Here is a 72,089-nt window from a genome sequence, read left to right as displayed (position 1 = left end):
ATATGATATTTTTATTTCTCTGACTTACTTCACTTAGTATGATAATCTCTAGGTCTATCCATGTGTTGCAAGGAGCATTATTTCATTCTTTTTTTATGGCTGATTAATACTCCACTGCTTCCTTCATAGATCAGTTGATAAAGAATCCACCTGCAAAGCAGGAGACACTGGTTCAATTCCTGGGTCAGGAAGATCCGCTGAAGAAGGGATAGGCTACCCACTCCAGTATTCTTGGGCTTCCCTTGTGGCTCACCTGGTAAAGAATCCACCTACAATGCAGGAGACCTGGCTTGGGAAGATCCTCTGGAGAAGGGAAAGGCTACCCACTCCAATATTCTGGCCTGGAGAATTCCATGGACTGTAAAGTCCGTGGGGTCGCAAACAGTTGGACACAACTGAGTGACTTTCACTTACTTAATACTCCACTGTGTAATACTCCACCACATATTCTTTATCCATTCACCTGTCAACAGACATTTAGGTTGCTTCCACATTTGGCTATTGTAAATAGGGCTGCTGTGAACATTTAGGCACATACATCTTTTCAAATTAGAGGTTTCATCTTTTCCAGATATATGCCAAGGAGTGGGACTGCTGGATCATATGGTAAAGCTATTTTTCATTTTTAAGGAATCTCTATACTATTCTCCATAGTGGCTGTACCAATTTACATTCCCACCAACAGTGTAAGAGGGCTCTATTTTCCCACAACCTCTCTAGCATCAATTATATTTGTAGGCTTTCTGATGACGGTCATTCTGACTGGTGTAATGTGATACTTCATTGTAGTTTTGATTTGCAATTCTTTAATAATTAGCAATGTTGAACAACTTTTCATGTGCGTGTTGGCTATCTGGATGTCTTCTTTGGGAAATATCTCTTTAGTTCCTCTTCTCATTTTTTTGTTGGGCTGTTTGATATTAAGCTGTATAAGCTGTCTGTATAATTTCAATATGGTCAATTAAGCTATGACAAAGGAGGTGAGAATATACAAAGGAGAATAGTCTCTTCAATAAGTGGTGCTGAGAAAACTGGACAGCTACATGTAAAAGAATGAAATTAAAACATTTTCTAACCCCATATACAAAAATAAACTCAAAATGGATTAAAGAGCTAAATGGAAGACTGGATACTATAAAATGCCTAGAGGAAAGCGTAAGGAAAAAACACTGACATAAATCACAGCGCTAGTTTTCTTGGATCTGTCTCTTAGAGTAATAGAAACAAAAGCAAAAATAAGCAAATGGAACCTAATTAATCTTAAAAGCTTTGCACAACAAAGGAAACCACACACACACTCACACACAAACAAAAACAAAGACAACACACGGAATGGGAGAAAATATTTGCAAATGATGCAACTGACAATGGCTTAATTTCTAAACATAACTTTCATATATATGCATGCCCTGGGAAGCAAAAATATTCATGTAACTTACTATATTTTGATATTTGCTTTACTGCAATGGTCTGGGATCAAACCTGCAACATCTATTGTATCCCTATACAGGTAAAATAATTCAATGGTTTGAAATCAGAACAAGGATTTTGTTTGGTGCCTAGGGGCCAGGATTGGTTAGGAAAAGACAAGGAACTTTCCTAGATAAATACGTACTCATGCATACATATTTAAATGAGTATATATAAATATTCCTTGAATTGTATACTGAAATTAATACATTAACTCAATTTACTGCATACATTTTTTATTTCATAGAATGTTTTTAAAAGTATACATCACAAGAATATCATGTTCATTACATTAGATTGTGTGTGTTAAGAACTTTAGTATATTTGTTTTTGACTCCTTTGTATCTTACAAACAAGGACACTAAATCTCAGGCTAACATAGTCAAGAAGCCATGAAATGAAAGATCTTAGAAATAAGATAATGACATGAGAACAGAAATAAAAGAACTGACAAAAAACACTGGAGACTGGTTATGTGGTTAGAATTTTTTTTTAAATTACCCACATAATGTTTTATGTAGATAATGGAGACAAAAGTCATGTTAACCAAAGCAGTATAATCATGTACAGAAGTGGGAAGATGTAAAATTTATGTATTTGTATTAAGGCCTGTAGCATTTGTACTGGTAATAGACTATTTAATGAGATGTCAAGTATACAACAGAAACTAAAGGCTGTGAGATAATCATCAGTTCATAACTAAAGTGGCTATTTTTGGAGTTAACTGTATATTTGATTATGAACATTATATGTTTTGCCCAGGGCTTCCCAGTTGTCACTGGTGGTGATGAACCTGCCTGCCAATGCAGGAAACAAAAGAGGTGAAGTTTTGATCCCTGGGTCAGGAAGGTCCCCTGGAGGAAGGCAGGGCAACCCACTCCAGCGTTCTTGCCTGGAGAATCCCATGGACAGAGAAGCCTGATGGGCTACGGTCCATAGGGTTGCAGAGTCGACACGACTAAAGTGACAGAGCAGGCATGCATGCATATTTTGCCTCAAATATTTAAATTTTGAAATTTTTAAAAAATTCAGGAAAAACTAGAAGGTGTGAAATATTAGATTTACCTTGAATTTTGGGGGGAAAGTCTGGTAAAGGAAATGGAAGTCTTAAAACAGATATAAAAATACATTTGAAAACAGCATGATAACTAGATTTAATTTTTATACTTTATTGTATATTAATTTCTACAAAAATGAAGTCAAAATATAAATTTGGCCTACACAGTTTCTCTTTAGTATATATTTTGGTGCATATATTATTTTTATACTGCTATTTATAACAAGCTATCATGAACTTAGTTGTACAAATTTATTATCTTTATTATCCTACAGTTCTGGAGGTCAGAAATCTTACATGGTTTTGTCTCATTGAACTGAATTTCCTTCTGGAAGATCTTGGGAAGAATCCAGTTCCTCTTCTTTTCCAGGTTTTAAAGGGTACCCACATTCCTTTGGTTCTTGATCCTTTCTTAGTTTCAAAGTCAGCAAAATCTGGTGGAGCCTTTCAGACAAAACATCACTCAAAAATGGAAACTTCTGCCTCCCTTTTCCACATTGCAGACCCTTGTAATTATACTGGCCCCACCAGGATAATCTCCCTATGTTGAGGTCAGTTGGTTAGCACCCATAATTCCAGCTGGTACCTTAATCCTCCTTTGTCATGTGAGGTAACATATTCAGGGGTTCTAGGGACTTAGATGTGGATATCTTTGAGAGCCCAATAACTTATCTACTATTCTGGTTATATGAGGTTCCTTTTTGAAATTTTATTCTAGAATATCAAAGAGGCAGTCTGTCATAATTCATTTATAAAATCTAATTTCACATTGTCAACCCTAGTTGATATCTATGGTTTAGGTGAATTGTTGGTCATGGTTGCAGAAGACAAATTGCACTATAAAATTTTAATATGCGCCACTCTGACTTTTTAACATGAAAATATTTAAACAAACTGAGTAAAAGATCTTGGTGTATATAGCTTGAAATGCTAATTTTGACCTTTACATTTTTTTTCCTGTATATCACTTGTTCATTTAGATTTATCTCTATTTTTTCCATTCTCCCTTATTTCCACAAAACAGTCCACAAATATTGTTAATCATAAAAATATGCTATTGGTGTCATGAAAATATAATAATTATGCCAAAGGCCTTAGATTTCTTTTAAAGACAAAAGTGTATTTGTTTATATAAAACTGTATTAATAGAGTTTTTAAAACTAGAAAATTTCATTCAGGTATCTTAAAGAAAAACATTTTTATTGAAATTCTCTTAAAATATTAGTTTCTTGAAAGCCAGACACTTATCACTTTGACCTTCATTTCTGATTTTAGTTGATTTTTACTCAGTTCCAACTTGAAATTGATGTGAACTTCTCAGTAAAGAGCAGTACTGAAGATGACAGAAGACAGTTAAATGAGAGAATTCTAAAGTATTGTTGTTGTTCAGTCACTAAGTCATGTCTGACTCTGTAACCCCATGGATGGCATCATGCCAGGCTTCCCTGTCTGCTCAAACTCGGTGTCCATTGAGTCGAGGGTGCCAACCAACTATCTCATCCTCTTTTGCCCCCTTCATCTCATGCTCTCAATCTTTCTTAGCATCAGGGTCTTTCCCAGTGAGTCACCTCTTTGCATCCAGTGGCCAAGTATTGGAACTCCAGCATCAGTCCTTCCAATGAACATTCAGGATGATTTCCTTTAGGACTGATTTGATCCCCTTGCTGTCCAGGAGACTCCCAAGAGTCTTCTCCAGCACCACATTTTGAAAGCACCAGTTCTTTGGTGCTCAGCCTTCTTTACAGTTATATCTAAATATAGAAAATCCCATCATAAAGAAATAATATATCTTCATAATTTTTTTGAAAGTCACTCAGTTGTGTCCAACTCTTTGTGACCCCATGGACTATAGAGTCCATGGAATTCTCCAGGCCAGAATACTGGAGTGGGTAGCTTTTCCTTTCTCTAGGGGATCTTCCCAACCCAGGGACTGAACCCAGGTTTCTCCATTGCAGTCGGATTCTTTACCAGCTGAGTCACAAGGGAAGCCCTGGAACTACTACTACTCAGAGAAGTGCTGAGTAATGTTAGCATTGGAAACAGTTAATAGTAGCATGTGGACTTAACTTCCAGAACAGGCTACAGTTATATTTGAAAATGATAAGCAAATTCTCCAACTTGCTGAGTAACAGTTCAATTTTTGGAAAAAAATAATTAACCTCCTGTTAAATAATTTTAGCTGGTACACATTGGTGAATACTACTACTACTAAGTCACTTCAGTCATATCCGACTCTGTGCGACCCCATAGATGGCAACCCACCAGGCTCCTCCAACCCTGGGATTCTCCAGGCAAGAACACTGGAGTGGGTTGCCATTTCCTTCTCCAATGCATGAAAGTGAAAAGTCAAAGTGAAGTCGCTCAGTCATGTCCGACTCTTCTCGACCCCATGGACAGCAGCCTACCAGGCTCCTCTGTCCATGGGATTTTCCAGGCAAGAGTACTGGAGTGGGGTGCCATTGCCTTCTCCGAATTGGTGAATATATGTGTATATTTAAGTGGGGTACCAACTATGGCAAAACCACTATAATTATAGTGGGAAAAGTTTTCAATGTTTGATTGTTTAAAATAAGGTTCATTCTTTTTGAGGTGTAAAGACTTCAATGAAATGAAATAAATCTAAGTTTTCTATTTTCAAGTTTTAATATGCCTTACTATTTACCTATCACTTTAATATCAGCACATCACTTGCCATGTCTTTCTTCTTGTTAGTTTACATGTTTTACTTGGGAATGGATTTTCTTGGATCCTACAGATCAGAAGACAAAGAATCTGTTTAGGGATACTTGAATATCTCTTCTGCTATTTTCCATCCACTTTCCCATACCCAGGACTGTTAACAAATGGTTAAGGTAATATATAGATTGTTGGTGTCTATTATTAGAAAATAGTGATTAAAAGGCAGGGGCACAGCCAAAAAGTCAAGTTTTTGGAGCTTGGAAGGAATTCACCACACACTATGCAGCAAATGTATGATTTTGTAAGAACCTGAGGGAACCTATGAAGTGCATCTGACTAGAAATATATTGTGCTGTTACCTGCTGAGTGGATCTGTTTCCATACAGAAATATTATCTCCTTTAAATCTATTTGTGTTTTTCTGTGTCCTATGCCATATTTTGCTTACATATTTTCTGTATATGTTTAATCAACATATTGCCTTTTCAAAACTGTTTCTATAAATACTCACATTATTTAGCCCATTGCACTGACCATAATTTGCACTTGTTATGTATTGAATAAACACACATAAAAATTTTTGACATCTCACTGGAATGACAGATACATTAATCAATCATTCATGCCTCCATAAAATATTTATTGAGCACTTATAATTTGTCAGATGCTATTGTGATTGATGAGGATATCACAGAGAGTAAAACATATTGTTCCCATACTTATGATGCTTAAATTCTAATGTAGAGAGAAAATAAATATAATAATACCTAAATGCTAATGTGACATTGAGTAAAATAAGGCATGACAGAATCCCTATTTCAGTGAACCTGTGGATAAAAAGGCAGTCAGAAATAATAAGTTATTAATTCTAGTAGACTATAATATATCAAATTTTTATCAATATTTTAAACTAAAATAAATGAAAGTTTTGATCCTCAAAGTGTGATGGTTAACTTTATTGTCATCTTAACTGGGTGAGGAGATGCCCAGATAGTTGGTAAAACATTATTAAAGTATTTTTGAAAGTGTCTGTGAGGGTGTTTCTGGAAGATTAGTATTTGACTTACTAGACTGAACAGGTCTGCCCTTACCAATATGAATTTGCATGATCCAACCATTGGGGAACTGAATACAACAGAAAGAAAAAGGAAGGGTGAATTCTCTCTCTCTCTTCTTCAACTGAGATGTCCATCTTTTCTGCCTTCAGTCATTAAAGCTCTTGGTTCTCAGGCCTTTGGCCTCAGACTATGAATTACACCACAGGCTCCCTTGGTTTTCAGGCCTTTGGACTTGAATTATACCACCAGCTTTTATCTCCAGTTTGCAGGCAGACTGTGAAATTCATGAACTCTATAACTACATGAACCAATTCCTATAATAAATCTCCTCATATATATGTATGTGTGTGTGTATGTATGTGTGTATATCTGTGTGTATACATATTCTAATACATCCAAATATACATATCTGAATATAATCTATTGATTCTTTTTCTCTGGAGAACATTAATATACAAAGTTTTGTTTGGGGATAAATATCTGCAGTAATAGAATATTATTTAATATTTAAATATTAAATAAAGCATACATTTTCAAATGTATTTCTTTCCATGGGCAGAAGCCTCTAAGAATCATAGAATATATCAATAGGAAAAGACTGAAGCAATTCAAGTGAAAGGAGGTAAGGTCATGTGCTATAGCAAAATAGGACTGAATGAAGAGACAAGCAGATCGAAAGATTATTTGAGGCAAAATCAGATGCATAAAAGCAGGTCTCTAATGCTTGCAATTAAAAAGAACATGTGGAGTTCATGGCAAAATTTAGAAAGGCATATAAAATCTTGAATTGAAATGAAATTATCATTCAATTAAAAAAACACATTAGTGAGATGCAGAATTTCTTTCATCTAGAAAACAGGAGGAAAATACTCCACTAAAATCTTTTTATGTCCTGTGATAAAAGAATCAAGTTGACATTTTAAGTCAAGATCTTCTGTATAAAACTAAATTGATAGCATTACTTAAGCTAGTCATGTTCATTAGTCTTTTAAATTTGGTGTGGTATTGCAACTTGTGAACATCTCTAAACATTTAAATACCTAGAGAAATATTTATTTGAGAACATTCTAATGTTATGTGCTGTGCTGTCACTTCAGTCGTGTCTGACTCTTTGTGACTCCATGAACTGCAGCCCACCAGGCTCCTCTGTTCATGAGATTCTTCAGGCAAGAATACTGGAGTGGGTTGTCATTTCCTTCTCCAGGGGATCTTCCCAACCCAGGGATAGAACCTGCATCTCTTGCATTTCCTGCACTGGCAGGTGGGTTATTTTCCACCAGCGCCACCTGGGAAGCCCTCCAATGTTATATTTTAATACAAATAATTGTGTTTCCCTGAGGAGTAGAGTTTTTTGATTACTTTATCATAAACTTTTTAAAGCTTGCTGCTGCTGCTGCTAAGTCGCTTCAGTCGTGTCCGACTCTGTGCAACCCCAGAGACGGCAGCCCAGCAGGCTCCCCCGTCCCTGGGATTCTCCAGGCAAGAACACTGGAGTGGGTTGCCATTTCCTTCTCCAATGCATGAAAGTGAAAAGTGAAAGTGAAGTCGCTCAGTTGTGTCTGACTCCTAGCGACCCCATGGACTGCAGCCCACCAGGCTCCTCCATCCCTGGGATTTTCCAGGCAAGAGTACTGGAGTGGGGTGCCATAAGTACAGTGTGCTCATGTGCTCAGTGATGTCCGATTCTTTGCGACCCCATGCACTGTTGCCTGCCAGGTTCCTCCATGGAATTTTCCAGGCAAGAATACAGAAGTGGGTTGTATCTTTCTCCTTTGGGGAATCTTCCTGATCCAGGAATTGAACCCACCACTCCCATGTCTCCTTCACTAAAGGTGGATTCTTTACTGCCTAGCCACTCTTCCTGCCTTCCTGCTTAGGGAAACCCAAATAAGTACAAATTTATTTTAATTCAAAATCTCACTAATATTTATAAAGATTGTTGCTTTAGCCCGTGACCTTTACATTGTATTATATATATTGTGAAATCAGGTAATTTTTCTTAGACGTAGATGTCAAGGGTGATTTTTCATTTTAGGAATTAAGCATGTGAAACACTAAATGGCTGATTACTTTTATCTAAACTAGGATATTACCTCAGAATTAAAAATTTTGAACTTTCATGGACATTCTCTGGCTACCCATTATTTCCTTCCATTTTTTCTTGTTCTAGCTTCACACGAGCTTAAAAGTAAATTCCAACAAGTTAATTACTTTTAGTTTGATTTAATATACCATAGGCAATATAGGGATTATATACCTATATTTCTAACTACATATTGACACTCTTGATTTTCATTTTCACTTGTGTTCACTAGTTCTGATTCTCAAGAGATAAAGACCCACATTTTTTCCTGCAATCTCAAAATCTAACGTTTCCAAAAACACAGCATGAATTATTCTTAAGTTTGATATAATTGTAGTTAGAAAACCTGACCTGAATTTATATGTGACTATTTAAGTCTTTATCTCAACTAGTGTGAATACTATATATAATGAATACTTACATGTTTCAATGAAGTCACATAAACATTTATAACTAAAGACTGTTGCCTCAGATATTTCCAGGATTGTTTAGTAATAACATTCATTTTGTTACTTTTGTAAAATCTGGAAAGAAAAAACAAAAACAAAACCTGAGTTCCAAAAGGCATCTCTGTGCAAATGGTTTGGACAATGAGTTGTGGATTTGTGAAAACAAATCTATAGCCACTGTATATATAGACCTTGAGCAGTTTGTCTGTCTTGATGACCTGTGTTCTATCTGATTCTTTTATATCTCTTGAAATTTCTCACTCTTCAGTTCAGTTCAGTTGCTCAGTCGTGTCCGACTTTTTGCGACCCTTCAGTTCCTTATTTTAATATTTTCAATTCCTTATTTTAATTTTAATTTCCCCACCTTTATTCAAACAGTAATAAAGCTCCCAAGGAATCACATATCTGATATTTATTTTTCAGAGAAGACATTTCTGTGATCTAACATTGTTTCCTCATTAACACAGTTTCCTCAATTTTTAGTTTGCATTTTAATGTGAAACCTTCCTGCTCTACTTGCCTCTGCTGAGTTCTTCATGTACTCATCCACGAGCTCTTCAGAGGAAATGAGTTATGATTTAAAGGAAGAGTAGGGAACAAGGTGAGGTAGCACATGCAGCTGAATATTTCAGGATGACTGAAAAATATTTACAGAGTTTCTAAGAAAATACTTATCCTGGTAGCTTGGTTAAAAGTGAAAGAATGAAAGGAATGAGTGTTAGTCGCTCAGTTGTGCCTGACTCTTTGCAATACCATGGACCTTCAGGCTTCTCTGTCCATAGGATTTTCCAGGCAAGGATACTGGAGTGGATTGACATTTCCTTCTCCAGGGTATCTTCCCGACCCGGGGATTAAACCTGGGTTTTCCACATTGCAGGCAGTTTCTTTACTGTCTGAGCCACCAGGGAAGCCATAGGAGCTGCTGCTGCTAAGTCACTTCAGTCATGTCGGACTCTGCGCGACCCCATAGATGGCAGCCCACCAGGCTCCTCTGTCCCTGGGATTCTCCAGGCAAGAATACTGGAGTGGGTTTCCATGTCCTTCCCCAATGCATGCATGCATGCATGCTAAGTTGCCACAGTTGTGTCCAACTCTGTGCGACCCATTGACAGCAGCCCACCAGGCTCCAAGGTCCACGGGATTCCCCAGGCAAGAATACTGGAGTGGGTCACCATTTCCTTCTCCCCACAGGGGCTAAAAGTGGATATCAGCAACATAACAGATTACTTCACCAGGGAAATGATATAGAAGGCAAACTGAATGTTATACACAGGAACAAGTAGAGAGTGCAGTAAGAGAAAAAGATTATTTAAAAATTGAGAAGTGGTTACAAAAATGGCATGAAAATCAGGGTTTTGTAATTGGAGTAATCAAAGTGAAAACATCAAGGTAACTAAAACTATTAAAAGCTAGAATGTAGTCTGATGACAAAATATAAAAATAACAACACCTATTGCATTTACCATAATTAGACAATTTTTTCAATGAGAAGGTGGTTGAATAAGGAAAGGAAGGAAAAGGGAAAGTATTTGAGAAATTCTTTACAGTGTGGAAATAGAAAAGTCAAGAAAGATAATTTCTGAAAGGGAGCAGAGAGATAAACTGGTACTTAGCATATGGTATAGAAGAGTGGAAGAATCTATTTTCCCCAAAATTTGCAAGAAACTTTGTGTTCAAATATTGATGTGAAGAACTAATAAAAGTGGGAGGATGAAGAATGGGAGATGTGACATAATTTGTCAGAATTTTGGAGTTGACTGGAGGCTGGCATAGATAGTAGGCTTGATCTCAAAGACAAGTGGAGGGAGACCCATTTCATCTATTAGATGTGAAAGAAGGATGGGTGGACAGATGAATGGAAGGATGGCAATAAGTTTCTTAGTGCATAAGAATGAATGATGACGTGCTTGAGGCTATATTCTCTGTCAGTTAGGGACTATCTACCCAGAATGAGTAGAAAACTAATGGATAAAGGGATTTGGTTAAGTAACCAAGTTCTGAAAGAGCCTTGAAGGATAATAGGAGATGGACTTACTAGAACAGAACAATTTGGGGTGCCAATAATACACTATATATATAATGATATTTTTCTTTGGTCAAGTTCAGCTTGGTAAAGAGTTGAAAATGCATATATATCTTTGTTTCTTTGGACTTGCAGATTTATATATTGCAGTTGTGGGTATAGACAGGGACTTGGTTGTGGAGAATAGGCTATATAAGAAAAGAAGAATATATGACAGGGTTTACAGATTAAGAAAAAGGAGAGAAGTTAGAGTCTGTCTATTTGGAAAGATTAAAGAACAACTATGAAGTGAATAATTAGCAAGAATTAAATGAACAGTTTTATTTTTAGATATTAATTTTTATTTTAAGATTTCCAAATAAAAGATTCACTCAAAATATTTATTGAGCAACTCCTGGATGAAAGAAATTGTCCTTATAATTGTGGAAATGAAGGTGGGACACATTTTACCCTTTTATGCAGCAAGCAGATCAAACCAGTCAATTCTAAAGGAAATCAACCCTGAATATTCATTGGCAGTACTGATGCTGAAGCTGCAGATCCAGAACTTTGGCCACCGGATTCAAATTGCTGACTTATTAGAAAAGACCCTGATGCTGGGAAAGATTGGGCAGGAGGAGAAGGGGATGACATAAGATGAGATGGCTGGATGGCATCACCAACTCAATGGATGTAACTTCAAGCAAACTCTGGGAGATGGTAAAGGACAGGGAAGCCCGACATGCTGCAGTCCATGAGGTCACAATGAGTTGGACAGGACTTAGTGACTGAACTGAACTGAAAGTGATGAAGCTGAGATTCTAGCCAGGTAGATAATATTAAAACAAAAGAAAAATGTGGCTGAATAGTCTGCACTGCAGAGGTAACTGAGGGTGTAAGAGAATACTTTCAAATTCCCTCAGCCAAGGCAGTTATTTAACAATGCAACACAGACAGTGTCAGGCATTTCTGTGTGTGCTCTCCAATTGGGAGAGTCAATCATCAGCTTACAAGACAGGAAGGTACTTATATGCTGAACAGTATGAGAATTAATCCCTACCATCACCACAGCATAGGCCGGACCCGGGATCCTGATCCTGGCTCAGAACTAAGATCAGAAAGCCGCAGGGTCACAAAGATACATAGAAAAGCCACTCTAAAGCTAACTAATAATAAGTGGACAGTTATTTCAAACAAAGTTTTAGGTGTAGTCAATCTGCTTTCAATTTGATTGATTGAAATTGTATTTTTAGTGAATTTTGAGAATGTCTACTGACCAAGACAGAGAATATGGGGGTTTAACACATGGGAGGAAGATCTTGATATAAATTTGTATGTGGTAAAAAAATCAAAAAATGGACATGAGGAACAAAACTTAGAAAAGATGTAAATATGATTAGAATAAAGACATTTTCCTTTGGTGTACCATACTTAGGATTTTTTATGATTTATTTTGAGGAGATAATTATAAATTATTTTAGAATACAAAGCTTTTGGTTTTGTTGATATTGGATATAGTTATCCTTATATTATGAATGTTTTAATGTGTTTATTGTCTAAATTCACTGTATGTGTTTAAAATGATTCTCAAACACACTATGTACTGACTCCATAGTATTTCTAAATCTTTTCAATATTGTTATTTACTAAGTATATAAATTTGTCAACCTACCATTTCACCTTTTTTACTTAGACTAGGAAGCAATACAGCAAGATTTTTATGCATTCCTTGAGGCACAGAATTCTGCAGTTCAAAGGGAAAACAAATTTTTCTCATTTTTGTAATATCAGATACGACTGTGATATTCTTGTGCCCATTTCTTAAAAAGAAAATCTGCCCCAGGGGGTAATATTAAGCAGTACTCCTGAAAGACAGTTGTTTTAGAAGAGATTAATTGTGGGGAATTGCCTGGTAGTCCAGTAGTTAGGACTCCATGCTTTCACTGTCGAGGGCCTTGGATCAATCCTTGTTTGGAGAACTGAAATCCCTGGCAAAAATAAATAAATAAACAAAATTTTAAACAAGGATGCTATTTTTTTTTAGGTTTTGCCACTGTTTACTTGTGTTTTGTACTGTATAAGTACAGTGTAGAAATGCTTTCATTCTGTTCGTAATGGCACTGAATAACGCTTTTTAGAGTAAGAGTTGAGTGGTCTATTTAAGGGCAATCTTGAGAAAACTCCAGGGAAGATCCCCTGAAGAAGGACTAGGCAACCCACTCCAGTAATCTTGCCTGGAGAATTCCATGGACAGAGGAGCCTGGTGGACAATAGTCCATAAGGTCACAAAGAGTTAGACACAACTGAAGCAACTTAGATAGAGTTTATCAGGTAGGGAAAATGAATTTATTCTATCATTTGTGGAGTACAATGGCCTGATCAGAGAAGGGTCACTGTCTAGAATATAGATATATCAGTCCATTCAAGCAATATTTAAAAGAATAATAACTTCAACTGTAGACCAGATAAGTTATGATTCACACATATATGCATTTTACATATTTGTCCTTATCTGATAATCTGAAATGAAAAAATGATTCTTAGTGTCAACTAAGTTTCTTTTAAAAATTAAATATATTATAATTAGTAAAAAGGATATTAATGGTTGTTTCCAAATCACAATACATATCTTGAAATATACTTCATTTTTAATAATAGAGATGTCTATCAATACACAGTTTTCCCTTTTATGGCATACAACTGGAGCTAAACTGTAGCTGTTCAAACAAGGACTACATTGTCAGCCTAGGTTTTCCTTGACTAGAACTATCCCTTGTGACTAATTTCATCACTGGAATATGGTAGATGTCCTACATGCTATTATACGTTAAGACTTTTAAGAAAGGGCAGCTACATACTGATAAGACCCTGGGGAATAGAATACAGACAGCACGGATAAAATTTATATTCTTTAAGTCAATATGTGGAATAGAGCCACCAAATGATCAGTGGCACCTAAATTAGATGACAATATCAGTAAAATGTTAAAATACATTATGTTTAAACTAATACATATTTGCAGTCTATTTGTTACAATAATATATCCTAATCTAACAAATAGAACCAAACCATAACAAGAACTGAAGTCTGTTTGAACAGTGACTTTGTCAATTTATATACAATTCAATGCATAAGAGAATCAAAGTTAACTTAAATTGTTGATTTAACTTGTTTTCTTATCAAATATTTTCTCCCCTGTATGAATTATATTTTTTTTCAGAACCATTTGTTTTGAAGATGAAAGAAGACTTTGAGATCTTAATATTTACTTTAAATAAAACTGACTAAAAATAGAGATTTTTCCAGCAAAATATAGACTGTGGAGTTCTTTATAAGTATGCACAGATTTTCTTTCCCTAAAGAACAGTTGCCAGGAGCAAAATTCCTTAGAATATCAGTATATAATCAAACATTCATGAAAATGTGCATGTATGAAAAAAGAAAATAAAAAATATATATAGTGACCATTTCACCCTCTTGAATGTCCCTCTGGAACTTGAGGGGATTCCCTTTTATTTTCATCCTCCATCATAACGGGGTGTTAAGTGAAATGACTTTGGAAGATGGTTGATTAAACAAAGTTAAAGACCTTTATTTTTTAGCTTTTAAGAGTCTAATTAATTATGCACCTAAAGTTAAAGGATACTATTGTTGTACTTCCCAAATTATTTATTACATAATAATTTAAAAGTGTTTTTAAGAACACTGATTTTATGTGGACTTAAGAGAAAAATCTATACTGTTTCCTTCAATTATTTCATAATTCCAGCAATGATTTTATTAGAGAATGGTTGAGTTAAAGACAATTTAAACAAAATTTACTCAGGTATTTTTTTCATTGATTTTTGGTAGTGATCTCAGTTTAATCTTTTCCTGATATTATTATATTTATGTTATATATGCTATATTATTGAGAAAAATACACAATTTCAAAATAAAGTAAAACTCACTTCAAAATTACACAGCACTGAGGAAACTATGGTTAACATTTTTCTCTACTCCAATATATTTTATATTAAGATCCATTCTTTTAGAAAAGAGAGGTCCTATTGTAAACACATTTATATCATGTTTTTTATAGACATAATATCAATAATATTTTTGCTTTTATAAAAATATTTATAATAATAATATCTTATTATATTATAATTATTTAATAAACATACTCATTTTAAAGTATATTTTCTTAAGTAGAAAATGAGAGATGTGGCAAACACTGAGTATTCTTTAGGCAAGCATTAAAATTTGTTTGCAGAGCTCTGAAGTGATCTAAGGAGTCTCTGCAAATGATGGGAACTGGGAGAGCTGAAGAAGTGAAGGCAAGAATACTGGAGTGAGTTGGTATTTTCTTCTCCAGGGGATCTTCCAGACCTAGGAATTGAACCCAGGTCTCCTACATTGTGTGCAGATTCTTTACTGACTGAGCTACAAGGGAATCCCAAAGGATGGCTTGTCAGGAGTAGGATATTAGAGACCATCTATTTTATGTTGGGTTTTATGTGATATTTTATTTGAATTTAGGATTCTAGAAAACAATTTAGAAAAAAAATATAAATGATCTATATATGTTGGTTTGTGATAAAATTAAGCATAATTTTATTACTTTGTATCTATTTAAAATATTTTCTATTGTTATATCCCCAATTATATATTGATTTAAATTATTTAGTGCTATAATTATTTTATATACAATAAATTTTAACTTCTATTTTTTTAAGTCTACTATGTGAACAAAAGCCTATTTTAACTATGCTGCTTTGGAAAACAGTGATTTTCAAGGAAAATATGATAAATGTATTTAAATAAAACTATTGAAAAAATATCACATTGATTGTAACAATGTCAACTGAAATAAGAGCTAAATTCAAAGTATTCTTCCCCTTTTCCTTCTTCTTTTTCTTCTCCTTTCTTTCTCTCTCTGTCTGCCTGTCTCTTTCTCTCCCCCTCTCTCTCTCCTTGCCAACCCCCTCCCCAGCCTTCTTTCAAATTCTAGTGCATTTTGAAGGCTAGTGGCTCAATAAAAAAAATTAAACACACTTAAAGCAAACCCCAGCAGTACTGAAAGACACAGATGTTTATACTATAGTAGCACTATAGTATAAACTTCTAGTTTTGTTAGTTCTTCTCTAGTTTTGTTATTTCAAAAGAAAAGGATTAAGAACCAATAAACAGTTATTAAATGAGTTATTAAATGTTACTGGCCTCATATATAGCTAATGCTATGGCCTCAGAAAACTGATTTATGGTTGTTACAATATGTTTAAGAAGAGATCAATAACATATCATTGTAACCCATTACAACATCATACTAATTTTAAATATGTATGATTATTGATTTTCTGCAACAGCTTATGACAGTATATGCTACTTTTTTTAAAGCCAACACTGTCAGAGTTCCACACAAATTAATATTCCCATACCAGAAAATTTATTTTATAGGAACATGAGTCTTTTAGGCTAATAAAGCTAATGAAAATAACATTGAACATGAATAGAGGAAACAAGACAGAACACATTTGTCAAGACATAAGAAAAACAAATCTATACTTTGTCCCTCCAAAATGATATTTTTAATAGTTTGGAAACTTAAGTTTAAATATTTGGTTTTAAATGAATATTTTAAAATATGTTATTTGTGATATATACTTAGATATGAGCAAATTTCTGCTATGAAATTTAAACTCCTTTACTTCATTAAATATCAACATGGAGTTGGAAAATAAAGAGTCTTTATACTTTTTCTTCTCAGTCTTTAATTACATAATTCAGATATTATATGCCACACTTATTTTCTTAATTCTTGACTTAGGCTTTTTCATAACTCAACCATAATAATGGAGCACCAGAACCTAGGATTTCTGTTCTCAATGGACTGTGCTCTTACACACACATACCAGTGAAAAAGTAAAGTGGATGAACGAATTTCAAGTTGATTTTTCATTTACTCTTCTGTGTGCTTTAGCCGTAAAATACAGTTCATTCAAAGGCCTTTTGTTGTTTCACTTCATTTATTTGGCATAATAGCAATAAATGTTCTACTTCGTCTGTTTCCCAATAGTGAAATAGCACCCGGCTTTACAATGAGACTAGAGGGGTTTATCATATGAAAGTAGCTTATTTGTGCTCATGTACTAAAGGTGTCATTGTTTAAACATATTACAATTTGATAATATCAGACTACCACTACCCACCAGAGTAGAGGCTTTTAGTATAATATATGTATTTGTAATTTGATTTCATATCATAACTCTTAGTAACTTTCCCAAGGTGTTAGCTCTTTATCAACTCCAGTATTCTTGCTGGTGAATTCCATGGACAGAGGAGCCTGGTGGACTACAGTCCATGGGGTCGCAAAGAATCGGATGTGACTGAGCACACAACAAACACAGAGAATGACTTTTCATCTTTATTAATTCAGTTCAGTTCAGTCACTCAGTCGTGTCCGACTCTTTGTGATCCCATGAATCGCAGCACGCCAGGCCTCCCTGTCCATCACCAACTCCCGGAGTTCACTCAGACTCACGTCCATCGAGTCAGTGATGCCATCCAGCCATCTCATCCTCTGTCATCCCCTTTTCCTTCTGCCCCCAATCCCTCCCAGCATCAGAGTCTTTTCCAATGAGTCAACTCTTCACATGAGGTGGCCAAAGTACTGGAGTTTCAGCTTTAGCATGATTCCTTCCAAAGAAATCCCAGGGCTGATCTCCTTCAGAATGGACTGGTTGGATCTCCTTGCAGTCCAAGGGACTCTCAAGAGTCTTCTCCAACACCACAGTTCAAAAGCATCAATTCTTCTTTGTTAATTAGGGGCCTTACATAAATCCTACTTACCTGAATCCCTGCCCTTGTTCTCTTTCTGACATCCTTGTGACTCCCCTCTTAACCTTTCAGAACCTGAAGCTTTCTACTTGACCTCAGGTTCTGTAACTCTTTGTTGTCAAACATAGGAGTCCTCATTTTACCTCCCAAACATAATTACAGATTAAAAGTGACGGAGAGGGCTTCCCTTGTGGCTCAGTGATAAAGAATTAGGGCTTCCCTGGTGGGCTCAGTGGTAAAGAATCCATCTGTCAATGCAGGAGATATTGGTTCAACCCCTGGTCTGGGAAGATCACACATGCTGCAGAGCAAATAAAACAGAGTACCACAACTGTTGAGCCTGTGCTCTAGTGCCTGGGAGCTGCAACTACTGAACCCACATGCCCTAGAGCTGTACTCTGAAACAAGAGAAGCTCCTGCAATGAGAAGTCTGTGAACCACAGAGAGTAGCACTTGCTTGCTGCAACTACAGAGAAGTCCGTGTTGCAATGAATATCCAGTTCAGCTATAAATAAATTTATTTCTTAAAAAGTTACCAAGGAATTTTATCACTGTTCTTCCTTCAACCTGGATTTCTTCTCTGACCTTTAATTAGAAATTTATTCAATTATCTTTTGTACTCTTATAGCTATAAATGGTCAACCATTATATAGATTCTCTTAATTTATTCCATTCTAGTGAAAACAAAGATAAATGGTATCTGATGTTGTATGGGAGAGGTTACTTTAAATTATGAAAATTTTCATAAGTAAGTATTTCTGTGTAATGTACCAACTCTAAATTCAGCTATTTTAAATAAATTATTTAAATGTACATCACACATTGTTTTCTTATAAAGAAAAATTAAATATTTGAATAAAGTAACTTTTTAAGAACTAAGAGTTATCATTAGTAAAATTATGCTTTAAGAAAATAGACGATGAAGAAACATTCTGGAAGCTGAAAAATGGCAATCAGTGACAAAATATTTAATTAAACTGTTACTTGAGAATATTTTGGATATCTGAAATTTTCCTTTCTGAAGCTGTGGCTATAACAAAAGAGTTCAGAAAACTGAAATAAGCATATTTTTTTAAAAAATTATAAATATAAGCATATTTTCATTATTGACTATATCAGGAAAGGAGTTAGAGAAATAAAAATAGGTCAAGGAAACAACTATTAACTTTCAAAGAAGAAATGAAATAGGAAATTTGTAGCAATCTAAGGCTTTTCAAAGTTGTAAAAGCCAGTTGACTTGAGATCCCTAAGCCCGCCCCAAACAAAAAAGAGAGAGAGAAAAAAAAATCTTTGAGAAGAAATAACCCTCTAGGAAAAGTTTAAACAAAGTTAAATCAGAGCTAATAACAGACTAACAGTGTGATATCTGTTTAGTCTTATGAAAGAAAGTGAAAGTGAAGTTGCTCAGTCGTGTCCGACTCTTTGCAACCCCATGAACTGTAGCATATCATGCTCCTCCGTCCATGGGATTTTCCAGGCAAGAGTACTGGAGAAGGTTGCATTTCCTTCTCCAGGGGATCTTTCTGACCCAGGGATCAAATTCAGGTCTCCCACATTGTAGGCAGATGCTATACTGTCTGAGCCACCAGGGAAGTCCTGTTAAGTTTTATAAATGAACAAAATATTTCACAAGACAAAAACCTGATCAAGCCTTTCCTAAGGAATCACAACAGCTTTAAGGTGGTCTTGTTTAAAATGAAAAAGAATAAAAATACAGAAAAAAGAAAAAAAAAAAGGAAAATATAGCCTGTGCACAAACTGAGAAGTAAAAACGAAGGTGAGTATGATTCCTGGGAAACCTTCAGTGTAGGGATCAAACAGATACAAATTACAAAATGTTTGTGTTAGAGTTGTACTTCCAAGAAACCACAAGCTAGTGGTGATTGTGGGCATTCAGTCTCCTTCAGGAAGAAGCATCCTAAAAACATGCAAACCACTTAAGTAACATATGTACCAAATGTATACTTTATCTTGAGTTTTGGAAAAGAAAAGTGAAGTCGCTCAGTCGTGTCTGACTCTTTGTGACCCCATGGACTGAAGTCTACCAGGCTCCTCGGTCCATGGGATTTTCCAGGAAAGAGTACTGGAATGGGTGGCTATTTCCTTCTCCGAGGGATCTTCCCAACCCAGGGATCAAACCCGGGTTTCCCGCATTGTAGGCTGACATGATTTAGAAAGGTAATAATAATTAAAAAAAAGTCTCCGAAGAGAATCATGGAGACACATGAAAAAAGTATAATACAGAAAACAAAAGTTGAGTATAATCGAGGAACTTTCTTCTTCCGCCGGTTTGCAGCCTTCACAGTATTCTCCCAGAAGGAGGATTTCAGAATGGCTCTCGTTCCCATAAATGGGAGTGTTTCCTGTGGCTATTCAGTCCCTACCTACTTTCTTCTTGTGAGTGTGAAGGAATTGGTAGCAGGTTTGTTCATATGTTGTGAACAAAGACGTCTGACATCTAGATCTCATATAGAAATTACCACAACATAAAAATCTCCTGAAATCTTCATTATGTGATAGCATCCCTTTTGTTTAGAACACAACAGTACATGATTTCACCAACTGGAAAGATTTTACTGCACACTGAGTCCTATATTCTTTCATTACCAATCTTATAAAAACTTTTGCTACAAATATTTTTCCATGTGAAAGAGTAAATATGGAATACTAAATGTTGTCATTTAAAAGAGAGAAACAGTTAAATACATGAAAATGTGGTTAACGTCATTAATCATCAGGGAAATAGATGTCACATTTTCTTTATCCACTTATCCTTTGATGGTCATTTACTTTGATTGTTTCCTTGTGTTGGCTATTGTAATTAATGCTGCAATGAATGTGGGGGTGGGCACAGATATATTTTTGAGGTAGTGATTTAATTTTCTTATGATAAATACCCAGAATGTGGAGTACTGGATCATCTATTTTTAATTTTTCAGGAACCTCCACATTTTTTTCCATAATGATGGTATCAATTTACATAACCACAAAAAGTGTACAAGGATTCCCCTCTCTCCCTACCTTCACTAATACCTGTTATCTCTCGTTTTTTATAATAATTATTTTAACAGGAATGAGGTGAAATCTCATTATGATTTTCATTTTGCATTTCCTTGATGATTAGTGAAGTTATGTCAATTATATCTCAGTAAAACTGGAAAAATAAACCAAATCTTATGGGTTAGTTGATAAATCCATAATTTTAATTAATATATTTAATATGCCTCTACCAAAATATACTAAGTATATATAAACAAATCAAAAGGTAAGGCAATTTCAATAACATATCAACGTGTTTGTTTTGGCCAAAATGGTGGAATACAAGACCCTGAACTCACCTCCTCTTATGGGCACACGAAATTACAATTACTTACAGAGTAAATATTTAAGATAATGACCTTAAGAATAACATAATAGGTTTTCCATAACCAAATATAAAGAAGCAGCCACAAAGAGACAGGTAGGAGGGGCAGAGACATGGTATAGTCAGAACCCACACCCTGAATTGGCAACCCTCAAACAAGAGAAATATCAGAACTGCAGAGGTCTTCCCCAAGGAGAGAGGGCTCTGAACCTCACATCATACTTCCCAGCCTGGGGGTCCAGCATTGGGAAGATGAGCCCCCAGAACACCTGGCTTTGAAAACCACGGGGTCTTACACTTGGGAAAGCAGAGGGTTATAGGGAAGAGATTCCACTCTTAAAGAGTGTGCACAAAATCTCACATGCTCTGGAAACTAAGGTAGAGGTAATAGTTTGAAAGGAGTGTAGGTGAAGTCTACTTGCTGCTTTTGGATAGCCTCTTGGAGAGGGGGGAGGCAACTGGGACTCCACTTGGAGATGGAGATGGCAATTTGGGGAAGCTCAATCCACTTTGATGACATGGGTGCTGGTAAGAGCTATTTTGGGATCCCCTTTTCAGCCTGTTAATGATAAGTGGTTTCCCTGCCCACGGTCCAGCTTAAAGCAGGTACATGCCTTCAGGCCACACTGCCAGCCATTCTCGGAGCCTGCCCAATGTACCAGCAGGCTCAGAGCAACCAAACATGACCAGCCAAAGCTGCCAACCTTGGAGGAAGACTACCTGACTCTTCAGCAGGCCACAGTCACCACACGAGTTAGGGTTATGTAGCCAACCAGGGACAAGTCATACTTACTAGTGTGCCACAACAGAAAGGTGCATGCAGTGCACGTGGGGTGCACCTCCATAGCACAGAGTTCGAGTGACCAGAGGTGAGTGTGCTGCCGGGTTCCACAGCATTTCTTCTATGTAAGGTCACTTCTCCTAGATCAGGTGACATAACCAGTCTACCTAATATGTACAAATAAGCATAGAGAATTAGGCAAAATGAAAGAGAAATATGCTTCATGCAAAGAAACAAAGTACAAACCCAGAAGAACTAAAGAAATTAGAAATACCCAATCTACCCATTAGTTAAAGGTAATGATGATAAATACACTCAATAAAATTGGGATAAGCATGGATGAACACAGTGAGAAGTTTAACAAAGAGTTAGAAAATATAAAGAAGAACCAAACAGAGCTGAAGAGTGCAATAACGGAAATAAAAAATACACCAGAAAGTATCAACAGTAGGTTACATGACACAAAGGAACACAACAGTGACCTGGAAGACAGAGAAGCAAAAACCATCCAAGCTGAACAGAAAGTAGATTATTATTTTTTTTTAATGTGAGGATAGTTTAAGAAACCTATGATGCAACTTCAAGTATACTAACATTTGCATCATAGGCGTTCTAGGAAAAGAAGAGAGAGAGACAGAGAGGCAAAGAGGCAGATAACTTACTGGAAGAAATAATAGCTCCATCCAGGTTTAGGAAGCACAGAGAGTCCCAAACAAGATGAATCCCAAGAGGTTCATACATAGGCACATTATAACTTAAGTGGCAAATATTACAGAGGGAATTTTAAAAGCAACAAAGAAAAAGCAACTACATATATGCAAGAAAACTCTTAGATGACTCTTCAACAGAAAACTTACAGATCAGAAGGGAGTGGCACTATATATTTAGAGGGAAGAAAGGAAAAAACCTATAACCAAGAATACTCTTATCTGGCAAGGTTATCAATCAGATTTGAAGAAGAGATCAAGTTTTTTAGAGGAGTAAAATCTAAAAAAGTTTAGCACCACTAAAATAGTTTTACAACAAATCTTAAAGGGACTTTATGTAGAAAGGCAGCCAATGGAATAAAAAATATATTTACAAGCAATATACCCAATAAGGAGTTAATATCCAGAATACACACAAAAATTCATACAACTCAACTACAAAAGCAAATCAATTAAAAAATTGACAGATGATTTAGACATATTTCTGAAGATGACATACAGACTGGCAACAAGTGCATGTAAAGGTGCTCAAAATCACTAATCATCAGAGAAATATAAACACAAAATCACAAAATCACCTCACACCCATAGAATGGCTATTGTCAAAAAGACAACAATAAATAAATACTGGTAAGGACATGGGAACAAGGGAACCCCGGTATACTGTTAGTTGGAATGTAAATTGGTACAGCCACTAAGGAAAACAGTATGGAAATTCCAAAATATTTAGAATAAAACTGTCATATGATCCAGCAATTTCATTTCTGCTTATTTACCAAAAGATTAAAAAAAAAACCACTAATTCCAAAAGATATGTGCACCTAATGTATGTAGCATTATTTACAATAGCCAAGGTATGGATACAAGCTAAATATACATGGATAGATGAATACAGAAAATGTGATAGTACACCTAAAAGTAACAAAATATTGTTTGTCAGCTATATTTCATTAAAAATAAAGAAAATTATTATATCTTAGGAAAATTCTTAAAAGTTCATAAATCTGTATTTATTAAATTGACTTTAGATTCCTGATCACTTTCACTGTGATGATTTTCCAAAATGACCATATTTCAAATAAATAAAATATTTCCATATTAAAAAATTTAGAGAACACAATTACTATAATTATCACAGACCTGAGCAAAACAATGAAAATAAATAGTAAAATATTTTAATTATATTAAAAAGTTTGTTAAAAGTAAAAGTGAATATTAAAAAAATCTAAAATCAGTGATGGATAAGTGAGAATTATCAAAATGGAAATTAAACACTATAAAACTAAATAAAAAAATGTCAAATAGCAAAACTCAAAGTATATCAGAAAAATATTTAGAGGTAAGTATGTAAATTTGATTTAATATATATTGAAAGGTGAAATGACAAATCTACACATTAGTAAAACAACAGAATTAAAAAATGGGTCATTTAAATTTTTTGTTTAAAACCCATAGATAAGGCAAATCTTCACATACATAATTAAGAATAAAAAAGAAAAAAAATAGAAATTGTTAGTTAATAATGAATATTTCCTAACTATTTTAATCTATGATTTACTCTAGTCATAACACATTGAACTTATATTTTGAAAAAGTAAGTTTTGAGCTCCATTTCTATGTTATTTTCACATTTTTGAATATGGATTTCCAACTTTTCCATTACCATTTATTGGAAGATTATCCTTTCTCCATTAAATTGCTTTTACACCTTTCAAAAACTCAAGTAACTATGTTTGTCCTGTTTTATTTCTGGGCTGCTTATTTGATTCTATTGATCTACAAGTCTATTTTGTCACTTCCAAGATATATTGATACACTGTGGCTTTATAAATATTGAAATCAGGTAGTTTAAGTACTCTAACTTTGTTCTTCTTCAACCATTTCAAATAAAGCTTAAAAAAATTCTATATATCAATATCTACAAAAAATTAGATATATCAAAAAAAGTCTATATATCAATATCTACAAATTTTGATTTGGGATAAATCTCCCTTAAAAACTGCATTCTTGTTGTTAAAGCTTGCTGACTTCTTCATATATGAAGAAATATGAGGGTTAGACCTTTAATTCTCCTTCCTATATGAGTTAGTTTTATCTCCTTTATGTTTTTCTCTTATTCTGAATCAACTGTAGCAGTTTCAATCAAGACCCAAGAGTCAGGGATATGTCTCAAGATAGACTTTATGTGCCTCCTACCCTTAACCTGGGTAGGTAGGTAGAATGTGGACTACAAAAAGTAAGTGTTAGCAACTAGGTCCCGATTCACGTTTCTCTTTCATTGAAGGTAAAAATAAGAAATTATACAGTTTGAATGAAAGGGAACTTCTGGAGATACATGATTTAGAGTAAGCAGAAATGTTTTCCTTCAATTTCAGTTCAGGTCAGTTCAGTTGCTCAGTCGTGTCCAACTCTTTGTGACCCCATGGACCACAGCACACCAGGCCTCCCTGTCCATCATCAACTCCTTCAATTTAGTTTAATAAGAACAGGTTATCTATGCTTCTTTGAATATTCCAATACAGAACAAATTCTACTTATGCTTGTCATATTCACTAGCCAAATTAAGAAGAAGTAGTATATAAAAAAAGAACACTAAAAATATTAATGCATAGAAACATCAAATTATGTGAAAATGTTTCCACTTCTAACATTAAAATATACATTTGATTTGTTGCCATGAAGGTTTTAAGTTGTAATTGCAAAGTAAAGTTAAAATAGATATCTTTTATGAATCTGAATGCATTTTGATATAATAAATGGCAAAACTAAAGAGCTGTCACTTATCTTAGATAAGTAACACTAATTATATTGTCAAAAATATTTGTAATTCAAGATAACGCACTTGAAAAATAATAACTTCTTAATTACTATCATAAATTTAGTTAAGGAAAAACTCTTATGTATTAAAATCTTAAATTTATAGATACTACTAAATATTTCAGTTGTGACTATTTAATACCCAAGAAATGTAGTCAATCTTTAATGAAAAAATTTACTAATTACAGTGATCAAAACTCAGATTTATTATCTTAATCTGTAAATTATCTTTATCTATAAATTAGTTTACCCCCAAACTCTCTTGAAACTGTTTGATCTCCTGCATCTTTTTACCATGCTGTCTTTTTATTGCTTAGTTTTATTTCTATCCTAGCAGTGGTAATAAAACCCTCTTAATGAAACAGTTAGCTAAAATTTCATGTTGATATTTCTAGTGAATATCAGTTGTAGTAGTTTAGAGGAAAAGAGTAACAATTCAACTTGCATTTAGTATCATCATTAAAATATTTGACATTTTGCACATGTAAATTATGTTAGAATCAAGTTAAATATTTTAATCCAGGTCATTTTAATAATAATTTCTGATTATTTGTGATCTATTACCCAAGCAAAAATTGAAGCTCTATATTAAATTCAATCTTTGTCAATCTATTTTATGGCATATTTGAAAATGCTACAATGAAATTGGAAGCAAATATCACATTGGAATGTTTACAGGTTTCACACGTGAAATATGCTTGCAAAATCATTCAGAAACTGCTAAAAGATAATGGCTTTGCTATGAAAGTGACTATAAAATTAGTCATAGCGGAGGTTATAGACCATTTGGCAACCATTCTATAAGGAAAGAGAGGTCAAGTATTAAACTACATCAGGCTAAGAAATCTCACCAATAAACATTTTCAAGGATATGAAGTATTAAAATAGACTCTTACTGTTGCAATGACTGAATCTTCCACTACATATTCGCAGTAAAAGCCCAATTTAAATGCTAAGAAATAGATGGTTTTCCTCTCAAATTAGGTTGAAATCACCACCCCCAATGGGGTTGTATTTGAAAATAAAAGGTTTTTTAAGTGAGGTTAAATGAGATCTTAAAAGTGAAACTGTAATCTTAGAAACTCTAATCAGATAGATAATCTTATAGGAAGAAGAACAGAACCATCTCTTTCTCTTTACCCAGTGCAGAAAGTAGAGGTTATGTGAACACAGTGCAAGATGGTAGCCACCGACAAACCAAGAGAAGAGTCCTCAGATGAAACCTATTTGCTGTATCTTGATCTTGGGTGTCCAAGTTTGGGTTGGAGATCTTGGGTTTCCAAATCTTGGCTTTCTTAGTAGCCTCTAGAACTGTAAGAAAAAAACTTCTGTTATTTAATCCACCTCGTCTATGGTATAATAATTTGTCATGGAAGCCTGACATAGGGAATGACAGAGGATGAGATGGTTGGATGGCATCACCTACTATATGGACATGAGTTTGAGCAAGCTCCTGGAGCTGGTGAAGGGCAGGGAAGTGTGGCGTGCTGTAGTCAGTGGGGTCACAAAGAGTCAGACACGAATGAGAGACTGAAGTGAACTGATGGCAGCCTGAGCAGACTAAAAGAATGAATTATACTAAAACTGAGTTTTAACAACTAAATGTGTTTCCTGATGGCTCATATAGTAAAGAATCTGCCTGCAATGCAGGACACCCTAGTTCTATCCCTGGATTGAGAAGATCTTCTGGAGAAAGAAATGGCATTCTACTCCAGTATTCTTGTCTGAAAAAAATCCCATGGAGAAAGGAGCCTGGAAGGCTACAGTTCTTGAAATCTCAAGAGTCAGACACAACTTAGCAACTAAACCACCAAATATATTAGCATGTTATAAAGAAAAAAACTTGATCTCCAACTTTGATAAATGTGCTCAAAATATTTGTGCTATCCATGCTAGAATATTAAACAAGTACTGCTTAATGGGTGACATGTACTTTGAAGCACTTTGAAAAGTGCTTCAAACATTTCTCTGTTTTCATTAAAAATATTGATATATCTAACAGTAGTTTGGAACCATGGATTTAGAAAGAAAGTGAAAAAGGGTTTTTTTTTTTTTTCTCTTTAGCAATGAAAATGGCAACAGGAAGAATCAAGAAATAAAGAAGATTCTAAGAGCTCTAGAAAAAAACGAGGAGGTATTTCTTCTGAAATTTAGATTGTGTGGTTCTGAACTGAATGATACTAGGAAAGTGACAAGCAGACAGAAACTCCCAGAGCCTACTCAAATTCATGTCCATTGAATGGGTGAAGCCATCCAACCATTTCATCCTCTGTTGTCCCCTTCTCCTTCTGCCTTCAGTCTTTCCCAGCATCAGGGTCTTTTCAAATGAGTCAGTTTTTTTGCATCAGGTGGCCAAAGTACTGGAGTTTCAGCTTCAGCATCAGTCCTTCCAATCAATATTCAGGACTGATTTCCTTTAGGATGGACTGGATGGATCTCCTTGCAGTCCAAGGGACTCTCAAGAGTCTTCCCCAACACCACAGTTCAAAATCATCAATTCTCCAGTGCTGAGCTTTCTTTATAGTCCAACTCTCACATCCATACATGACCACAGGAAAAACCATAGCCTTGACTAGATGGGCCTTTGTTGGCAAAGTAATGTCTCTACTTTTTAATATGCTGTCTAGGTTGGTCATAACTTTTCTTCCAAGGAGCAAGCATCTTTTAATCATGGCTGCAGTCACCATCTGTAGTGATTGCCATGATCTTAGTTTTCTGAATGTTGAGTTTTAAGCCAACTTTTTCAGGTGTACATTCAGGTGTCTCAGGTATACATTCCTAAAATAACGCTTCTGCATCATGGGGTGGAGGTTGATGAGATTTGCTGGTCACCTGCCTATCCCACAAGTACCATCCCCCTAAACTGGAAGCTGTTGTGGAAAGAAGTGCCATATTTTCGGCTATATCTGCCTGGCTAAATCCTCTATCAAACTGAGATGCATATACTTCAAATCAAATAAGGATCATACAAGATAGAATCAAGATAGGAAAAAGTAGAGTATGTTTTCACACATGAGAAAAAGCCATTGTGTCTAAAGCTATGGAGGCAGAGTAAAACAAGCTCACATATTCATTCAAATTAGGCAGGTCTGGTGGGTCAGAGAAGTGTATATCCTATTATAATGTTTGAACAAAATGTAAATGACTAATTAAAACTATGCTTTTCTAACCAAGAATTTTTTAATATTAATAAAATTCAGCTATGTACATGAATAGTACAGTAATGGGAGAATTCTGGGTTGTTAACAACAGGTAGTGAATCATTTGAGTAAAAAGAAGGGCTTTTGACCATACTAAAATAGAATCAAAGAGAAACTTAGTCATTCCATGAAAGTATTCGCTACTTTGTGTGTGTGTGTGTGTGTGTGTGTGTAATCAAACATAACTACCAGTCCTGAGGATAGGAGAAAGAACACCAGAAGGGGATGGAGTTAAATTTTAAAGCAGTTTATGTGAGTGGGGATTTTCATTCAGTATGTATTTTATAGAGTGGAAACTATGCAGTGATTTGCCATAAGTCTGGTCTCAGCAAGGTGATGGTTGAGCTACACAGCCACTACTTCCCTGGAAGGCCAGCTTCATGCTGCTCTACAGAGAACATTAATTCTTGGTATTTGTTAATTAAATTCCTTATTAATTTTCTAATATGGTGTTCATTCAACAAACACCCATTATTGCTTATCCTGTACATGTGTTACATAAGCAAAGATATAATAGAGTTAAGGCTATATTATATAAAAAGATGTTTATATATAATACATTTATATGCATCCAATCTGATGAGCATTACCTGGGTACAATTAAGTATTTGAAAACAATAAATATATTCTAGGATATTCAGGGGCAGAGAAAATGAATTAAATTTGTGATATGCTGTAAGAATAAAATGGACATAAGTCCCCATATTTGAATTTTTTATCATGTCTTTTTCACCTCAATAACATTTTGAGATAAATTAGGCATGCCACACATGTGCAAGTGTTAAGAATTATAATAAAGGTGACATAGGACAGCTAGTTCTCTTTGTAACTATGAGGTGGTGAATGCAGACCTTCAGTTGTTATGGCAACCTTCAATTAATGAGAGTATCATCAAAGTCATCTCTCTACAATATTTAATAAGTTATTTCCATTAAAAATGATTGAATGTTCCTTTCTGAATCCAATGACATAGCTGAAGTTAAAAGCCATATTTTTTTAAAAAATGAAAATAGATATATCTTCAATTGTTTAATGGATAAAAGTAAAAATCTCAAAATTATTTTTTGTAAAGATACCTGCAACTATGTTGCTAATAAAATATTAATAGCATCTACATAATTAGTCTTTCATGTAGATTTACGGATTATTGCAGATTTTCCATTAAGCTAGTGAGGACAGATTTGATGATTATGGTGGTGATAATAATGACACAGAAAATTCTGCTAATATTAGAAACATTAATAAATAAAATACTAAGAGATTATTTTATTTCTATCAAAACAATCTCCAAACTCTCTCACAAACTCATTAACATAAACAATAAGTTGAAAATACAAATATAAGTGAATGCAGGATTGAGAAATTACTTGAATTTATGTCTACTACTTATAGAAATGACTTTTCATACATTATCTTAGTACTCAACACATGTAAAGTAGATTTCATTAATCTGATTTTATAGATTGGGAAAATCAGACACCAATCCAAAATTAAAGTATATTTTACAGCTCACACAAAGAGTATGTATGAGACCAAGTCTGCCCAAATGCCAAAATCTGTCCTCTTTCCCTCAGGCCATGCTTTCTCCCTAGAATAATTTAAGAGGTTAGAATATAAAAATAATATCATAACATGTATGAGTCTACAAACTACTACCACAAAGTTCCAGTGTACTTATTTCACTACCTGTTAAATGATAAAATTGAATATCTGAGTTTATTAGCTACTAGCTAATAATGCTTTAATACTCAAGTCCTAATATCTCCTTGCAGCACAACCCAGCATGATGTAAAAAGTAATGAGCATGATCAGAAAAGAAAATATTCTGATTCATTGATCAGCAATGTGAACCTTGAGAAAGAAGCTAAAAGGTACAACTAAAAATAATAGGATTTTTCAGAAGCACAGACATAAATATAGTCCGAGGAAAGTGTCTTTAAAAAGTGATTCTTCTGAATTTTTTCTATATATATAAGAAATTAACCAAAAAAGCAAGATTGTCTTTCCCTGTTAAAAGGAAGGCTAAATCAGTTTCAATCTACAAAACTGAAGGCACTGGAACATTGGATATATGTTCATTTTTGTGCCAGCAATTGTAAATGATTTAGAACACAGTCTTAGGCTGGAATCCTAGCTTTTCTAAAACTGGTTAAATACCTTAAATAAAGATTATAATATTAAAAATAAATTATAATATTAAAAATGATTAAAAGGATATCTAGTACATATCCTTACTATGTACTAGATATGTTAGCTAAATATATTTTGCATGTGCAGTATTTTCTGATTTAAAAAATGTATCTCAGGAAATCAAACACTTAACCTTCAGTTTCCCTACTGAAATGAAAGTATAATATTTACTTCATAATTTTAAGATAAGAATTTTATGGAGGTAGTATATATATATGATTATGAGTACAGTCACTTGGTCAGATAACTCAGGATTTGAATTCCAGCTTTTTCACTGTATACCTCTGTGATCTTGGACAAAGGTATTAGATTTTACATATTATATAAGGATGAAGTCTTACATTTTGGGAAACAAAATAATTTTTGTTTGTTTTGTATATTGGGAAACAATAACATAAAACAATAAAAGAATTGGTTCACAATACTATAAAGCTACAGTAACTAAAACAGTGTGGTATTGGCATCAGTTCAGTTCAGTTCAGTTGCTGAGTCGTGTCTGACTCTTTGCAACCCCATGAATCACAGCACACCAGGCCTCTCTGTCCATCACCAACTCCTGGAGTTCACTGAAACTCACGTCCATCGAGTCGGTGATGCCATCCAGCCATCTCATCCTCTGTTGTCCCCTTTTCCTCCTGCCCCCAATCCCTCCCAGCATCAGAGTCTTTTCCAATGAGTCAACTCTTAGTGTTGGCATAAAAACAGATATATGGATCCATGGAACAGAATAGAGACCCCAGAAATTAACCTACACTTCTACTGACAATCTTCCACAAAGGAAGCAAGAATATCCAATGGAGAAAACACAGTCTCTTCAGCAAGTGGTGCTGGGAAAGTTGGGCAGCTGCATCCAAATCAATGAAGTTAGAACACACCCTTACACCAAACACAAAAATAAACTCAAAATGGCTCAAAGACTTAAATACAAGACATGACACCACAAGGCTCTTAGAAGAGAGCATAGGCAAAATATTCTCTGACATAAATTGTAACAATGTTTTCTCAGGCCAGTCTCCCAAGGCAATAGAAATAAAAACAAAAAATTAAAAAATGGGACCTTATCAAACTTACAAACCTTTTGTACAGCAAAGGAAACTATAAGCAAAGTGAAAAAGAAAACTATGAACTGCAGGAAAATATTTGCAAATGATATGAGTGACAAAGGATTGATTTCTAAAATATACAAACTGATCACAAAACTCAGTAGCAACAATAACAGAAATATTTCCATCAAAATATGAGCAGAAGACCTAAATAGACATTTCTTCAAAGAAGTCATACAGATGGCCAACAGGCATATGAAAAAATGCTCAACATCAATAATTTCTAGAGATATGCAAATCATAACTATAGTGAGGTACTAACTCACACTGATCAGACTAGCCATTATTAAAAAGTTTACAAATAACAAATGCTGAAAAGGGTAAAAAGGGAACCCTCCTACACTCTTGGTAGGAATGTAAATTCGTACAGCCACTATGGAAAACAGTGCAGTAGTTCCTCAACAACAACAAAGAATGAAATAATGCCATTGTAGCAACATGGATGAATCTAGAGATTATCATACTAGTGATCAGATCAGTTCAGTTCAGTCGCTGAGTCGTGTCCGACTTTTTGCGACCCCATGAATCGCAGCACGCCAGGCCTCCCTATCCATCACCAACTCCCGGAGTTCACTCAGACTCAAGTCCATCAAGTCAGTGATTCCATCCAACCATCTCATCCTCTGTCGTCCCCTTCTCCTCCTGCCCCCAATCCCTCCCAGCATCAGAGTCTTTTAAATGAGTCAACTCTTCACATGAGGTGGCCAAAGTCCTGGAGTTTCAGCTTTAGCATCATTCCTTCCAAAGAAATCCCAGGGCTGATCTCCTTCAGAATGGACTGGTTGGATCTCCTTGCAGTCCAAGGGACTCTCAAGAGTCTTCAACACCACAGTCCAAAAGCATCAATTCTTTGGCGCTCAGCTTTCTTCACAGTCCAACTCTCACATCCATACATGACCACAGGAAAAACCATAGCCTTGACTAGACGGACCTTTGTTGGCAAAGTAATGTCTCTGCTTTTGAATATGCTATCTAGGTTGGACATAACTTTCCTTCCAAGGAGTAAGCGTCTTTTAATTTCATGGCTGCAGTCACCATCTGCAGTGATTTTGGAGCCCAGAAAAATAAATTCTGACACTATTTCCACTGTTTCCCCATCTATTTCCCATGAAGTGATGGGACCAGATGCCATGATCTTCGTTTTCTGAATGTTGAGCTTTAAGCCAACTTTGGCACTCTCCTCTTTCACTTTCATCAAGAGGCTTTTTAGTTCCTCTTCACTTTCTGCCATAAGGGTGGTGTCACCTGCATATCTGAGGTTATTGATATTTCTCCTGGCAATCTTGATTCCAGCTTGTGTTTCTTCCAGTCCAGTGTTTCTCATGATGTACTCTGCATATAAGTTAAATAAACAGGGTGACAATATACAGCCTTGACGTACTCCTTTTCCTATTTGGAACCAGTCTGTTGTTCCATGTCCAGTTCTAACTGTTGCTTCCTGACCGGCATACAAATTTCTCAAGAGGCAGATCAGGTAGTCTGGTATTCCCATCTCTTTCAGAATGTTCCACAGTTTACTGTGATCCACACAGTCAAAGGCTTTGGCATAGTCAATGAAGCAGAAATAGATGTTTTTCTGGAACTCTCTTGCTTTTTCGATGATCCAGCGGATGTTGGCAATTTGATCTCTGATTCCTCTGCCTTTTCTAAAACCAGCTTGAACATCAGGAAGTTCACGGTTCACATATTTCTGAAGCCTGGCTTAGAGAATTTTGAGCATTACTTTACTAGCGTGTGAGATGAGTGCAATTGTGCAGTAGTTTGAACATTCTTTGGCATTGCCTTTCTTTGAGATTGGAATGAAAACTGACCTTTTCCAGTCCTGTGGCCACAGTAAGTTAGAAACAGAAAGAAAAATACCATATCACTTATAGGTGGAATCTGAACTATGACACAAATGAACTCTATGAAAAAGAAACAAATTGACAGATATAGAGAACAGACTTGTGTTTCCAAGAGTGGGAGGTGGACTGAGAGTTTGGGGTTAGCAAATGTAAACAATCAATGCTATATATAGAACTGATAAACAACAAGGTCCTACATATAGCACAGGGAACTATATTCAATTTCCTCTGATGAAGCATAATGAAAAGGAGTATGAAAAAGAAGTATATATAGACATATGTATAACTGATTCACTTTGCTACACTGTGGAAATTAACACAGTAAATCAACTATAATTCAATAAAATAAACAAAAACAAATAAAAACAAATCATAGCTTCTAGAGTTTTACTGAGGACTAGATATGACTTAAGATTTAATGAGTAATGTTTCTTAGGATTGTTTAGAGGATTAAATGTATGTAACCCATCTTAAACTTCCCATGTGGCTCAGTGGTAAAGAATCTGTTTGTCAATGCAAGAGTCACAGGAGACCCATGTTTGATCCCTGGGTTGGGAAGATCCCAAGGAGGAGGAAATGGTAACCCACTCCAGTATTCTTGCCAAGATAGTCCCATGAGTAGAGCAGCCTGGCAGACTACAGTCCATGGGGTCACAAAGAGTCGTACACAAGTGAGTGACTGAACACATGGGCCCACAACCATTTTAATATGGTGCCTGGCAAATAGTTAATGCTTAATAAGCATTACTTATTATTTATGGGCTTCCCTAGTGGCTCAGATGGTAAAGCGTCTGTCTGCAATGCAGGAGACCCGGGTTCGATCCCTGGGTTTGGAAGATCCCCTGGAGAAGGAAATGGCAGCCCACTCCAGTATTCTTGCCTGGAAAATCCCATGGACTGTGGAGCCTGGTAGGCTATGGTCCATGAGATCGCAGAGCTGGGCATGACTGAGCGACTTCACTTTCACTTTCAAGTGGCTAGTGGTAAAGAACCCACCTGCCAGTGCAGGAGACATGAGAGTCATGGGTTCTATCCTTGGATCAAGAAGATCCCCTGGAGGAGAGCATGGCGACCCACTCCAGGATTCTTGCTTGGAAAATCCCCGTGGACAGAGGAGCCTGGCAGGCTACAGTCCATACCTTGCAAAGAGTGGGACACAACTGAAGTGACTTGGCATGCATGCATGCATGGATTATTATTCATAATAACATTATTGACACACGAAAGTCATTGGGCACTTAGGAGGTACTCACCAGACAGTAAGTACCTTCATTCTTTCTGCACGCCTTACTGCCATGGATCATATACCAATTAATTAACCTGATTCAGTAAAGTCTCTAAAGTGATCACATGAAGTAGCCTAAAATTAAGTTCAATTTCACAATCATTTCTTGAATGCTTTCTTTCTTCCTACTTTTCCTGTTCTTTGCTTTGTTCTGTTTTATAATGTCTACCACCACGATAAAAATGCCCAAATTAGCATGAATTAGGAGTAAGAGTATATTGGACAGTAACTATTGAGTTGAATCATATGAAACTGTGAATGTTTCTCTTTTAACTCCTCTTTTAAAGAGTAACATTTATTGAGTTTTCTACTGTGTGGATCAAAATAAACTGTGGAAAATTCTGAAAGAGATGTGAATACCATACCACCTGACCTGTCTCTTGAGAAACCTATATGCAGGTCAGGAAGCAACAGTTACAATTGGACATGGAACAACAGACTGGTTCCAAATAGGAAAAGGAGTATGTCAAGTCTGTATATTGTCACCTTTATTTAACTTATATGCAGAGTACATCATGAGAAACGCTGGGCTGGAAGAAGCACAAGCTGGAATCAAGATTTCTGCGAGAAATATCAATAACCTCAGGTATGCAGATGACACCACCCTTATGGCAGAAAGTGAAGAGGAACTCAAAAGCCTCTTGATGAAAGTGAAAGTGGAGAGTGAAAAAGTTGGCTTAAAGCTCAACATTCAGAAAATGAAGATCATGGCATCCAGTCCCATCACTTCATGGGAAATAGATGGGGAAACAGTGTCAGACTTTATTTTGGGGGGCTCCAAAATCACTGCAGACGGTGATTGCAGCCATGAAATTAAAAGACGCTTACTCCTAGGAAGGAAAGTTATGTCTAACCTAGATAGCGTATTCAAAAGCAGAGACATTACTTTGCCAACAAAGGTCCATAGTCAAGGCTATGGTTTTTCCTGTGGTCATGTATGGATGTGAGAGTTGGACTGTGAAGAAAGCTGAGCGCCGAAGAATTGATGTTTTTGGACTGTGGTGTTGGAGAAGACTCTTGAGAGTCCCTTGGACTGCAAGGAGATCCAACCAGTCCATCCTAAAGGAGATCAGTCCTGGGTGTTCATTAGAAGGACTGATGCTAAAACTGAAACTCCAATACTTTGGCCACCTGATTAGAAGAGTTGACTCATTGGAAAGGACTCTGATGCTGGGAGGGATTGGGTGCAGAAGGAGAAGGGGATGACAGAGGATGAGATGGCTGGATGGCATCACCGACTCGATGGGCATGAGTTTGGGTGAACTCCGGGAGTTGGTGATGGACAGGGAGGCCTGGCATGCTGCAATTCATGGGGTTGCAAAGAGTTGGACCCGACTCAGTGACTGAACTGAACTGAACTGACACGTATTAAATTACCAATTCCCCCATTGTTTACTTGATGTAGAAACAATTACCCTTGAAGAAACTAAAAAGGGTTAAGAAAATTATCCAAAGGCTCTCATGGAAAAGGCAAATTAGTTAAATCTTAATTTTTATTCAAATATCCCCAAGTTTAAGAAAAATAAAACTAAATAAAATTACCAAAATGATTAATTATAAATTTACACTAGATGAAGCTAAAAATAGGTTAAGAAAATTATCCAAAGGCTATCATGGAAAAGGCAAATTAGTTAAAATATTAATTTTTATTCAAATATCCCCAAGTTTAAGAAAAAAAACTAAATAAAATGACCAAAATGATTAATTATAAGTTTATACTTGATGTCATATACGTTTTTAAAAGAATTGTATTTTATTACTCTTTTTCACTTTTTTTTTTTGCTAATTCTACAGAAGTGGCATACTTGGAACTCACAACATTCACCTGAAAACAGGTTTTAAATAGTTACTTTTAAGTAGCTAACTCTGAATGTTTATTGAGTGCAAGGATTATTTTAAATGTGTCTCATCAATAAACTAATTTTGTTATCACAACACTCTTGTGTGATAGATACTAATTAACCTCTATTTTACATATGAAAACTTTGAGGCAAAACAGGTAAATGATCTGCTCAAGGACACTCAGCAAAATGTAGCAGAGTCTAGAATTGAATGTATAAATCTGATTCCAGAGAAAGCTCTTTAATCATTTATGCTGAACAAATGAGAGCAGCACCCACATGTAAGTGAAGCATAGTATGATAAGAAAGGAAGTCTAATGAATTGTAAGAAGGTAATATATTTTATGTTTAGTTAATAAAAATCAATTATGTCAAATTCCAGGAATTTGATGGAATGTTTTTTAAGAGACTGGCAAGTTATGGAGAAAGAGAAAGAGACTATGCAGTTTGAAAATCACATATCATGATATCCATGATATCAAAGAAGAAAAATGGAATCAACCAAATGGCACATCCTGTGCATTGCATGCAGCTCCCTTCTGAACCATTTATGTAACTCTTTATTCTTGCTTATATTTTACTGCAAAAATCCAATGTAAATAAGTTAAACAGCAAGAGGTAGAAAGCCACATGACTAGATAGATTCTGCTATGAAAGATTAAAAGAGGAATTTGATTGGAAAGAGTGTGCTATTTTTTTATGCATAAAGAATGTGATGTGAACAAATTCAATTTGACTTATAAGTAAATGAGATTGTATTAAGTATAGGAGCTCTGGAACTTCTTGGGTTCCAATGGCTTATGATATTTGCTTGTTTGAATATTGTTGGCAATGTAAATAAACCAGCTGTTCATGAATTGAAGTTGCATCATCTATTCTTCCTGGTTGCTCCTATTGCATAGAAACCATTCCTCAGGTGGAGAATGGTAGAGCTAGTAGTACTGATGGATTGGAGAGTTAGCTTAGGTTACAAGTGTTTTTAACAGCTCGATGAATTATTTTTCCATGCCCTTTATGTTCAACAGTGAAGTGCAAGTCCACTTGACTAAAACATGATTATGATGACCAGTTGTTCAGTCTGGGACAATGGCTTGCTTCTCTTCAAGCAGAAGCAGACTTTCTTGATAGAGAGTGGTATTGGAAACAGAAGGAAACCTGGAAATGAACAGCTAATTACCACGTTGTTGTCTTGCAGGGTTCAGAGCATTTCTGAGTTTTGCCAGCTCCTCCTGTTCCATTATTAAATTTTATCAGGCCCTGCATACTAGTATCACCCAGGTGAGCTCTTTCAAATATCATATCCTGTTCCTCATATTTTTCACAGTCACTTGGTGGAGGTCCAGTGACGGCAGATGATAGCAATTGGGGGAAACACCCCTTCAGTCTGGCGCTCCTAGAGATTCTAAAGTATCATCTCAGTTCACTTAGCCCTTAAGAACTTGATAAACTTTGGTTATTTTCTTCTTACAAATTTTATGGTAATTACTTCTTCCTTCCATGATGTTCCTGAGTGAAACAGAGAGCATGTCTCCTCTCTGTGAGGAGCTTGTCATTATTTGGTATTCATTCACCTAGCAAACTCTCTCAAGGGTTTAAAAAATTATGATTTTGAAGGTTTTTCCATGTTTTATCAAATTTCAGGACAGAAACGATCTTCCCTTGTGGTGCTTTTAAACTTATGTAAAAAAAAAATTACCTGATTGCTTATATAGTATATTTATTATCATATCTCTTCAATGGAAGTTAATTATCATACATGAACTGAAGAATTCCTAAAACTTAGCAAGTCACACTATACCGTAAACAGTTAAGTCCAAGAGTTCCAATCAAGAATAATTAAATCAAATAGAGGGCAAAGTCATGGTTTAATTAGAGAAAACATCAGGAAATCATATTTTAGATAGATTTCACACTTTTAGCCTACAGTATGCTAAATTTATGATCCGACTGTGTAAAGATGGCAGTACATCCATATACACTTAGTTGAAATTTAGGTGAGATTTACTGAATGATAACTATGTCATAGGCAATGTAATAAAAACACTATGGGAGCATGCTCAGTCACTCAATTGTGTTCAACTCTTTGCGACCCTGTGGACTGTAGCTCGTGAGGCTCCTCTGTCTGTGGAATTTTTCAGGCAAGAATACTGGAGTGGGTTGTATTTCCTCCTCCAGGAGACCTTCCTGATCCAGGGATGGAAACTGTGTCTCTTATATCTCCTGCATTGGATGGCAGATTTTTTTTTTTTTTTAGCACTGTGCCACCTGCGAAGCAAAAACACTATATGCTTTACTTTTTAAGATTTTAGTATAAATATATTGTTTATATAATGTCATTATAGCACTTCTAGAAATATAAAACCATAACACCAAAGAAGGTATACATTAATTCTTCCCATGGAAAAAACCATGGCATTGGTAGTTTCAATAAGTGAGTCATGTTTATAGCTCATTGTTTATAACATAAGGAACTACTTGTTATGAATTACTGCAATAAAACCTGACTTCCCATAAGCAGAAGTCTTAATTTATGCTACTATTCATCTTAAGCGGATTTTATAAAAGTAATTCAATAATTTTACAGTTGTTTAATAATGTTGGACCACTAATTTTGTTTTTCAAAGGCACCCTGTTGATGAATATTGAGTCATATTCATTATATACATAATTTTATTTATTCATTGAAATGAATCTATACCTACAAAATGTTATTTTTCTGGTTTTGATATATTTACCTATTAATAAGTGGTCAAAAATTACAATGCTGATAAACAATGGGAGCAAGATCTATATCATATTTCTGTTTTCATTGCTCATGATATTTTCTTTTGCTTGATTAATTCTTATCTTTTGAAACATAAATTCATGTTTATATCTTAATTCCAGTTAGGCTCAGAGTTCATTGCTCTGAAAAGCAGTATAAATTAGTGCTACTGCTATGAAAATTGTCTTTAATGGCAGATAAACTGGTGTTCTAGTTTGATATTCACCACTTAATAATTTTGCAATATTAGGCAAATTATATAATCTTTCTAAGCCTGGATTTACTAGTTTAAAAAATAGGAATAAAATCTCATAGAATTCAACAGAGACTTGCAAGTTATAATCAAAGTACCTGTAAAGGAATAAATACTTAATATATATTAGATTTTGCAATTATTGTTATCATTCTCTGCCCATCCATTAAGAATTACACATAACTTTTTGGTGCTATTGTAATGATTATTTTTTTCTGATTTTCAGTCCCAAAGATTATCCATAATATAAAATTCATAAGTGCTTGTTTAATTTACTCAATGACTGTTCAAAATACACAAAATTGCTTATTAAGACTAAGAGATGAGAACAAGTTGATTGTTAAACAATCTGGAAAATAATCAATAAGTTGAGCCCAGTATAATAAAAGTTAACTTTAATGGTTGCTAATGTATATCATTCATATTTAAATTCTACCATGAATTATGACCATCTCAAAATATTATAGTGAATTTTGCAATAGCTTGAACTATTTTCCTTTAAAACACTTCAAAATTAATGACTAAAAACAAATACATTATATGCATATAGAATATATGAAAAGTGAAGTCACTCAGTAATGTCCAACTCTTTGCGACCCCAAGGACTGTAGCTTGCCAGGCTCCTCTGTCCATAGGATTTTCCAGGCAAGAAGACTGGAGTGGGTTACCATTTCCTTCTCCAATAAAATATGTAAATATATGTAAACATATATTAAGTATATAAAGCTGCCGGAAGGTATGTGTTAGAAAAGTACTAATTTGGAAAACTTTGTTATAATCCAGCATTTTTTTTATCAGTAAGTATTACTAACATAGGAACTAAAAATATCTTATTGTCAATTTATAGAGGATTGCATATCAATTTCAACACACATTGTACAAAGAAAGATTCATTGCATCAATGGCGTTACTGCATAATACTAAGGTTATTGTGAGCAGAGTCCAGGAAATTTTGCCACAGTCTCAGGAATGGTAACACAGGAACAACGTTTCCATGACAACACTCTAACCAGGCTTTCAAGATGTACTTGTAGATGTTCATACTCTGTAATGAGAAAATATAATAACATTTTTACCTTGAAAAGCAATCTAAAAACTTGTCAGTCTTATTATTAACCATTTTATCTATTATTATCTGAAATTAAAAATATTTTATATGTAAAACATTTTCCTTAAAATAAATAATTTACTTTAATCCTAAATATTTAGACAATCTTATAGGAACTGTGCTTAATATAGGTTCATTTTTGCTGCCAATACTAGGTAGATTGCACATAATTTTAGTTATTCATGATAGCTAACAATACATGTTATTATTCTAGAATCTAAATTAGTGCTTATAAGTTATTGATCAATTATTGGAGAGCAGTTTGTTTTTTCAAGTTACAATACAAATGTTATATTTGTTAATTTATTGCCAATTCACCCAATTTTAAGCTGATTGAGTATTCTGTTTAAAGAATAGATTAAAATCTAAATTATTTTCCTTTTTTTTCCTTTTGGTCACATTCATCTTGAGAAACTTAGAGTAATGTTCACTAACTTTCCTGTATGATAAGATTATATCAATGTCTGTTTTGTAAGTGCTAGAATTAAATGAGAATTAAATGATAGTATATGAAGTATAGTTCAAAACTGTTCGTATTTTAGAGAATTAATGCTCCACTTGATCTTCTACAAATATTTTACTTTGGAACACTCAGACTGGATATCTTCTCTTTTCAAAAAGAGGAGGTCATGTTTTCTTTTACCAATTTAATTGTTCTTCATAATCAGGGAAAACCTCAATGATGTAATAATTGATATCATTTCAAGATGCTACAGTTTCATCACATATTTCTTAATATTTTAAATTCTAACTTGTTTCCAACTCAAGGGAAAATTTGCCTAGGGCAAAATATGCATACAGGTGGCTAAGTGGTAAAGAATCCACCTGCCAATGAAGGAAACAGGGGTTCGATTCCTGGGTCCGCAAGTTCCCCTGAAGTAAGAGCTGGCAGCCTGCTTCTGTATTCTTTTTTTTCTGCTCCACTATTCTTGTCTGGAAAATTCCATGGACAGAGGAGCCTGGCAGTCTACAGTCCATGGGGTTGCAAGGAGTCAGACACAACTGAGCCACTGAGCACACACGCATGCAAGAAGAAATACTCATAATTTGGTATTTTTGAAATAATCAGTACCACTTATATAAAAGGTTTCCTAACCACAGTGAAAGTAGTAATTTCAAACTTTTATGAAAAGCTTTAATTTTGTACCTGTGAGGACAGATTATCTGATTGCTTTTCTCTGTAAAGCAATCACTTATTAATGTTGCAACTAATCAAATATCTCTGAAAATGTATTCCTGGAAAAATAAAGCTGGTATTTTCATCCCTATTTATCTCCTATGACTACTTCTCAATTATATCAGAACCTTTACAGGTGGAGGAGAAATAAATAGTATTTTCACCACCAATAATAAATAAGTTTATAAGGACCTGAATATTTGCAGTTGTTAGAATTCAGTAAGCTTTACTTTGGTCTTGATACATTTGGTACTTCATATATTGCATGTAATTGATAGTGTCTTCACATCAGATGAGACTGTTAGAGAAAAATTATTTAGAAACTTAGTAATTGTGACTATTTTCAAATAAATATTCTATTTATCCCAATGTATTTTTTCTGTAGAGCTTCCCATATGGCTCAGTAGTAAAGAATCTACCTGCCAAGGCAGGAGACATAAGAGATGCAGGTTCAATCCCTGAATCAGAAAGATCCCCTAGAGTAGGAAATGGCAACCCACTCCAGTATTCTTGCCTGGAAGATTCCATGGACAGAGGAGCATGGCAATATACAGTCCATGGGGTCACAAGAGTTGAACACAACTGAGTGACTGAGCACATACACATATTTTTTTCAGTAAGCATCATTATTTTTCCCAGTAGGAGAAATTTGTCTCTTGGCACTTTCTTTGTGTTAGTAAAGTTGATTTCCAAATACCAGAAGTGTTGTGGCTGCTTTGTTTTCTGTGCAGTAAAATAATCACATTTTCAATGACAAACCCTTTAGTCATTATTTTCTAATTGTATTAAAAGTTTAGCACTTCCTTTAAAATGTACTGCACTAGCCTAGTAGTGTTACTAAAATGAGAAATAGAAGGCATTTTTAGTAGTGTACTATTAAATATAACATTTGAAATGTGATGCTTTAAAATAGATATATTTTAAAGTAGAAACATTTGCCTCCAAATTGTTGTATTCTTTTATTAGAAATATATAATGTAAATTTTTCAGTGTTTATTAAAATTTTCATATTGTCCTAAATTATTTGCTAAGGTAACTTTGCATATTATAATAATATACTCATGACAGAGTAGTTTCTTAATTCTAAGATGTACATTTTTAGCATTTCTAAGTTTCAACTATTAGGATATATCTTTGAATTGATATAGCATTAGCTTTGCCAACAAAGGTCCAAGTAGTCAAAGCTATGGTTTTTCCAGTAGTCATGTATGGATGTAAGAGTTGGACTATAAAGAAAACTAAGCACCAAAGAATCGATGGTTTTGAACTGTGGTGTTGGAGAAAACTCTTGAGAGTCCCTTGGACTGCAAGGAGATCCAACCAGTCCATCCTAAAAGAAATCAGTCCTGAATATTCATTGAAAGGACTGATGCTGAAGCTGTAACTCCAATACTTTGGCCGGCTAATTCAAAGAATTACTTGTTTCAAAAGACCTTGATGCTGGGAAAGATTGAAGGCAGGAGGAGAAGGGGATGACAGAGAATGAGAAGGTTGGATGGCATCACTGACTCAATGGACATGAGTTTGAGTAAACTTCAGAAGTTGATGATGGACAGGTAGGCTTGGCATGCTACAGTCCATGGGGTCACAAAGAGTCGGACACAACTAAGCGACTGAACTGAACTGAGCTGAGCATTAGCTTGTCTTAGGGAGTGACACACTGGAGTGGTCACAGGAAAATGGGTAGCTGCTGGAGAGGTTTTCAATTCACCCTCTCCAACTTGTTTTTGGAGTCAGCCACTGTGAGTGTGCTCCTTAGAGCAGAGTCCAGGCTTCCCACAGCCTTTCTGTTAGCCCCAGTGGCCCTTCAACCAGTCATGGGGTGCCTGTACTCCCTGTGTGAGTCTTCAGGACTATGGTGCCTGATATGTGACTCCAACTGCTCATTCCTGAAAGCGAATCTTCTCCCTCATAATCTCCTTCATCTTCTGAATCCCCTCCCAGGGGCACAGGTCCTAACCTGATGGCCTCTTTTCCTTGTCGACCTAATTTTGTGTGGGCATTTCCTATAGCCTTCATTATACAGAAATCTTTCTGCCAGTTTTCAGTTATTATTCAGTGAGAATTGTTTCACAGGTAGATGTATTTTTGATGTGTTCATGAAGTGAACTGAGTTCATGTATTCTTCCCTCCATCTTGATTGATCTCCCCAGGCTTCTCAAATATGAAATTTCCTACTGTTCATACAATATAGGCTGAATTTGAAAATCAGTACTTCTTCTGAGAAAGATGTTTAAGGTAGTTACCATGAACATTGCAATCAAGTTATAATAATCATCTAAAATTGGTATTAAAATACAATTTTGAAAATGACATTTTAGAATATAATCTTGCTTAAAATCCTGGAATAAACTGATCATTCTCTGAAAACACTCTAAACTATACTATTTCAGAATAATGTATTTGGATATATCTCCAAGTCTAGAGAATTACTTAACCAAAGAAAATATCAAATAAATCTCTTCCTCACAAATTCAAAAGTGATCTAAAACAGCATACACATAAATGGAGATTCACAAAAACTGCCCCAAAACAAACAAACAAAAATGCTGCCTGCTCAACTTTTCTCAAGGAAGAAATAAACAATTACATTAAATAGATTATTGTATAGACTAAACTTTTATGAGATAAGAAACACATCAAAGTCTCATTAGAGAGACTGGAAAGTGAAGAGGGGCGGGAGATTAAAAAGCATTAATCTGGAGACTCATCTCAGGACTAAGAAACTGTGATTAAGGCATGCATCTAGAGGGAAAGATAATAATTTTCCCTCTATCCCTCTAGATTATTGACTGAGACCACTTTGTAATAAAAGCCAGATTAACCGGAGAAAAACAGAGGTTTAGTAATCAGTAAATTCCTGTATACAAAGGAGATACCTGGGAAAACCAAGTAACTCCTCAAAATGGTTCAAGCCACCACCTTAAGTAAATCTCCAGCAGGAGTGGCAGCTGCACTGGCTGCAAGGACATACCCCACATTCAAAGTCAGGAGCGGCAGCCCAGAGGAGATATGCCACGTCCAAGGTCAGGAGTGGCAGCTGTGAGGAGATACACCACGTCCAAGGTAAGAGAAACCCAAGTAAGATGGTAAATGCTAAGACAGGGCATTAGAGGGCAGACAGACTGAAACCACAATCACAGAAAACTGGCCAATCTGATCACATGGATCACAGCCTTGTCCAACTCAATGAAATTAAGACATGCCATGTACGGCATCCCAAGACAAACTGGTCATGGTGAAGGCCTCTGACAGACTGTGGTCCATTGGAAAGGGAATGGCAAGTGACTTCAGTATTCTTGCCTTGAGAACCCCATAAACAGTATGAAAAGGCAAAAAGATAGGACACTGAAAGATGAACTCCCCAGGTCGGTAGGTGCACAACATGCTACTGGAAATCAGTGGAAAAATAACTCCAGAAAGAATGAAGCCAAAGCAAAGACAACACCCACTGTGGATGTGACTGGTGATAGAAGCAAGGTATGATGCTGTAAAGAGCAATATTGCATAGGACCCTGGAGTGCTAGGTCCATGAATCAAGGCAACTGGAAGTGGTAAAACAGGAGATGGCAACAGTGAACATCCACATTCTAGGAATTAGAAAACTAAAATGGACTGCAATGGGTGAATTTAACTCAGATGACAATTATATCTACTACTTGACCAAGAATCCCTTAGAAGAAATGCAGTAGCCGTCATAGTCAACAAGAGTCTGAAATGCAGTACTTGGATGCAATCTCAAAAATGACAGAATGATCTCTGTTCGTTTCCAAGGCAAACCATTCAATACTACGGTGATCCAAGTCAATGCCCCAACCAGTAATGCTGAAGAAGTTGAAGCTGAACAGTTCTATGAAGACCTACAAGACCATTTAGAACCAAAAAAAAGATGTCCTTTTCATCATAGGGGACTGAAATGCAAAAGTAGGAAGTCAAGAAACACCTAGAGTAACAGGTAAATTTGGCCTTGGAGTACAGAATGAAGCAGGGCAAAGGCTAATAGAGTTTTTCCAAGAGAACACACTGGTTATAGCAAGTACACTTTTCCAACAACTCAAGAGAAAACTCTACACATGGACATCACCAGATGGCCAACACCAAAATCATATTGATTATATTCATTGCAGCCAAAGATGGAGAAGCTCTATATAGTCAGCAAAAACAAGACCAGGAGCTGACTGTGGCTCAGATAATAAACTCCTTATTGCCAAATTCAGACTTAAATTGAAGAAAGTGGGGAAAACCACTAGACCATTCAGGCATGACCTAAATCAAATCCCTTATGATTATACAGTGGAAGTGAGAAATAGATTTAAGGGACTAGATTGATAGACAGAGTGACTGATGAACTATGGATGGAGGTTCATAACATTGTACAGGAGACAGGGATTGAGACCGTCTCCAAGAAAAAGAAATGCAAAAAAGCAAAATGGCTGTCTGAGAGGCCTTACCAATAGCTGTGAAAAGACATATGAAAAGCAAAGGAGAAAAGGAAAGATATACCCATTTCAATGCAGAGTTCCAAAGAATAGCACAGAGAGATAAAAAAGCCTTCCTTGGTGATCAATGCGAAGATATAGAGGAAAAAATTAGAATGGGAAAGACTAGAGATCTCTTGAAAATTAGAGATACCAAGGGAACATTTCATGCAAAGATGGGCACAATAAAGGACAGAAATGGTATGGACCTAGCAGAAGCTGAAGATATTAAGAACAGGTGACAAGGATACACAGAATGACTATACAAAACATATCTTAATGACCCAGATAACCATGATGGTGTGATAACTCACCTAGAGCCAGACATCCTGGAATGGGAAGTCAAGTGGGGATTAGGAAACATCACTATGAAGAAAGCTAGTGGAGGTGATGGGATTCCAGTTGAACTATTTCAAATCCTAAAAGATGATGCTGTGAAAGTGCTGCACTCAATATGCCAACAAATTTGGAAAACTCAGCAGTGGCCACAGGACTGGAAAAGGTCAGTTTTCATTCCAATCCCCAAAAACACAATGCCAAAGAATGTTCAAACTATCACACAATTACACTCTTCTCACAAGCTAGCAAAGTAATGTTCAAAATTCTCCAAGCCAGGCTTCAGCAATACATGAACCGTGAACCTCAGATGTTCAAGCTCATTTTAGAAAAGGCAGAGGAACCAGAGATCAAATTGCCAACATCCGCTGGATCATCAAAAAGCACGAGAGTTCCAGAAAAACATCTATTTCTGCTTTATTGACTATGCCAAAGCCTTTGACTGTGTGGATCACAATAAACTGTGGAAAATTCTTCAAGAGAATGGAATACCATACCACCTGACCTGCCTCTTGAGAAACCTGTATACAGGTCAGGAAGCAACAGTTAGATCTGGACATGGAACAACAGACTGGTTCCAAATCAGGAAAGGAGTATATCAAGGCTATATACTGTCGCCCTGCTTATTTAACTTATATGCAGAGTACATCAAGAGATCCCTGGGCTAGAATAAGTACAAGCTGGAATCAAGATTGCCGGGAGAAATATCAATAACCTCAGGTATGCGGACGACACCACTCTTATGGGAGAAAGTGAAGAACTAAAGAGCCTCTTGATGAAAGTGAAAGAGGAGAGTAAAAAAGTTGGCTTAAAGCTCAACATTCCCAAAACTAAGATCGTAGCATCTGGTCCCATCACTTCATAGCAAATAGATGGGGAAAGAGTGGAAACAGTGGCTGACTTTATTTTTGGGGGCTCTGAAATCATTGCAGATGGTGATTGCAGCCATGAAATTAAAAGACGCTTACTTTTTAATGGTTGAGTAATACTCCATTGTGTATATGTACCACAGCTTTCTTATCCATTAAAAAGAATACATTTGAATCAGTTCTAATGAGGTGGATGAAATCAGAGCCCATTATACAGAGTGAAGTAAGCCAGAAAGAAAAACACCAATACAGTATACTAACACACTAACACATATATATGGAATTTAGAAAGATGGTAACAATAACCTTGTATATGAGACAGCAAAAGAGACACTGATGTATAGAACAGTCTTTTTGACTCTGTGGGAGAGGGTGGGATGATTTGGGAGAATGACATTGAAATATGTATAATATCATCTATGAAACAAGTCACCAGTCCAGGTTTGATGCAAGATACTGGATGCTTGGGGCTGGTGCACTGGGACGACCCAGAGGGCTGGTATGGGGAGGGGGTAGGGAGGAGAGTTCAGGATGGGAAACACGTGTATACCTGTGGCAGATTCATTTTGATATATGGCAAAACCAATACAATATTGTAAAGTTAAATAAAATAAATAAATAAATAAAAGACGCTTACTCCTTGGAAGGAAGGTTATGACCAACCTAGAGAGCATATTCAAAAGCAGAGACATTACTTTGCCAACAAAGGTCTATCTAGTCAAGGCTATGGTTTTTCCAATGGTCATGTATGGATGTGAGAGTTGGACTATAAAGAAAGCTGAGTGCTGAAGAATTGATTCTTTTGAACTGTGGTTTTGAACTGCAAGGAGATCCAACCAGTCCATCCTAAAGGAGATCAGTCCTGGATGTTCATTGGAAGGGCTGATGTTGATGCTGAAACTTCAATATCTTGGCCACCTGATGTGAAGAGCTGACTCATATGAAAAGACCCTGATGCTGGGAAAGATTGAGGGCAGGAGGAGAAGGGAACAACAGAGGATAAGATGGTTGGATGGCATCATCGACTCAATGGACATGGGTTTAGGTGGACTCCATGAGTTGGTGATGGACAGGAGGCCTGGCGTGCTGTGGTTCATGGGTTGCAAAGAGCTGGACATGAATGAACAACTTAACTGAACTGAACTGAAGGATAAAAGCTGTTATATGGGGGCTGGATGGGATGAGGCAAGTTGCTATGGGAGGTTACCAGGAAAACACAGTAAATAAAGACATGGTTATTATGTAGGTTTAAGTTGGTGCCTTCTCCATTCTAGGTATTTTATCCTCCTTCTCTTCCTGGTATTGATAAAGACACCCTTTAAAAAAGAGATTTCCCTTTTATTGGTAAATGTATCTTACAAAAGAGTAACTTTTCCTTGGTTTCCAGAGTTTCTCCTACATCTGCTGTTGCTTAAAAATAACCAGTTCAAGATAATCCTTATGCCAAAGAGGTATATTTTGGATGCCGGTAACAGGCATTTTAAGCAAATTGCTGTTGTTTTTCACTTGCTAAGTTGTTCTGACTATTTGAGACCCCATGGACTGTAGCATGCCAGGGTCCTCTGTCTTCCACTATCTCCAGGAATTTGCTCAAATTCATGTCCATTGCGTTCGTGATGCTATGGAACCATCCCTTTCTTCCCCCTTCTCCTTTTGTCTTCAATCTTTCCTAGAATCAGGGCCTTTTCCAATTATTTGGCTTTTCTCATCAGGTGGCCAAAGTACTGGAGCTTCAGCTTCAGCATCAGTCCTTCTGGTGAATATTCAGAGTTGATTTCCTTTTGGATTGACTCATTTGATCTCCTTGCTGTCCAAGGGACTCTCAAGAGTCTTCTCTAGTGCCACAATTGGAAAGCATCAAAAGTTTGGTTAAATGCAAAATAATAATTTTCCTTTAGAATTCTCTGTTATCAAAATCAGATCAATATTCTAGGAGAACTTTGTAACAAAGATAAAAAAAAAAAAAAACTCAGTCTTGCATGAGTTTACAAAATTAACATATATATGCTTTCAAAATTATGAGAATTGCAATTTCAAAGTTCTAATACCTAATGTAAACACTATAATAAGATTTAAACATAGCTATATCAGGGAACATAGTAACATTTTAGTTTATCCACATGGAATATTTTTAAATCCAATTTTTCTTAATAAATTATCTTAAACTTACCCTTCAATGCAAAACAGGACCATTTTAAATTTCTTTAATTTACCTATTCATATTCTATTAATTTTAATTTTGTCTTGGACATTGACTTCACTTTATTTTTACTAAAATTTACATACTGCTAAATTGGGATCCTTTGATTTTTCAATAAAGTCATATTAATATATCATATACTACCATCTGTCATTAAATTTGTTTGCAGTTTCCATTTTATAATATAGTGATAATAATGGTTTTAATCATTAGTAAAATACTATAAATTTGCGGGTTATGTAGTAAAGAAACTTGTTGAGTTTGCCAGGAATATACTTCATTTAATGAATAGTATCAACCAGTACATTCTAAAGGAGATCAGCCCTGGGTGTTCTTTGGAAGGAATGATGCTAAAGCTGAAATTCCAGTACTTTGGCCACCTCATGCCAAGAGTTGACTCATTGGAAAAGACTCTGATGCTGGGAGGGATTGGGGGCAGGAGGAAAAGGGGACAACAGAGGATGAGATGGCTGGATGGCATCACGGACTCGATGGACATGAGTCTCAGTGAACTCTGGGAGTTGGTGATGGACAGGGAGGCCTGGCGTGCTGCGATTCATGGGGTCGCAAAGAGTCGAACATGACTAAGCAACTGGTCTGATCTGATCTGATCTGATTTATTATTTAACAAAGTATCAACCCACAAGCCTGTTAATAGATGTTAGTTAAAAAGACTAGAGATCTCTTCAAGAAAATTAGATACCAAGGGAACATTTCACGCAAAGATGGACTCGATAAAGGACAGAAATGGTACAAACCTAACAGAAGCAGAAGATATTAAGACGAGGTGGCAAGAATACACAGAAGAACTGTACAAAAAAGATCTTCACAACCCAGATAATCACGTCAGTGTGATCACTGACTTAGAGCCAGACATCCTGGAATGTGAAGTCAAGTGGGCCTTAGAAAGCATCACTACGAACAAAGCTAGTGGAGGTGATGGAATTCCAGTTGAGCTATTCCAAATCCTGAAAGATGATGCTGTTAAAGTGCTGCACTCAATATGCCAGCAAATTTGGAAAACTCAGCGGGAGTTTTGGCTACAGGAATGGAAAAGGTCAGTTTTCCTTCCAATCCCAAAGAAAGGCAATGCCAAAGAATGCTCAGACTACCACACAATTGCACTCATCTCACATGCTAGTAAGTACTGCTCAAAATTTTCCAAGCCAGGCTTCAGCAATACGTGAACCATGAACTGTCTGATGTTCAAGCTGGTTTTAGAAAAGGCAGAGGAACCAGAGATCAAATTACCAACATCTGCTGGATCATGGAAAAAGCAAGAGAGTTCCAGAAAAACATCTATTTCTGCTTTATTGACTATGCCAAAGCCTTTGACTGTGTGGATCACAAGAAACTGTGGAAAATTCTGAAAGAGATGGGAATACCAGACCACCTGACCTGCCTCTTGAGAAACCTATATGCAGGTCAGGAAGCAACAGTTAGAACTGGACATGGAACAACGGACTGGTTCCAAATAGGAAAAGGAGTACATCAAGGCTGTATATTATCACCCTGCTTATTTAACTTCAATGCAGAGTACATCATGAGAAACGTTGGACTGGAAGAAACACAAACTGGAATCAAGATTGCCAGGAGAAATCTCAATAACCTCAGATATGCAGATGACACCACCCTTATGGCAGAAAGTGAAGAGGAACTAAAAAGCCTCTTGATGAAAGTGAAAGAGGAGAGTGCCAAAGTTGGCTTAAAGCTCAACATTCAGAAAACGAAGATCATGGCATCCGGTCCCATCACTTCATGGGAAATAGATGGGGAAACTGGAAACAGTGTCAGACTTTATTTTTTTGGGGCTCTGAAATCACTGCAGATGATGACTGCAGCCATGAAATTAAAAGACGCTTACTCCTTGGAAGGAATGTTATGACCAACCTAGATAGCATATTCAAAAGCAGAGACATTACTTTGCCAACAAAAGTCCATCTAGTCGAGGTTATGGTTTTTCCTGTGGTCATGTATGGATGTGAGAGTTGGACTGTCAAGAAGGCTGAGTGCCGAATAATTGATGCTTTTGAACTGTGGTGTTGGAGAAGACTCTTGAGAGTCCCTTGGACTGCAAGGAAATCCAACCAGTCCATTCTGAAGGAGATCAGCCCTGGGATTTCTTTGGAGGGAGTGATGCTAAAGCTGAAAGTCCAGTACTTTGGCCACCTCATGAGAAGAGTTGACTCATTGGAAAAGACTCTGATGCTGGGAGGGATTGAAGGCAGGAGGAGAAGGGAATGAGAGAGGATGAGATGGCTAGATGGCATCACTGACTCGATGGACGTGAGTCTGAGTGAACTCCGGGAGTTGTTGAAGGACAGGGAGGCCTGGCGTGCTGCGATTCATGGGGTGGCGAAGAGTCAGACACAACTGAGCGACTGAACTGAACTGAAATTTCTAAATTCTAACTTAGAAAATCAGTAACAGAGTTTATGAAAAAGATTATCTATGAAGGGGAGCAGAATTTTCCACCCCAGAATATGCTTCTTTGGCATAAGAATTATTTTAGGTTCATTATTTTTAAGAAACAGCAGACACAAAAGACATTCTGTAAAGTGAATATAAGCTACCTGTTTGATATTTATATTTATATGGGAAATTCCTACTTTTAAGGGTATTTCCCACTCTCTATCAGAAAAAGACTGTCTAGAAACTCTTGTCAATGGATTAGGTAATGGCCTAAATCTGCATAAGGACCTTACCCTATTCTACTATACTTTTCTTGATCTGGAGAAGGAAATGGCAACCCACTCCAGTATTCTTGCCTGGAAAATCTCATGGATGGAGAAGCCTGGCTTTTCTTGATAGCCTGCCATAACTATTCACTCCTTTCCCCAAGATCTTATTTTGCCTTTAGCCATTGTGTTTAAAGCATTGGCTTAAACTGTTTGGGGGAGTTATTCAGTTTTCCTTAGTATCTTATGTATATAGGAGGTATGTATTTTCATGCATGCTTAGTCGCTCGGTCCTGTCTAACTCTTTGTGACCCCATGGACTGTAGTCTGACAGTTTCCTCTGTCCATGGGATTTTTCAGGCAAGAATACTGAAGTGTGTTGTTATTTCCTTCTCCAGGAGATCTTCCTGACACAGGAAAGGAACCTGTGTCTCAGGTCTCCTGCAGTAGTTGGCAAGTTCTTTACCAATGAGCCACCAGGGAAGACCCACAGAAGGTATGTGTGTTATTAAACTGTTTGTTTTTCTACTGTTAATAAGTATTTTATCAGCCCACAACCTAGAAGAGGGAGAGAAAATTATTTTCCTACCTGACATCTATGTAAACAGGTTGATTTGTTATAAGAAGTGTCCATATACCCAATGGGAAGACTGTGAACAATCTGAGTTAACTATGATGGTATAATGAGCAAATACCATGTGAGTTCTACAAGTAACACACTTTTACAACCTAGGAAAACCCAATGGGGCTTTCCCTGGAAGAAGCCTTCCCCATATCCTCTACTTACCTCCTCTCTGAAGTATTTAGATAATAGTATTTGATGCACATTTCCTGAGTTATTTTGCAGATGTTAAAAAACCTCCTCCCCTCCAACAAATGGAAGACCTTAATTACTTGATGTCCATGAGTACATAACCCCAGGCCTCCTGGAGCCTAAGGACTGATGATGTTAACCCCTGTGACATCATCCTGCTACCTCACCACTGGCCAATCAAAGAATTGTGCATAAGTGGATCACAAACCCTGTGACCTCCTTCTGTCATCTGGCTTTTAAAAAGTGCTTTTTTGAAACACTTCAGTGAGTCCAGAGCTTTTTAGCGCATGATCCACCTATCTCATTTCATGGCCTTGCAGTAAACCTTTATCTGTTCCAAACTGTGAAATTTCAGAGTTGTTTGGCCTCATTGTGCATAGGTCACAGGAAATAGCATTAACACTATCCCAAATCGGTGAAATGCTTTCCATTGTCTTTTCATTGCCACTGTTTAAGACCATATTCTTTACTTTTAAACTACACCTGATATGAAGAACTGGCTCATTTGAAAAGACCCTAATGCTGGGAAGGATTGAATGCGGGAGGAGAAGGGGATGACAGAGGATGAGATGGTTGGATGGCATCACTGACTCAATGGACATGAGTTTGAGTAAACTCCAGGAGTTGGTGATGGATAGGGAGGCGTGGTGTGCTGCAGTCCATGGGGTCACAAAGAGTCAGACACGACTGAGTGACTGAACTGAACTGAACTGAAACTATATTCAGACTTCAGTCAGGTATCTAACTTTAGATTGAAACTCTCTTTTATCTCTTTTCTCAAATTTTGTTGTTGTCGTTGTTATTCAGTTACTAAGTCATGTCCAATTATTTGCAACCCCGTGGACTGAAGCACACCAAGCTTCCCTGTCCTTCACCATCTCCTGGAGCTTGCTGAAACTCATGTCCATAGAGTCAGTGATGCCATCCAACTATCTCATTCTCTGTCATCCCCTTCTCCTCCTGCCTTCAATCTTTCCCAGCATCAGGGTCTTTTTGAATGAGTCAGCAATTCCCATCAGGTGGCCAAAATATTGGAGCTTCAGCTTCAGCATCAGTCCTCCCAATGAGTATTCAGGGTTGACTTCTTTTAGGATTGACTTGTTTGACCTCCTTGAATCCAAGGGATTCTCAAGAGTCTTCTCCAATATAAAAGTTGGAAAGCATTGATTCTTTGGTGCTCAGCCTTCTTTATAATCTAAATCACATCCATACATGACAACTTAAAAAACCATAGCTTTGACTATATGTGCTTTTGTAGACAAAGTGATGTCTATGCTTTTTAATACTTGGTCTAGGTTTGTCATTACTTTCCTTCCAAGGAACAAGCGTCTTTTACTTTTATGGCTGCAGTCACCATCTGCAGTGATTTTGGAGCCCCAGAAAATAAATTCATTCACTGTTTCCCCATCTATTTGCTATGAAGTGATGGGACCAGATGGCATGATCTTAGTTTTTTGGATGTTGAGTTTTAAGCTGCTTTTTCACTCCTCCTTTTTACATCTGTACAGTTCAGTGCCTGTGTGTGTGCTAAGTAGCATACAGTCAGGTGAGGGAGGTGAAAAAAGTAATACTGCTAAGACTCCTTTTCCCTCCAACACTGTGTCTGTTCTTGTGTCAGGGAAAGTGGAATTGATGTTAAAAGCATTATATGTATCTATTGCTTAGTGGTCTCAACTTCCCTGGTGGATCAGAGGGTAAAGCGTCTGCCTACAAGGGGGGGGACCCGGATTTGATCCTGGGGTCAGGAATATCCCCTGGAGAAGGAAATGGCAATCCACTCTTGCCTGGCAAATCCCATGGGCAGAGGAGCATGGTATGCTACAGTCCATGGGGTCACAAAGAGTCGGACATGACTGAGCGACTTCACTTTCACTTTCTTAGTGGTCTCAATGGTGGTCTTTAGAGTGCAGTGTTTAAAAATGATGGTGAGTGCAAACACAGCTACCACCTGCGTAACAAAAATGGAAACTTTACTTCCCTGATTCCCCCTCACCCCAAGAAACACAACTCCTAAATGTCTCTTATCTGCTTAGTACAGGGATTTGGGATTGGTTAGTTTCTTCTCAATGAGGGCAATGTTCAATTTCTTATCAACACATTACTTTCAATCTGTGCATCTATATTTGTGTGATAGGGTATAAGAGGAGTTAGATAAAAATAATGGGTCATGGTAAGTAAAAGGAGAAAACAGACCAAATTTCTGAGAGTATGCAATCTAAAAATCTGGTATCACTGCTGAGGATTGCACTGTAATGGAAAGCATTGTTTTGCATTTTTTTTTATCACTTCCTTAGCTGATTCACTTTGTTAATATCTTCTCCATCTATGAGATTTCCCCCAATTAATAATTTAGCATGTGCTTTAGCATTTTAATTTTTTTTAATTAATTTTATTTTATTTTTAAACTTTACATAATTGTATTAGTTTTGCCAAATATCAAAATGAATCCACCACAGGTATACATGCATTTTGAGATGATTTTTCCTCCTTTTTTTGACCATGGATCAATAAGCATTTTTCAGTCTTGCTTAGCTTCAGTATAAACTTCTTAAGAAATTATTTATAGTCATTGCTTCTTTTCTTCCCCCCCAAAATTAATAGATTGCTTTCTGGGCCTCATGTTACTGATGTATTTGTTTTAAATATCACCAACTATTTCTTAATTACAAAACCTGATTGTTTTTCTTTAATTCTTAGCTTCCTGGATTTCTTATAGTTTTTGAATTTCTTATCCCTTTTCTTTTCTCAAAACTTTTCTTAACTTTCCTTCAGCTTATACTAGTCTGCTTTCTTTTTCTTTTTTAATTTAAATTTATTTATTTTAACTAGAGGCTAATTACTTTACAATATTGTATTGGTTTTATCATACATCAACATAAATCTGCCATGGGTGTACACGTGTTCCCAATCGTGAACTCCCCCTCCCACCTCCCTCCCCATACCATCCCTCTGGGTCATCCCAGTGCACCAGCCCCAAGCATCCTGTATCCTGCATCAAACCTGGACTGGCAATTTGTTTCTTATATGATATACATGTTTCAATGCCATTCTCCCAAATCATCCCCTCTTCTCCCACAGAATCCAAAAGACTGTTCTATACATCTGTGTCTCTTTTGCTGTCTTGCCTTTCTTTTTCTTTCATTAATGATAGTTTGAGTTTTTTTTTTTTTTTTTTGCCACCAAATCTAGTCACTGTGCTAATTTTCCCCCATATCTTTTTCCAAAGAGAAAAGTCTCCAGGTTCTCTCAAGGTTTTCATATGATCACTATATAGACAACTCAGTTTCTCTGAAGTTAAGAGTCACTCTTTCTGATAACAGTTTTCTGCACTTGATCTTAGCCAAAAGGCCGAGAAGTGATCATAACAGTTTTCTGTTTCTTTCTCAGTCACTAAGTCTTTTAATAGATATCCCCTTGGTCCCTCCATGAGGTTTGGCTTCCCTTTCTCTATGTATTCCGTACTTTCTCCTCACTCTGTCATTTCCTAATTGATGGTCTTGTTTTCACTGCTCTACATTTTAGTTTTTCACAGGGTTGCTCTATACTTCAAATCTATATCCATTTTGCACAGTGAAACAAAATTATTTTTATAGACTTTGCTTAAGAATAATAAGATTATATAGTATCAGGGGTCCAAAGCACATTAACATAAACATTGGGCAATGCCCTTAGTGTTTGATGAGGAAATAATGATAGTCATTAATAACTTTTTTTAAAATTTTATTTTATTTTTAAACTTTACATAATTGTATTAGTTTTGCCAAATATCAAAATGAATCCGCCACAGGTATACATGTGTTCCCCATCCTGAAAAAATACACATTAGTGCCTTAGCTAGAATTAGAATCTCATGGATACAATCCTTCCAGGCTCATATCCTTCCAATCTTACTAGTTACAAATAATATATTTCTAAAGTCATCAAATTAAAAATTCTAAACCCAACATCATATGGCTGAACTGTCCAACAGATTGACCACTAATTATATTTGTCTTCGGTACATGTGAAAGATATCTAATCTGGACAGATATGCTCTGTGATTAAAAATCACACCTTCTTTAAAATACTTAGTACACAAAATAATGTAAAATGTTTCAAATACTTTAAAAGCACTGATTTCCCATTTAAATAATTATATATCAATATTAATAGAGAGTCAAATAAAATACTTATTTTATTTATTTCTTGCTAGATTTTTAAAATAATTTAAAATTTTATGTTTGGCTCTCTGTGTCTCACAATATAATTGTACTGGACAGTGTCTTTCTGGAAACTCCACAAATCAATACTTTATATACCTCAAAAACTCTTCACAAGTAATTTTCACATAAGGCCAGCCAGCCTAGCTTAGTTCTTCAGCATTCAGTAGTTCATGTTATTGTCGTATTTTGCTTTTCATTTCTATTATTTGGAATATACTTTTAGACACATGTTTCCCCCATTCCTATGAGCATATATTTCTTCAATGAGATTTTGCTACATTTTTTCCCCTCCCATAAAGTAGAACCCAGTTCTCTATTCTCTTGAATTAGGACTTGTGACTTCCTTTGATAAACAAAATTCAGAGGAAACAAATTTGATGGAGTACTTAGCCTAGGCCTTTAGAAGTCGCACAGATTCTATTTTCACTTTCTTGGAATGCTGCCCCAAGATCATCTGTGAAGATGCCTAGTCTATCCTATAGAGGATGAAAAACCGGGTAGAGCAGAGACAAATCAATCTAGATATACCTCCTTATATGAATCATCTGACAATGAGCCCTAAGCATCTGACATGAGACCAGAGGTATTTGGGGCAAGGCAACCTTTTTCAAGAATTCATGCCCATGCAGTTTTTTTCCAGTCTTCAGCCACATTAGTGACACGAGGTGATAGCAGAAGAACCACCTAGCTGAACTAATTCCAAACTGTAAACTTAGAGAACCAAGGATAATATGAACAATTGCCGCATTTTAGCCTGTTTTGTTATTCCGTAATAGATAACCAGCAGAAGTTCATGTCCCTTAGTATTTCAAATTCAACACTCTATCCTAAGCAACTTGAACTGATGACTTCCATGAATATGTTTCTCATTATCATAGGCCTCTAACTGCTTTCCTTTAACTGGATTGACATAATAGTTGAATATTTTTTCTATAATTATAAGTTTAGAATTATTTTACAAATATTATTCTTGCCTTCCTAACTATGTAGTTTAGCTCTTTCCTGACAAAAATATGAGGTTTGTAACACAGTGCTGGAATTCACAACTATCACAGACACTGCAGCCATTTGTCAGCATTATTGTATGTCAAGTGCATATTTTAACTCATAAAATTCCATGGCATAAGAACAATTTTTATTCTCAAGAGGAACAGAGACATAGAAAGGTTTATAACATGTGGCACACAATGGCAATCAGTGGGGCCAGAGTCTAATTACAGAATAGTTATCTGATGCCAGAACTCATGCTCTTAACCACTTTAGGCTAATACCCTCTATAAACTGGCATCATAAAGATCTTACCTAAGGGAAATGATGTATTCTAAAGGGACTAGTCAGTATCATGTAGCTTCCTAGTCACATTTTTTTGCAGGTTTTCCTCTGCCCTATATTTCCTTGTCATCTCTTTTAATATTGGAAATCATCAATGCTCAAATCTAAGCCTGCAGATTTTTATCAATCAATATTAAATTTCTAGGAGAGCTCAAACCCATAGTTTTATTTGCTACAAATGTCAGTATTTCCCAGATTTATACTTCTGAGTCAGACTTCTCTAAATTTCATCATCTTGACAACTAAATCAATCACAAATGCATGTGTTTCTGTCAATTTTCATAACCATCAGTCAAATAGAAATGATTATCATCGTGGGCTATTTCCACCAGCAACACTGTGAATCTATTGTCCATCTTGCAAGATATATCTCCTGAAAACACAGATCTAATCACATCATGACACTTACCTTCTGAAACTCTTCCAAATATTTAAGATTTGAGTGTATATATGTCTCTGCCCAGACTGGCTACCCAACATTAACATTTCCATTTCACTCATACTCCCCTTTCCTCTAATCTCCATCTACACTGAAATTTACTTCCTTAAATGAGCCATACTCCCCACAGATTGAGTGACTTTGGACAAGCTGATGTGTTTGCATTATTTTGTGGTAACATAAATAAATAACAGTAGGCCACAACTAAAGCATTCCTGAGTTTCATCTACTTCCCTAATTCTAGCTGTAACAAGACTGATGCAGGTAGCTGAAAGGGGGTGGATTAATTTGAGGAATGAACTGCTTGACCCTGGAAGAAGCAAAGGTTTATTATTGCACCTACTATTAATGAACACTCCAAAACACAAAAGCCCATCTCAAGGGCCTCTGGCAGTTGAGAGAAGCCTAGAATAAACATAAAAAGTACTGTAATCATTGACCTAGTTTCCTTCAGCTCTGCATAAATTAAACACAAGATAAAAGATCATCAGTGCATGGTCTTCAAGCTGGTCTTTTGAAGTACAGTTGACCCTTAATACAGATTTGAATTGCACAGGTCAACTTATATACATACTTTGTTCAATAGTAGATACAATAGTACTATGTGATCTATGGTTGATTAAATCTGCAAATGCTTAACCACAGATACAGAGGAAATTCAGATATGGAGAGCAGACTATATGTGTAAATTTTTCCCTGCATGGAGGATAGGCACCCTGAATCCTTAGTTGTTCAAAGATCAACTGTAACTGAACAAATAACTATATGTTATGGGAGTAAAGGCAAAACAGACTGCACCAATGATATATTTGGGGAGAAACAAAATTAAATTAAAAACATACAAATTATCTCTGCTTTTAAAAAATAACGAGAAGGAAATAATAACCACACAGAAACACTTTGAGAGTTAAAAAGTAAAAAGCAGTGCAAAATATGCAGACAAATTAGTATCCATTTTATAGAGAGAAACATAATTTTCAACAAGAAATGTTTCATACTTTCTCAGTATCATTAAAGGCTAAAAGGATCAAATATAAGATTTTTAAGGGCAATAAAATGTGATATAAAAGGTTAAGATCCAAGTTGAAGGATAGTTAAACTAAAATAAAACTGTTACAGGACTTAGACATAAATAAAAAATAATTTAAAAAGAAAGAATAGAAGCAAGCCCAGTAATTAACAAAAGGTGTCGAGAAAAAAATCTATAATAAACAAATAGATTATGGAGAGGAAAGTGACATAGCTGAGAAGAATTAAAATATAGTGGGGGATGGTGATGGAAAAGCAAATTATCACAGTGACTCAAATAAAGAAAGTAAAGAAAAAAATGATGGATAGATAGATAATAGACAAAATCAAATCAAACTAAGGGAAAGTTTGTTTTTCACTTTTTACTTTCCTTTCTTTTTTCAATTTATATGTGATCATAGGAGACACAGAATATGTTGCTAGAAAGGAAATACAGTGTTTCTCAAGAAACACAGAAAATCAGCGATTGAAGACAGTCAGGTGAACTCATAGGGCTTTGAAATGTTTTGACAGAACAAAAACAATTAGGGCAAAAAAAAAAGCATGCCAGTGACGAGTTGACCTTAGACTTTGCCACAACTACCTTTAAAGCTAGGAAATAGTGGAGTTATGTCTATCTGCTTTTGAGGGATAAAGTTATGGTCCAAGAAATGTATATTAAACCAACTTCTAGTTCATAGAAGAACATTTTAATGCATACATAGCCAATATCCTAGGATCCTAGGTAATGCAATTGAAAAGATTTCTTTATAAAAACTAAAAGTCTTAATAAATACACAAAACCTACGTTGTTTGCCTTAGACATAATGTAAAGGATGGTTCAGAATTTGAAAAGATGCATTTTTTGTTTATTGTATTTTAAACCAACCACTTGTCTTCAGTGAAATGGCAAGCAACATTTAGATATTATCAGTACTGCTCTCAGTCCTCTATCAAATGAGAGACTTTCAAATATTTTTGGCAACCAACTATCTGAGATCATTTTAATAAATAAGTGAACAAAGAGAGATTTATTTGTAATTGACAGATAAGGTCTGAGCTAAGGCTGGGAACTTGTTTCAAATTGGATAGTATTTTGATCAATTTTTGTGTTAATTCTTGAGACAGAAATGGTAGTCTCCAGGCATCACATACTTCTAATTGGATTGGATTTATTGTTAATGTCTTATTACAACCTACCTGTCTCATATAGAAAATTAAGTGAAGCATTGTACTCTACTTCTAATTTTATATATATATATATATATATACACACATGCATGCTATATATATATAGAACATATACACATATAGGTATATATATGAAAATCTTAACTTCAGAATTTTAACATTATTATTATTCTTTTCTTTGTAATAATATTTGAAAGAAACATAGATATTTGTGTATTTTATGTAACACTTACTCCTAGTTTATGAATCATACATTTCCCCAAGGACAAAAATAAAAGTCATTATTTGGATGGCAAGTGATAAGAGACATCCAGGCCCATAGAGAGAAATTTGACCATCTCCATTAATACAAATTCCAAGTCTAGACTGTTTTCTGAGCTTCATCTGTAAATATCAAACCACCTATTCAAAATCTCCACTTACATACCTGAAACTGAACATGTTAAACTGGATTTACTATCTTCTTCTAAATCTTCCCTACATCCAAAGTTCAGTTTAAATTAAATGTCATCATCACTTACCCAGTTGCTCAAGCTTGAGTCATGCATGATTTCTCCTACTACATCAGTCCCAGATCTCTCAAAACTGCTTATTACAGTCCATCTTTATTGCCACAACTCTTGTCCAAGTTACCATCATTCTCGATTGATTGTTAATCTTCTAACATCCATTTGCTGAGACTGGTCCTTCAATCTAGTCTCTACAGTGCAGAGAATAACCATTTAAATATTTGATAATGCTATGTCTTTACTAAGAAACTTGTTTCCCACTTTCTCCTGAATAAAAGATAGCTTTCTTCAGGTGGTAGAAGACCCTGCCTAAACAAGGCCACCTATCTTTCCAGGATCACCTCAAGTTACACTGTCAAAGTCATCTCCATTCTAATACTGGGGCTTTACAGTTCTTCAAATGCTCATTGTTCCAGTTTTGCATCTTAGCTGAAGCTACTGTCTGTTCAAAATGATCTTTTATTCTGCTTTATATCTATTCTATTGATCCTTCCTATCTCAGCTCATTTTTTTCTCTGAGAAGTTTTCACAAATCAGACCCTTCTTTTCATATATGGGTAGGTACATTTGTTATAAGTTCTCCTGTACTTGAACTATTGATAATATTGATAATATTTTGAGTACTTAAAATATTTTAATACCATAAATTTAAAAAAAAAGCTCACCATAGTGCATTACCTCTACTGTTCTCATAATGTCAGTTATACAATTCACATAAACTGAATTCACATAAAATATACTTTACTTATTATACAAGTCATTGACTGGTCAAACTCTCTTCTACAATTAAGTTTCTAAAACAGGACCAAGTGTTACATTTTTGTTGATGTTTGTCATAGAAAATTTTAAGAACTAGAAATAAATATGTAAAGAAGGAGATAAAGGAAAACACCTACTTATATTCTCATCTCAGAAATAACCATCATTAACATTCTTCCTTACATATATGCCAGTAACGAATTTTGTATATATGTTCATGCATTTGCATTTTGCACTTGAGTGGGAGCTGATATTTTATAAATGTAATAAAAAAGTTGTCATTTTATTTCTCATTATAATATAAGCAATTTCTCCATGTAGTTAACAGTCCCTTCTACCTAGGTGACATGTGGTAAAGAATCTGCCTGTCAAGCAGGATATACAAGAGACTTGGGTTCGATCCTTCGGTTGGGAAGATACTCTGGAGGAGGAAATGGCAACCCACTCCAGTATTCTCACCTGGAAAATTCCATGGTCAGAGGTGCCTGATGGGCTACAGTCCATGGGGTAGAAAAGAGTTGCACATGACTAAGCATGCATGCATGCAAAACATGAATACTTACAGCTGCATGGTTCCTTATATGAATACACTGTATTTAATCATTCCACTATCATTGTATATTTAGCAATATATACATAAATACATCCATTTTTCACTTTAGAAATACTACTGATATGTAGCTAACCATATTGGCACATAAATTTTCTTATACATCTCTGATCCTATCCTTGATATAAGATTCTAAGAATTGACTACCCACATCAAAGAATATGATTTTATTTTTTAGGTTAGAAGTTTATTTATAAATGGACTAAATTTCATCTCAATAATTTCAAAGAGATTTTACACAAAATGTAAGCATTCTAAGAGAATTCTAAACACATGTAGCAATAAAATTCTCCACAAAATTAATATTGGTAATCATATGAATGTATGAAAGAAAAACCATTAATTATTAGAATATTACTTAGAGATATAATTTTGAGATAAATTTTTAAAGAAACAGCCTTTGTAAGTAGATCTGGAATAACACACACAAATATAAGGTATTTATAACTCTATAAAGTATTTATGATTATCATTGTTGTCTACAAGTTATATTTACAACTTAATATATGATGGCAATGCTCTAATAGGTTTTGAAATGTTTCCTATATTGTACCACTGATCTAGAGTGGACATTGAAAATGAATCTTTTCTAAAAGGGTATGGATTCTAAAAAGAGCATGCAAATGTCTGAATTTTCGAAGGAAGCAAAATGATCTCTCTTCAACTTTTTAAATATATGCGTTGATTTTTTGCTCTAGCAACTGCAAAGTCAGGCATCTGTTACTGTTTGGTGTGGTGTTGAATTTCATGGTTTGTTAATTTTGTGGTTATGTCTACAAAGCTAATAAAAGGAAAATGGGCAAGTCTTTTATTCTGCAAAATTCAGAATATCCCCTGGGTAATTTTTTCTTCATGGAATTCATTTCACATTTTTCTTTTAAGTGAATGAGATGTTTCCCATTTTTTTAAGTTATCAAGAACTATGGACTACTTGAATTTTAGTTTGTTAAAAATAATAAAACTGGCTCCACACAATTAATTCTCCAATATTGGTTTCAGAGACTCTTTTACTATGTAGAGGGAAGGACAACATAAAACTTTACATGAAATATATCTCTATACTTCCCCAGTCCATATGGACACTGTCATAGCACTTCTATTATTTTCAAACTATATAGCATGACAGTAGATCCCTGGTTAAAAATCAATTCACTTGACACTATCAGTTCAGTTGCTCAGTTGTGTCCGACTCTTTGCAGCCCTATGAACCACAGCACACCAGGCCTCCCTGTCCATCATCAACTCCCAGAATCCATCCAAACCCATGTCCATCGAGTCGGTGATGCCATCGAACCATCTTATACTCTATCGTCCCCTTCTTCTCCTGCCCTCAATCTTTCCCAGCATCAGGGTCTTTTCAAATGAGTCACTCTTACCATCAGATGGCCAAAGTATTGGAGCTTCAGCTTCAACATCAGTCCTTCCAGTGAACACCCAGGACTAATCTCCTTTAGGATGGACTGGTTGGATCTCCTTGCAGTCCAAGGGACTCTCAAGAGTCTTCTCCAACACCACAGTTCAAAAGCATCAATTCTTCTGCACTAAGCTTTCTTTAGTGTCCAACTCTCACGTCTATACATGACCAATTGAAAAACCATAGCCTTGACTAGACGGACCTTTGTTGACAAAGTAATGTCTCTGCTTTTTAATATGCTGTCTAAATTGATCATAACTTTCCTTCCACAGAGTAAACATCTTTTAATTTCATGGCTGCAATCACAATCTCCATTTATTTGCCATGAAGTGATGGGACCAGATGCCGTGATCTTAGCTTTCTGAATGTTGAGCTTTAAGCCAACTTCTCTCTTCTCTTTCACTTTCATCAAGAAGCTTTTTAGTTCTTCTTCACATTCTGCCATAAGGGTAGTGTCATCTACATATCTGAGGTTATTGATATTTTTCCCAGCAATCTTGATTTCAGCTTGTGCTTCTTCCAGCCCAGCGTTTCTCATGATGTACTCTACATATAAGTTAAATAAGCAGGGTGACAATATACAGCCTTGACATATTCCTTTCCCGATTTGGAACCAGTCTGTTGTTCTATGTCCAGTTCTAACTGTTGCTTCCTTACCTGTATACAGGTCTCTCAAGAGACAGGTCAAGTGGTCTGGTATTCCCATCTCTTTCAGAATTTTCCACAGTTTATTGTGATCCACACAGTCAAAGGCTTTGGCATAGTCAATAAAGCATAAATAGATGTTTTTCTGGAACTCTCTTGCTTTTTCTATGATCCAGCAGATGTTGGCAATTTGATCTCTGGTTCCTCTGCCTTTTCTAAAACCAGCTTGAACATCTGGAAGTTCATGATTCACGTATTGCTGAAGCCTGGTTGGAGAATTTTAAGCATCACTTTACTAGTATGTGAGATGATTGCAATTGTGTGGTAGTTTGAGGATTCTTTGGCTTTGGAATGAAAAATGAACTTTTCCAGTCCTGTGGCCACTGATGAGTTTTCCAACTTGGCTGGCATACTGAGTGCTGCACTTTCACAGCATCATCTTTCAGGATTTGGAATAGCTCAACTGGAATTCCATTACCTTCACTAGCTTTGTTCGTAGTGATGCTTCCTAAGGCCCACTTGACTTCACATTCCAGGATGTCTGGCTCTAGGTCAGTGATCACACCATCGTGATTATCTGGGTCGTGAAGATCTTTTTTGTACAGTTCTTTTATGTTTCCTTGCCATCACCTCTTAATATCTTCTGCTTCTGTTAGGTCCCTACCATTTCTGTCCTTTATTGAGCCCATCTTTGCATGAAATGTTCCCTTGGTATCTCTAATTTTCTTGAAGATATCTCTAGTCTTTCCCATTCTATTGTTTTCTTGTATTTCTTTGGATTGATTGCTGAGGAAGGCTTTCTTATCTCTCCTTGCTATTCTTTGGAAATCTGCATTCAAATGGGTATATCTTTCCTTTTCTCCTTTGCTTTCAGATTCCCTTCTTTTCACAGCTGTTTGTAAGTCCTCTAAGACTGCCTTTTGCTTTTTTGCATTTCTTTTTCTTGGGGATAGTCTTGATTCCTGTCTCCTGTACAGTGTCACAAACCTCCATCCATAGTTCATCAGGAACTCTATCTATCAGATCTAGGCCCTTAATTCTATTTCTCACTTCTATTGTATAGTCATAAGGGATTTGGTTTAGGTCATACCTGAATGGTCTAGTGATTTTCTCTACTTTCTTCAATTTCAGTCTGAATTTGGCAATAAGGAGTTTATGATCTGAGCCACAGTCAGCTCCCAGTCTTGTTTTTGCTGACTGTATAGGGCTTCTCCATCTTTGGCTTCAAAGAACATAATCAATCTGATTTCAGTGTCGACCATCTGGTGATTTCCATGTGTAGTCTTCTCTTGTGTTGTTGGAAGAGGGTGTTTGCTATGACCAGTGCGTTCTCTTGGCAAAACTCTATTCGCCTTTGCCCTGCTTTATTTTGTACTCCAAGGCCAAATTTAGCTGTTACTCCAGGTGTTTCTTGACTTCCTATTTTTGCATTCCAGTCCCTTATATTGAAAACGACATCATTTTGTGTGTTAGTTCTAGAAGTTCTTGTAGGTCTTCATAGAACTGTTCAACTTCCGCTTCTTCAGTGTTACTGGTCAGGGCATCGACTTGGATTACTGTGATATTGAAAGGTTTGCCTTTAAAACGAACAGAAATCATTCTGTTGCATTTGAGAGTGCATCCAGGTACTGCATTTCGGACTCTTTTGTTGGCTACTGCCGGAGTCCAGCTCCAGGAGCCAGGGAATTAGCCTGAACGGATGAGCGGTGTCGGCGGAGAATGATATAGCCTCTGACTCTCCAGTACTCTTGCCTGGAAAATCCCATGGACGGAGGAGCCTGGCGGGCTGCAGTCTATGGGGTCGCTAGGAGTCGGACATGACTGAGCGACTTCACTTTCACTTTTCACTTTCATGAATTGGAGAAGGAAATGGCAACCCACTCCAGTGTTCTTGCTTGGAGAATCCCAGAGACGGGGGAGCCTGGTGGGCTGCCGTTTATGGGGTCGCACAGAGTCGGACACGACTGAAGCGACTTAGCAGCAGCAGCAGCAGCATGGGGACAATGCAAAATCCTAGTAAAGATCAGGTAAGTTAATTTTAATGATATGCTGTGTTTAATTTCTCAGTCATGTCTGACTCTCTACAATCCCAGGGACTGTAGCCTGCCAGGCTCTCTTATCCATAGGGAAGTTTCCAGGCAAGAATACAGAGTGGGTTGCCATGCCTTCCTTCAGGGGAAATTCCCAACCCAGGGACCAAACCCAAAGCTCCCACATTTCAGGCAGATTCTTTATGATCTGAGCCACAAGTGAAACCCGATTTTAATGACAGAGTTGAGATTAAGCAGTCTTTAGAACCATTAACCTTCAGTTCAGTTTAGTCTCTTAGTTGTGTTTGACTGTTTGCAACCCCATGGACTGCAGCACACCAGGCCTTGCTGTCCATTACCAACTCCCAGAGTCTGAACAAATTCAAGTCCATTGAGTCGGTGATGCCATCCAACCATCTCATTCTCTGTTGTCCCCTTCTACACCTGCCCTCAATCTTTCCAAGCATCAGGGTCTTTTCAAATGAGTCTTCTCCAACACCACAGTTCAAAAGCATGAATTATTTGGTGCTCAGTTTTCTTTATTGTCCAACTCTCACATCCATACGTGACTACTGGCAAAACCATAGCCTTGACTAGACGGACCTTTGTTGGCAAAGTAATGTCTCTGCTTTTTAATATGCTGTCTAGGTTAGTCATAACTTTCCTTCCAAGGAGTAGCGTCTTTTAATTTCATGGCTGCAATCACCATCTGCAGTGATTTTGGAACCCAGAAACATAAAGTCTGACACTGTTTCCACTGTTTCCCCATCTATTTCCCATGAAGTGATGGGACTGTATGTCATGATCTTAGTTTTGTGGATGTTGAGCTTTAAGCCAATGTTTTTACTCTCCTCTTTCACTTTCATCAAGAGGCTCTTTAGTTCTTCATTTTCTTCCATAAGTGTGATGTCATCTGCATATCTGAGGTTATTGATATTTCTCCCAGCAATCTTGATTCCAGCTTGTGCTTCATCCAGCTCAGCATTTCTCATGATGTATTCTGCATATAATTTAAATAAGTAGGGTGACAATCTACAGCTTTGACATACTCCTTTTCCGATTTGGAACCAGTCTGTTATTCCATGTCCAGTTCTAACTGTTGCTTCCTGACCTGCATACAGGTTTCTCAAAAAGTGGGTTAGGTGGTCTGGTATTCCCATCTCTTTCAGAATTTTCCACAATTTATTGTGATCTATGTAGTCAAAGGCTTTGGCACAGTCAATAAAGCAGAAATAGATTTTTTTTTTTTCTTCTGGAACTCCCTTGTATTTTCAATGATCCAGCAGATGTTGGCAATTTTATCTCTGGTTCCTCTGCCTTTTCCAAAACCAGCTAGAAGATCTGGATATTCACAGTTTACCTATTGCTGAAGCCTGGCTTGGAGAATTCTGAGCATTAGTTTGCTAGCATGTGAGATGAGTGCAATTGTGCGGTAGTTTAAGTATTCTTTGTTTGATCCAAACAGATTAAACAAAGATAATTAATGCTTTTTATTGATCATTTAATTTGCTCTGAAAAATGAAAAACATTTTTTAATGCTCTTAGAGTCACTAGGATACACACACACACCCACACATATATACACATATATGTATAAATATATATTGATTTTCTTATATATGTAGTTCACTTCATTAGCATTATCCTAGACTGCAATTGTCTGCTGTATAGCACACTACACTAGCTCTCTTATCTTGATCTTCTTGCAACTAATATTTCCCTACCACCTCTTTCCACCTGTTCTCCACATTAAATATCACTAAACAGTGATATTTTCAACCTGAAAATATGGTGATGTCATACCCAGAAACACAAACTACATTCTTAGGGAGATGCATTTTTTTTTTTTTTAAGTTCAGTTTAGCAGTTTTATTAAATTTCCTTTTTTTTGTTTTGTAATCTTCAGTAATTTATCTAATTTTTCAGAATTTCTGATTTTATGTCTAAAATAAAGCACTACCTCAAAAAAGATTACTAAAAATTAAGCAGGATAAGCCCTCATATACTGCCTGATAAATACTTGTTCAGCAATGGTTAGTTTCTCTATTAAAAAAATCTTTTGTGTATGGTAAAATATCTTTTAAAATAATTGATGATTAAAGGATGCTATGATTAATAACTGTGGCTCTGAACAAAATTCCTTATTGCAAAATTCAGATCTGAATAAAGTAGGGAAAATCAGTAGGTCATTCAGTTATGACCTAAATAAAATACCTAATGATTATACAGTGGAAGTGCAAAATAGATTCAAAGGATTAGATCTGATAGAGTGCCTGAAGAACTATGGACGGAGGTTCGTAACATCTTACAGTAGCATTGTACAGGAGGTTTGTAACATGGATGGAGGTTTGTAACATTGTACAGAAAAATAGATTTAAAGGATTAGATCTGATATAGTGCCTGAAGAACTATGGATGGAGGTTTGTAACATTGTACAGGTTTGATGTACATACACCATCAAAACCATCCACAAGAAAAAGAAATGCAAAAAGGCAAAATGTTTGTCTGAGGAGGTCTTACAAGTAGCTCAGAAAAGAAGAGAAGCAAAAGGCAAAGGAGAAAAAGAAAAATATACTCATCTGAATGCAGTGTTCCAAAGAATAGCAAGAAGAGATAAGAAAGCCTTCCTAAGTGAACAATACAAAGACATAGAATGGGAAAGACTAGAGAGTTCTTGAAGAAAATTAAAGATACCAAGGGAACATTTCATGCAAAGATTGGCACAATAAAGGACAGAAATGGACATAGAAGAAGCAGAATATATTAAGAACAGGTGACAAGGATATACAGAAGGATTATACTAAACATATATTAATGACCCAGATAACAATGATGGTGTGATCACTCACCTAGAGCCAGACACCCTGGATACTTCCTAAGGAAGCATCACTATGAACAAAGCTAGTAGAAGTGACAGAATTTCATCTGAGCTATTTAGAGTCCTAAAAGATGACACTGTGAAAGTGCTATACTCAATATGCCAGCCAATTTGGAAAACTCAGCACTGGCCACAGGACTGGTAAAGATCAGTTTTCATTTCAATCCCAAAGAAGGGCAATGCCAAAGAATATTCAAACTACCACACAGTTTCATTAATTTTACATGTTACAAAGGTCATGCTCAAAATCCTCCAAGCTAGGCTGCAACAGTACATTAAGCAAGAACTTCCTGATGTACAAGCTGGATTTAAAAAATGCAGAATAATGAGAGAACAAATTGCCAACATACATTGGATCATAGAAAAGGCAAGAGACTTCCAGCAAGAACATCTATGTCTGCTTCATTGACTATACTAAAGTCTTTGACTGTGTGGATCTGAACAAATTGTGGAAAATCCTTAAAGAGATGGGAATAAAAGACCACCTTACCTGCCTCCTGAGAAATCTATATGCAGGCCAATAAGCAGCAGTTAGAACTGGACATAGAACAAGGAACTGGTTCCAAATTGGGAAAAGAGTGTCAAGGCTGTATATTGTCACCCTGCTTATTTAACTTATATGCAGTGTACATCATGTGAAATGCCAGGATGGGTGAAGCACAGTCTGGAATTAAGATTAGCGGGAGAAATATCAATAACCTCAGATATGCAGATGACATCATCCTTGTGGCAGAAAATAGAGGAACTAAAGAGACTCTTGATATAAGTGGAAGAGGAGAGTGAAAAATTTGGCTTAAAACTCAACATTCAAAGAACTAATATCACGGCATCTGGTCCCATCTCTTCACAGTAAATAGATGGGGAAACAATGGAAACGGTGACAGACTTTATTTTCCTGGGCTCCAGAATCAGTGAAGATGGTGACTGCAGCCATGAAATTAAAAGACACATGCCACTGGAAGAAGAGCTACGGCAAACCTAGACAGAGTATTAGAAAGCAGCAACATAACTTTGCAACAAAGGTCCATGTAGTCAAAACTATGGTTTTTCCAGTGGTCACGTATGGATGTGAGAGTTGGACCACATAGAAGACTGAGACCCAAGGAATTGATGCTTTTGAACTGTGGTGTTGGATAAGACTCTTGATAGTCTTAGACTACAGCCTTAGACTGCAACAAGATCAAACTAGTCAATCCTGAAGGAAATCAGCCCTCTATATTCAATGGAATGATTGATGCTGAAGCTTAAACTCCAATACTTTGACTACCTGATGCAAAGAGCCAACTCATTGGAAAAGACCCTGATTCTGGGAAAGATTGAAGGCAGGATGAGAAGGGGATGACAGATGATGATTGGTTGGATGGCATCACTGACTCAAGGGACAGGGAGATGAATTTGAGCAAACTCTGGGAGATGGTGAAGGACAGGGAAGCCTGACCTGCTACAATTCATGGAGTCACAAAGAGTCAGACACAACTAGGTGACTGAACAACAACAGCAATTGATGCTAAAATCTAAAATAATATGAAACGTGTTTTTCTGCCATTGATTTTTAGAATTAGTATAGATTTTAGAATTTTAGAAATTTTAGAATTAGTATAGATTAACTGAACTATAATTGGTGTAAAATTAACTGCACACAGGCCC

General features: G+C 36.1%; 1 long non-coding RNA gene across 1 annotated transcript; it reads right to left on the bottom strand.

Annotated features, from left to right (window-relative positions):
• Positions 1-26,431: 26,431 nt before the first annotated feature.
• Positions 26,432-53,560, bottom strand: LOC112448128 (uncharacterized). Its single transcript, XR_003036523.2, has 3 exons — positions 53,399-53,560; positions 40,639-40,810; positions 26,432-26,596 (listed from the first exon to the last, which is right to left on the bottom strand). It is a non-coding gene; the product is annotated as an uncharacterized lncRNA (long non-coding RNA).
• Positions 53,561-72,089: the final 18,529 nt, after the last annotated feature.

This window comes from Bos taurus, chromosome 9, assembly GCF_002263795.3.
Source record: "Bos taurus isolate L1 Dominette 01449 registration number 42190680 breed Hereford chromosome 9, ARS-UCD2.0, whole genome shotgun sequence".
Taxonomy (NCBI): Eukaryota; Metazoa; Chordata; class Mammalia; order Artiodactyla; family Bovidae; genus Bos; species Bos taurus.
This window is presented reverse-complemented; position numbering and strand designations above follow the sequence as displayed.